Source organism: Cygnus atratus, chromosome 20 (assembly GCF_013377495.2).
Source record: "Cygnus atratus isolate AKBS03 ecotype Queensland, Australia chromosome 20, CAtr_DNAZoo_HiC_assembly, whole genome shotgun sequence".
In the NCBI taxonomy this organism is placed as follows: domain Eukaryota; kingdom Metazoa; phylum Chordata; class Aves; order Anseriformes; family Anatidae; genus Cygnus; species Cygnus atratus.
The window spans coordinates 7,032,995-7,099,140 of record NC_066381.1 but is presented as its reverse complement, the minus strand read 5'-3'; the positions used below and the strand labels follow the sequence as shown (position 1 = coordinate 7,099,140).

The 66,146-nt window shown below is 62.5% G+C and overlaps 4 protein-coding genes across 6 annotated transcripts in view; 2 read left to right on the top strand and 2 right to left on the bottom strand.

Moving 5' to 3' along the window:
* The window catches only part of NUFIP2 (nuclear FMR1 interacting protein 2), a 16,999-nt gene extending 5,859 nt beyond the window's left edge, over window positions 1–11,140 (top strand). The window contains exons 3-4 of the mRNA XM_035561043.2: window positions 5,373–5,405; window positions 6,002–11,140. Of these exons, the coding sequence (XP_035416936.1) occupies window positions 5,373–5,405; window positions 6,002–6,054 (86 nt within the window). The 3' untranslated portion in view covers window positions 6,055–11,140. The remainder of the gene's footprint in view (window positions 1–5,372; window positions 5,406–6,001) is intronic.
* Window positions 11,141–15,645: 4,505 nt separating this feature from the next.
* On the bottom strand, window positions 15,646–20,311 carry CRYBA1 (crystallin beta A1). Its single transcript, XM_050714764.1, is given in 8 exon segments — window positions 15,646–15,796; window positions 15,966–15,991; window positions 15,993–16,039; window positions 16,042–16,108; window positions 16,763–16,904; window positions 18,574–18,692; window positions 19,553–19,617; window positions 20,264–20,311. Coding segments are annotated over 8 exon segments (648 nt in total). The 5' UTR covers window positions 20,295–20,311.
* Window positions 20,312–24,629: 4,318 nt separating this feature from the next.
* MYO18A (myosin XVIIIA) lies at window positions 24,630–61,291 on the top strand. Of its 3 annotated transcripts, none has more exons than XM_050714773.1 (41): window positions 24,630–24,682; window positions 28,759–29,850; window positions 39,423–39,510; window positions 39,581–39,690; window positions 39,766–39,942; window positions 40,055–40,265; window positions 40,417–40,559; window positions 41,066–41,166; window positions 41,247–41,310; window positions 41,508–41,652; window positions 43,491–43,664; window positions 43,745–43,835; window positions 43,928–44,120; window positions 44,600–44,686; window positions 45,493–45,634; window positions 45,720–45,879; window positions 45,960–46,146; window positions 46,284–46,524; window positions 47,379–47,488; window positions 47,569–47,634; window positions 47,929–48,057; window positions 48,527–48,670; window positions 49,556–49,645; window positions 49,732–49,851; window positions 49,931–50,042; window positions 50,138–50,265; window positions 50,358–50,512; window positions 51,545–51,668; window positions 51,748–51,948; window positions 52,276–52,386; window positions 52,704–52,808; window positions 52,887–53,033; window positions 53,127–53,240; window positions 53,449–53,565; window positions 53,639–53,722; window positions 53,895–54,032; window positions 54,839–55,024; window positions 55,124–55,263; window positions 55,860–55,904; window positions 57,443–57,565; window positions 60,595–61,291. In XM_050714773.1, exons 2-41 carry the CDS (start codon window positions 28,837–28,839, stop codon window positions 60,731–60,733), a joined length of 6,156 nt encoding a protein of 2,051 aa, XP_050570730.1. In that variant the 5' UTR covers window positions 24,630–24,682; window positions 28,759–28,836; the 3' UTR covers window positions 60,734–61,291. The 3 variants fall into 3 exon arrangements, with proteins under 3 accessions (XP_050570730.1, XP_050570729.1, XP_035416922.1); XM_050714772.1 differs by lacking the exon at window positions 60,595–61,291 and adding an exon at window positions 58,488–59,667 and having other exon boundaries at window positions 24,663–24,682; XM_035561029.2 differs by lacking the exons at window positions 24,630–24,682; window positions 28,759–29,850 and adding an exon at window positions 38,901–38,942.
* Window positions 61,292–62,354: 1,063 nt separating this feature from the next.
* Window positions 62,355–64,679, bottom strand: PIPOX (pipecolic acid and sarcosine oxidase). Its single transcript, XM_035561053.1, has 8 exons — window positions 64,554–64,679; window positions 63,893–64,041; window positions 63,467–63,668; window positions 63,203–63,385; window positions 62,986–63,138; window positions 62,757–62,915; window positions 62,564–62,639; window positions 62,355–62,485 (listed from the first exon to the last, which is right to left on the bottom strand). The coding sequence occupies exons 1-8, from the start codon at window positions 64,677–64,679 to the stop codon at window positions 62,355–62,357; spliced, it is 1,179 nt and encodes a 392-aa protein (XP_035416946.1).
* Between the last annotated feature and the right edge of the window lie 1,467 nt (window positions 64,680–66,146).

The following is a 66,146-nucleotide window of genomic DNA, read 5'->3' as shown; positions in this document are numbered from 1 at the left end:
ATAGCTTCCTTTAGTAATAGTAAGCCCAGACATTTAAAAACAATAATTATGTTTTTTCCAGGGCATCATACTCTCACAGTGTTAACATTTTAAGCTCTAGTAGCATTCGATTGATTTTTGTCTGAGTCTTATTCCTCTACCCTCTGCTCAGTCTATTCCAGCTTTAGTGCAAGCTTTCTGTACTCGTTTCTTGTCTGCCCGCAGCCTAAATTTCAGTTTCTCATCAGAAGTGGGGTACCACAAGCCTAGCGTGGTGTAGAAGGGAGGTCCTGGGCAAATCCTCTTAAGGTTGCAAATGTTTCTAACACTTAAATTTGTCTCCCTTTGTCAGCCTGGACTTTCTTGCACAAAAGCAACATCTACAGCCTCAGCAAGGCTCATCGGCTCTCCCTTTCTCACCAGCTGCGTGAAAGACAGACCCCAGTAAAACAATAGTACCAACAGGAAAATAAAGACCACTCCCTTCCCATGTCCTCTTAAGGAGGTGTTAACTTCAAAGTCTGGCTGAGTTCAGTCCTTCTGACCGCTGAGGTTAATTACATTCAGTGGCAAGAACAGACGCCTAAATAGCTTCTTAAAGCTCTGCTTTCTGCTCCTTCCTCTCCTCCTGCAGGCATCCCCATGTGGGCCGAGCTCTGGGCAGCCAGAATGAGCACCCCTGGTGCTTGGATGCCTTGGGAAGATGGGGCTCCTGCCCTGCCACTCCTCTGTGCCTAATTATTTTGCAGGCTGTGTCTGTGCCGGCTTCGGGGTGTTATTTAGGGGTACAGGATCACGGGTGTGCCATTAATGCAGTGGCAGGGTGCTCCGAGCAGCCTGAGCTCGTCTTTCTCCTTCGTCTCCAGGTGCTATCGTGGGTGTACCAAGCAGAGATCAGTCTAGGTTTTAGTACGTTTTCTGCGGTGATGCTGGACGTTGTGTTTTGGTGTTTGCTGGAGGCCGTTGTGGTGAGTTTAGTGTAAGTGGTATTGGAGGAACAGTGTTTTCCCTGCCCTGTGCACGATGGAAAACCCTGGTGCCACGGTCCTGCGGTGAGACTGTGTGCGTGCCCTCCTCTGTCACACCAGATCGGAAAGTATTTGGCAAATTGAGCTGCCGGGGAGCAGTTTGTGGGGCAGCAGTGGTTAATTCCCACGTGGTTCTCCATTTATTCTGGGTTATTTTCCTGGGGTCCCAGCCGGGACCAGCCAGTCCCTCTGTGGGAGGAAAGGAGCAGCTCCATGCCCGGGCAGGCATTAGGGTGTCGTGGGTAGCTGGGTCCTCGGCTTGTTTGGTTTGGAGGTAGAGAGGCCGGTGAACTCCTCCCTCTTCGGATCAATCTGTTTGTCTTTGAGCAAAGTCTCCATTGATCTCCGGATCTGCCCTGCCTCCGGGGTTATGGCCACAGAGACACGATTGTGGGGCAAGGACGGGGACGAGCTCGGAGCACCTGCCCTGGTGCGTTCCCTGCCCTGAGCTCCACGAGCGGTAAATCCAGCGCAGGCAGCACGTGGAGAAAGGGTGAGGCAGGGAGATAGCAGCGAGGGCTCGGCTTTAGCACGAGCAGCTGCAGTGCCTCCGTCTGCCCGCCGTAAGCTTGTGCCCTTGGTGCCGCTGGTGGCAGCGGCTGCGATCGGGTCGTGCGGATCCTCACCTCGGGCTGGACATCGGCTACGGGAAGGCCTCGAGCTGACCTCCAGCAAACCAGCCTTCCTGTGCACGGTTTGTCCAGCGAGTACAGTGACCCTCCTGCCTGACTGCCAGAAGTATGTGCCTGCAGCGAGGCTGCGGAGCGAGGTCCTGGCCGAGGAAGTTGAGCTCCTTCATGCGCCCGGGTTGCCTTTTCCCCGCAGGTCAGGGTGCTGGGAATGTTCTGGCAGGGCTGCTGGTGCATGCTCCTGTTCTTGGATGCTTTTCATGTTGCTTCCTGTACGCTCCCACTCCGTGCCGTGCTTCCCTTTTATTTTTTTTTTTTTGTACGGGCAGAGAGGCTCCCCTGGCCTTCCGACCTGCTTGAGTGTAAGACACGGTCCCCAGCGTGGCTTCCTCGGTTGGCAGCGCCTGCTGCTCGGCGTTCGTGGCAGTGCCCGCTGCTGCCGTGTCTGATGTAGCAAGGTAGAGCTGAGTTAGTTACACGCTGGTGGGTTACGCTGTCTGGTTGGAGCCGGGGACATGAGCTTTGTGGGGGAGGCTGCGAGGACCAGGAAGGAGGGATGCTCTCACTCAGGGGCCTTACTCCCCCCTGGGTCAGAACCGAACCTTCATCCTGGTGTGGCATTGCCAAAACCCTCGTCTCTTTGAGGCTGGGACTGCTCCTCGCAGGTGGTTTGGTCCTCTCCTTGAGAAGAGGAGCCTGGGAGTATCTCAGCTTTATTTCCACTGAAATCAACATCTTCCCCTTGCTTTACTCCTCCTTTTAAAGACAGCTGGATGAAACGTTTCATTCCACAATTCTTGCCAAGGCTTTGCAGAATTTCACTCTCTTGGGGCAGCTGTGATCTTCCAGGCTGAGGGTGCCCGCGGCTCGGAGCGGGCTCTGTACGGCAGCTCTTGTGCTGGGATGCTCGCTAGCATCCTCCTCGCGAGCTGAGGAGAGGGTAAGCAAGGTCTCATGGTAGCAAAGACCACGTAGGTGGAGGAGAGAGGAATCTGCAGCAGTTTTCCTCTGCTGCCTTGCCCCTGAGTTCCTGCCTGCGCTGCCGCTTTGTTCCTTCGCGGCGTCTCGGCTGCGCCACGTCTCTGCTCGCATGAAGAAGCAGAAGAGCGGCGTGGAAAATAGAGCGAGGCAGCGTGGGCCAGCAAGGAGTGGCATTCGCCGGGATGGTGAACTGGGTCAGAAGAAACAGCAGAGCTGTGAATTCAGCAGTTCCCCTCCTTTGCATCAGGAGGAGGGAGAAAAGCCGTGGTTCTCCCTCTCCCTCGGTGGGAAGGGGCTAGGGCTCAGTCAGTTGCCTATGGGCTGTTGGGCAGAAGCTGATTTAATTCTTCAAATCTCTGCTTTTTCCACTTGGCAGGAACTGCTGCCCAGTGGTATAATGATGAGTCTCTGCAGCATCAAGTTTTTAATTTTTGCTTTATTTCCTGGACGATCCCTTAACATAATCATTGTGTCCTGCGGAGAAGTCAAACACGGATGGTCCTTCTGTGTTATTTTCTTTTTTAGCTGTTCAATTTAGGGACGATTGTCAGTTTGTGTTAGGTTTATAAGAGCAAAGAACATTGCACAGTGCGGAGACGTTTGTTTGCAGGGGCATTCTCTCTAGCAAGGAAAACGTATATAAAAGTGCCCGTCTTAACGAGATACCACATAAAGACTTCTTTCCCCTCCAAGGTTACGTGCCGATCCTGCTATAAAGTTTATTGGCCCATGAGGAATCTCAGTGCAATTCACCAGAGTGCCTTGGTCCGGTCCTGACATCAAAGCCTTCCCCGCAGCCCCTTTGCTCCAGTGGCAGTGCCCACGAGTGGCTCCTTTACCCGCAGCTCCTTACGTGGATGCCCAGGGGCTGTTCTGCGCCTGCTGGCTCTGGGCTGGAGAGGCCAGGCCGTGGTGGAGCCTCGCGGATTGTGAAAGCCCTGGAGAAGGAGAGGTTGGACACGGCTTTGGAGGTGACCTCGTTCGGCCCCTGGCTTGGAGCAGGGCCGGCTTTGAAGCCAGGTTGTGCAAGGGTTTGTGGATGGCAGTTATTTACCTCCAGCTCGTGCTGCTGGCCTCGTCTGACGGCAGGAGGTATCAGGAGCGTCGGGAGCAGTGGATATCGTGGACAGCTTGCTGGGGGTGCTTGGCTTGGTAGGTGGGTCAGGCTGAGCACCTGCCAGCAGCTGCATCCACGTGTTTAGGATGCACAGGGTGCTTCGCACCACCTTCTCCCCTACTGCTCCTTCCAAAGAAGTAAAGGAAGGTTGTTTGGAGTCTGAAAAGGGTTACTTTTATTTTTTTGGTCTTCAAAAAATTGATGGTCTTCGGCAGTTAGGAAGTGATGCATCTAACTTCATGCTGAATGGAAAACCGATTCTGCTGGAGGGGATTTTAGTAGCTGGTTTGCTTTATTTCTGGGGACTCACCCCTCGGGGTGTGGGAGCTCGTGTCCCCGTTAGGGGCTGTTGCTTTCCCCAAAGCGCTTCGGGTTCCTCGGTGAAAGTAAAGCACTGCTGCTATTGTGAGGCAAAAATAACAGACCTTGTAACGTTCGGTCGGTCGGGGCTTTCCTTACAAAAGGCTTAATAGTGCAGAGAGGACAGGTCATATTTATTTGCATGCAATTTCCTGCCCTGGGGAGCTCGAGGTTGTAGGGAACAAAAGCCGAAGGGACGCAAGTCGACGCTGGGCACACGTCGTGCTGGGGCCAGGGGTTTTGTAGGCTTTTCTCAGCTTCTTTCCCTTGTGTGGTTTACCTGTTGCTTGTGTTGCAGCCACACAACGCGTTGTGTTGTTCAATAACCTGTTGCCATCTCTGCTCCCACCTGTTGCAGCCGTGCTCCCCTCTGGCAGAAGGGAGACTTTAAAGATCGCTCCTGCAGCGTGTGCTCCTCCTCGTTGCTCTTTTCCATAATGATGCCTCTTAATCTTGGGTGCAGGGTACAGTTAGCGTCTTCATAAATATTCTAGCTCATAAATGCAACCTGAGAGCGGCTAGCTATAGTTATTTTGAATAGGTCTCTGAAGACCTGCTGTGACTTAATTTTTTAGGGGCTTAATTTAAACGGAGCAGCCTTCTGTCGTTTCTTAATGTGAACGAGGAGAACATGTAACTTTCCTGTTATTCCTTAGGTAAACAAAGGAAGGCACGTGCTCTTCCAGTGAGGTCTGGGATGGTTGGGTTGGTTTTTGTGCCACATGTGCCATGGAGGTAAACTGAGGAAAGATCCACGCGCCCCTGGAGCATCGCTCCGCGGTCTGTGCCGGTGCTGTATGGCAGTGGCCGTGGAGCAGTTTCGGCACCGAGGGCTTTGACAGGAGCATGCTGTGAGCCACAAAGAACTTGCTTTGTCCGGCACTTCTTGTATCACGCATGTAACCTGTCGGCTCGTGAAAACCATCTCTGCAGGCTCCTCGTTGAGGCTGCAAGGCGTAAAGCAGCGCTGGAGGCAGAGCTGTAAATCCTGGAGTTAGACTGCGATCTGTAGGAATAGGGGCTGGTGCTGACATCTCTAACTCAGGGTTTGGTCGCCTGATACCTACAGCCGTGGTACAGCTGTCTCGATGCCTTTCATCGCCAGATCCCTGCAGTCCTGCTGGGGCTGGGCTGTGCTGGGTGGGTTTTGTCCAACAGCCCCAGCGCGGCGGTAGTGGTGTCGCACCACACTCCAGAAATTAAAGCCTGTTTGGGGTTGTCTCTAGGTACCACCTAGATGCACCTAGTAACAATGGTCTTCTCATTTTGTCTTCACAGAAATGGAATTGATTTGGAATTTGCAGAAGCAAGGTAAGGATGTTGGGAATAACAAGCAAACCCGGTCGCTCTGTCCTGCTCTGACCTCTGGGATGGGTCTTGAGAGCTGGCCGTGCCGGTGTCTGGAGATGCTCGAGATTTTTGGCGTTTGCTGTTTGCATCTCCTTGGGTTTATCTGTGCTGGGATCTCTGAAAGCCAGGACAGCAAGCTGTACCGTGGCTGTGGGAGGCTCCGAGTGAAGCAGAGCACCTGAAAGAAAGAAAAACAGGGCCAGTCTAGATTTCATGAGTCTTGCACGTGTGCATGTCATAATCATTTTATTTGTCTGGTGCTGGGCGTCACACCCAAGATTAAGCTTTAGATTTGGGTACCTCCCCCCCATTTCATCTGTGACCACAGTGTGGGGAGAGCATTACAGGGGGCCTTGTGCTTCCCATGGTGTTGCTGCACGGTGATGCAACGAGGGGAGCAAGTGCAGATCTGCACGGAGCTGGTGACCTGCCTTTAATTGTGCCTCTTTTTGGGGTGGGAGGCTTTTGGTAACAGCTGAGGATCTTGCAGGTCTGTTGGGAAGCCACGGGTTCTGAAAGTAGCTTGCTGAAAACTTAGGATTTTGCTTTCTTTCCAGATCCCAAAAGGATAATCACCTACGATGAAGCCATGGATCACCCGGATCAATGAAGGTAGCAAGACAAGACTGCCTGTTATAACCTTTCTGCAGCACTCGTGCTGTTCGTGGGGGACAAAAGGCTTTTATGCTCCTTCTAAATCTTCAGTGCAGCAGAGGAACCATAACTAGAATCACAGGATAATATATACAAATATATAATATAGTTATTTAAAAATGGCGACTGAAAGTAATTAGACTTCATAAGGAATCTGAAAACTTATTTCAACGAGACTACACACGTGATTATTTAATCTCCGGTACTGAATAGATTTTTTTTCTTTTTTTTGTTTTGTTTTTGTTTAAAGAGTGAATGCAAGTGATTAACAAACACAGACTCGATTTACAAGCCCAGTTCTAAAGTTCCTGCTGTCGTCTACATGGGCAACAGCAACCCACTGGAGAGGCATTTCCACTTGACAAGGTTTCTGTTTCTTGTTCTGTGACTGTAGTGACACACTAATCACAGGGAAATCAGGATGATTCACCATCCTTCATCTCCCCTTTCCCTTCCACCTCCCCCCCTTTTTTTTCCTGTTTTGTTTTCCATTGAATGCTGGAGAAACACCTTGAAGTTTGCAGAGTTTTGGTTTTTTTTTTTTTTTCCAGAGAATTATAACACAGGTTTTTGCCAGGAGTAAAGCAGCCAGTCCTATTTTGGGAAAATTGTCTTAAAGCATCGTTCTTCTGGGGGAAAGATGGTAATACTGCAGTCCTAGGATGCATGGTGAAGTCACACAGTTGACCTGGCTCCGGTTACACGTTGGACTATTGCAACTGAAGAGTTGTTTCATTTTAAAAGACAACATGGAAAACTAAATAATTGGTTTAGGCATTTAATATGGTTTAAAAAAAATACAAAACAAAAAAAAAAACAACAAACACCACTGTTCCCACCGGTTAATGCCATTGTATTGCTGGGAGCAAAAACAAAAAAAAAATCTCTTGCTTTCAACGTAGGTGCTTCATACTTGCTCTGTCTGTCTCCTAACACTACGTGTGCTGGATTTTTTTTCCCATTTTCATTGAAAAACTAAAGTGGAATTGAGTTCTGCTAATGCTCACCCTTCTTTAATTATTTTTTCTCTTAAAAAATTGAAAAAAAAAAAGGAGGAAAAAAAACACAAAAATTTTAAAAAGAAAAAAAAAAAGAAAAAGAAAAATGGGAACTTGAATCCTTTTCGATTTGTCCGTAGATCACCGATGGCTGGGCTCCCCGCACCTGCCCGTTGGAAACGCTCTTTTATATTTTAACGCAGTCTGTGTATTTCCGGGCTCTGCTTCTAATTATCTCTTAATAAAAATATATTTTATTACAAAAATGGAGGGCTTAGGAATGAAAATAATAATGATTTAAAAAAAAAAATCCGAAAGAAAGGAGAGCTTTCTAGCAGTGGTAGAGAAGGCTGCTCAGCCTGCAGGCTCCAGCTGTGTAACCCGCTCTGTCCCGTTGCAGCTTGTGTGTGGCACGTCCAAACCGTCTGGGGGCTGCGTGGTTCTCGTGGGGGGGCTCCCGGTGGGAGGATCGCAGGGTCCAACGCGAGAGCCAGCAGAGAATAATCCTGAAAGCAACCCCGAGGGGTTTCTGGCCCCTCTGAGCTCAGCGCCAGCTCGCGTGTGCCTGGGCACCCAGCTCAGCAGAGGTGCTGAATCCTCCGATGAGGCTGGATCCTATGGGGCATTACAGGAAGCAGAGAAGCCCAAACCTTTTGCCTACCCCTCGTGCTTAGGTTTATCCACTTTCTTTTTTTTTTTTTTTTGTTAACGACGAGTATGTAGCATGCATTTTTAATTGTTTTCGTTCTTTTAATGAGATTGTTCCTGGATGAAGCGCTTAGGTTCACGGTGGGACAACGAAACTTAATTCTGTACCTTTTGTAAGATTGCTAGCTTTCTGCAATGCTTAGTTTTAAAAGTTTGACTATGGATTGCCTACTCCATTTTATGTATTAAGTGCTATATAGTATAATACCCTCGTATGATACTATATAGTAGCGATGTATTGTATCAGTCCAAGCTCAGAAATTTGTGGTTGGCCAGTCGCTGATAGTTCTGTTTCACCTATAAACTGTATCACCCTTGCAGGTGTGTGTAACTTGCAGATGTACAACATGTTTACAGATGTGCCCTACATCTAGTCCTCCTGCGTTCCTATTTTTACTTCTGTCGAGTCTCCCAACTGCTTGCCAAAAGTCGGAATCGCCTCCCGCTCCCCTGCGAAAGAGCTGGGGCGTTCCTGAGCTTTAAGGTGTTGAACAAACTGGACAACGGGGCTGGTGGGAGGGGTAAGGAAGAAGAAATCTTTTTTTATTAGTAGTATTTTCAAAATGAAAAAAAGCGTTGAAGGCTGATAGCAAAGTTTCCAGTTTGTTTTACTGGCTTTAAGGCTCTGCTGTGTATTTATTTGCCTTGTGTAGTCACTTGTCGCCTTAAGGGCTGGGTTCCATTACAAAAAAAAAAAAAAAAAAAAAAAAGACAAAACCAAGACTTGTTTTGCTCCCCTGGGGGTCTGAGCTGTCCTGGTACCCTGCCCCGGCTAGGAGCTCTGAAGGAAGCACGGTGCACACGATGGGTGGGTTCGCTGGTCCCCGACGTCCATCCCCGCTGCTCTGTCTCGCGGCCGCGTGGCCCCGTGCCGGCCGTACCCATGTAGAGACGCCTCCTCCACTGTGTCTCTGAACATCCCCTCTTCAAACACCCGTCTGTCTGTCTGTCTGCACGAGCTCCTCGGCACGTGCTCAGCACTACGTGGTTAGGAAATCCTCTTTCCGAGCTCTCGCGGTTGCAGCCCGCCGCCGAAGGCAGGGCAGGTTTGGTTAGGTAGTGCCCGGAGCCAGGCAGGACCGTGGAAGAAGCTTTCTCTGTGCTTTGTGTAACTCGCCCTGTCCGTCTGCAGTCCTCCCCAAGTCCTCACACAATTCCTTACTGAGCACTTATTAAAAATATCTTAAGATTTAATCCGTTTTCTGATTATTTTTGTGTAAACTTATAAAAAAAAAAAAAAAAGTTAAAATTGAGTTGTGACTAATTTTAGCGCATTGAATTAATGCTAAGGTGTACCTGATCGGTCTCGTGGTTTGTTTGTTGGACTCAGAGTATTAGTACTGTAGCATAAACCAAAAACAGCCCGCAGGGGGTGCGCAGCCCCCTCCGCGGGGCTGGGCGCGGGGGCGTCCGTGGCGCGAGGAGAAGGAGCGCGTGTTTATGGTGCCATTGCTTTCATTACGCTGAGCTGAGGAAGTTCAAAACAAAACCCCTTGAATGTGTGTAGCGCTGGGAAGTGGCTCTAAGGGTGAAATCACGACCTATTTTTGTAATGGCTACGAACTAATTCAGGTTAAGGCTTCTTTCACCTTTCTGTTCTCGTTGGAGGCGCTACGCGTCCCTTTCCGCCCGGTTCCCCCTTTTTTTGGCTTCTTATTTATTTGAGTAGTGATTCCTGCCCGAGACAGGGGACGTGCGGATGCGTGGGCATCCCTGCGGCGCTGCTTTCTCCTCTGGACAGAGGCTTGGTCTTTCCTCACCTCTCCTGCCTCCCCGGCAGGTCCTGTAGGGTGTCTTTTGGGGTCTCGTGTACCCGAGGCTCGGGCACGTGCTTTCTTGGCGGGTCGGGGAGCGCTTGGTCTGCTTCTAGAAGCTGCTCTGTGCTCTCCTCCCCCAGTAGAGGTTGTGCAGAGGAAGGTCCTCCAAGCCCCTCAGTCCCCTCTTCTGGGCCTGTTTGCCAGGTCTTCAGCTTTCGAGGTCTGGTTGCGTTTTGGTTTTGTTCTAAACCCATCTGCAAAACCCATTTCCGAAATCTCCGATTTCAGAAATCTCTCCGGTAACGTGTAGCTCCAGCGTGTGCTTTCTGGTGCTCACCCGCTTCAACCCATTGCCCTTTCTGAACCGCCAGCCCCGCTGTTTGCCTTCCCTCGCTGCTGTGAACTTCTTTTAAATGTGAATTTTCTTTTAAAAGAAAATTCTCTCTGGGTTGTGAGCACGCCAGCTATTTGACGGCCAGGGGTCGGTAACAGGGAGAGCCGGCTAGCTGAATCAGAAGGGAAATCACTTCCTGCTTGGAACAAAATTTAGAGATGGAATTTGTCCTCTGAGCTGTGTGTGTACTTAGTGCTTTTCACCTTAAAAGAGAGCATCACCTCAGCACGACAGCATCCTTTCCAGAAGAGGCTGGCGGGTGACTGCGGGAGCACCTTGGGCTGATTTCGGGACTGCTCATACGCAGCCGGTAGCTTTCCCCTGCATCCAGTTTTTGCTCTTGATTCAGCATTTTCAGTGAATTGCCAAGGTGTCCGGAGCTTTCAGGAGTCTTGTCCCTAGAAGATCTTTCTGTATGTATGTGTGTAGTGATTTGTTTTCCGTGCAGAGGCTGTTTACAAGGGAGATGATTAAGGTCAAGAGGGGAGAGAATGAAGCCAACGGTAATTTAAAGCTGCTACAAAATTTCGCCCGGGTGCAGAAGGCGGAGGAGGTCTGAGGCTGGGAGACTGCTGGCGTGAGGAAGGAGCGAGGGTAATTCTGGCTTCGGCCACCACGAGGACGAGGTGTGTTCCTGCCTTTCCTTGTGAAAAAGCCCCAGCGCAGGCAGCCGAGAGCCGCGAGTCTGGACTCGGCGCGCAGGAGCGGAAGATCTCGGTCTCCTCTGCCGGCTGCGCTGCCGTCCAGAGCTTACAGAGCTTTAGAAATTTGCACAATACGTATCACACCACAGGGTAAGGCTGGCTTCCTTGTATCCTGCTGGAGGTCCTCGCGAGTGGCATCGCTCGGCAGCGCGGTGCCAGGAGATGCGGGAGCGCTGCGCGCGGCCGCCCCTCGGTCTGCTCCAGGAACAAAAGTCGTTACCCGGTTACCCGTGGTGATGCTTTCACCAGGTGGATGCTTGACCTGTATTTATCTTGACTGTTAATCAGAAAGCTTCATTACGGCATGTCCAGAGCTCTAAAGCCATTTTGTAAGATAGCAGTATCCCTTTTCTACAGCCTTATTAATGAGTAGAGTATCTTTAAAAGAAAAAGAAAAAAAAAAAAACTAGTTCATTTCTTTCTGTGGTATGAACTTGTGTACTGCGAACATATGAACGTTAGCAAAAATAAAACTTACAGTTTTCTTAAAAAAAAAAAAAAAAACAACAACAAACAAAAAAAACTGTCTGCTTTCCATACAGTCTTTCCTCAGTTGCTAAATAAGGGTTCCAAAAAATGGATACTGCTTTAGGAGTTTCTGCTTTATTCTTAAAATACATATTTTTTTTTGCTTAGGTGTTGTAAAGATATTTTTTAACAAGAATGTTTTTTTTTAATGTAAATAAGATTATGCGTCTTTAATTTTTTTTGTTTTTTTATCTCCTTTTTGTCTATATTAAATAGTCTAATTTTCATTTTATCCTTTTGAGAAGGACCCTCTTGTGACCTTCCTCGAAGACATTTCATTGAGTGTTGCTGCATTTAAAGAATGAATCTACAACTGTTCATTGTCTTGGATTAATGCTGCTGCTGCTATAAGTAACCCTGAAAATCAAGAATGTGTGATGCACTTTTTTAACATGACCATGTAGTTCCTCTGAGGATAGTTGAACCCTCCTGTAACACAGCCACTAACTGCAGGGAGCTGGGAGCTGGGGTGTCGGAGAGGGCTGTACCTGATCCTGGTGCTGACCTACGGGAATTTCTATGCAAAAACGCAAGCAAAAGGAGAACTCTTAACTTGAAAGAACACTGTGCATTTTTTTTTTTCTTCTCTTCCTTTTCTCAAGCTGCTATTGGAAGGGCAGTGCAAATCCCCGAGGTTTCCACCTTCTCCTTCCTCGATGGCTGGCCCCCGGTGTGCGGGAAAGATGCCTGAGTATTTGTGAGGTCAAAAATCTCAATGAGCTATTGTCTCGTCTCCGCTTGTGAATATTTTTTCTATTTGAATAGATCTTTGGAAGGCAATTGCTCATCTCTCTGGACTCCAAAAAAAAAAAAAAGTAAAAAAAAATAATACTTTATCTCAATGTGAAGTTAACCAGCAGTATTAAAAATCGCGGTTTACGGCACCTCCTTTTCCTGTCCTGGCCTAGGCCTGCCCCCGAGGCTGGCGCCGTGTCCCATGTCCTCCCTGCTGCAGCCTGAAGGCATGTGGCACGAGAGGAAGGGCCCTGGGGGCGCTGCCTACGGGTGGTAGGTGGCTCCAGGACCTCTTCTTCCCCGTAGGTGATACCCAGGCCGCCAGGGCTGGCAGGGAGGTTTTTGCACACCACGGAGAAAGAGTTTGCTGGAGAAGATAGAATTGACTATCTATAGAAGATCTTTAAAAAAAATCTTAGTAAAGTGAGGGAAGGTCTAAAGTTGTGTAGGAAAAATTGCTTTGGGATTACAACTGCCTGGAAAATAGTGTATAAATGCCATAGACCACAATTCCCTGCCTGCTTAATTAGTTTGTCCAGAAAACATCATCTTTTGCCAGCGTTTGCTCTTTTACACACATGCGTGTGTGTGTATCATATCCTGAAACGTGCCCTTGCGTGTGTGCTCGGTCCTGTCTAAAACAGACCTTGCAGTGGCTCGTGTGAGCTACCGCATCGGCGCTGCGTCGGAGAGCCGGGCTGCTCGCGGGCGCAAGTCCCTAATTGTGCCCCATCTCCTCCCTAACCAAAACCCCATCTCCCCTAACCAAACCCCATCTCCAGTCGGGGAGGCGGTCGTTGTCCCTGTGGCCCATCGGGTCTGCGGTCGAAACGAGGCTTTGAAGCCAGTCTGGATAGTGGCTGATCTTACAGTTTGGGGAAAATGTCCTATGGGATGGCACCTTTCCTTTTCCTAACATGACCTGTTTTTTCTGCGACTTTTGAGGGGAGTGGGGGTGAGAGAAAGAATCTGCTTTGCTGTTTCTCGCTGCAGACAGAAATAAGCGTTGCAGTGCTTTGCCTGCAGAGCAAAACCAGGTGAAGGTCCAGAGCCAGCGCCACTCTGGAACTGGGGGTTCTCTGCAACAGCCGGGATTCCCATTGCCCAGGGGATTTATTCCCTTCCAGGCTGTGGTTCTTGTTACTGTGGTTTTTTTTTTTCGTTTTTTTTTGTTTTTTTTTTTTTTTTGTAAAGGAAAAGTAAACATGCCTTGCTTACAGTTAACGAAGTAGAAATGCTTATGTTTGCCAGTCAGTGACTCAGAATATGAAAGCTGTGCAATTCTTGTTTCTTCATCTCTCTCTCTCTCTCTCCTCGCCCGCAAATACCCGTGTGATTTCTGTTAGTCTTTCCGTACTTTCTGCCACTGTAAATGTGAAAGCTTGCTTGCATTATTTTTTAGAAATGCATTTTGCACACTCGGGTTTCGCTGAAGCTCCGTGAAAAGGTTAGTTTGAAGCAGATGAATAAAGCTATGGCACATGTTTTGAAAGTTTTAATTTGTGTCTCATTAACCAGAAGTGACTTATCTGCCCTCTTTGCATTCCTGTGCTGTCATTGCCTACATTATCTTCACCATCTCGGAGGGTATGATGTAAGGGTGACAGTTCTTTGCTGACAGCTGTAGCAGAAAACTGGCGCTTCTTGATTTTTTAGTAGCCTCTCTCTCCCTTTGCTTTCTCTTCTCTCTCTCTCTCTCCTCTCTCTGTATATCTATATAAATATATATATTATTTTTTTATTTTAAAGAGCCTACTTTAGTAATTGGAGGGAGAGGGGTGAGCTGGCTTGTTTCGGATACACTTTGTGCTGTTGGATGAACGAGTGCCCTTTTTTCTCTGGTCGGTGAGCGCGTGGCCGTACCTGCGCCGGCCGTGCTCTCGTGCCACGCGAAGCAGCTTGGCGGAGGGGATGGAGATCTGCCTGCCGCGTCCGCCGCTGGGCAGGCTGGTGGCACGGGCAAACTTGAGGCTTCTAACAGCAAAAATAACCGAAGAGAAACTCTACCGTTTTGTATTCCCACTGTGAGCGAGAGGGACAGGCTTCCTCGCTGTCCCGCTGTGGGTGTGTGTGCGCGGGGTGCGTGCGGCTTGTAGCAGCTGGAGCGGAGCAGGGGCTCCCTCCGGTCTGCGGGGTGAGAGCTTTATTTTGGCTTTGTTTTCATGAGTTTATGTGCGTTGGGTTGCAGGTGCCCCCTTTGAAAACTTGTTTGCATAGCCCAGAGCCTTGTGCAGAGGCGTCTGGATTTTGTGACGGGAGAAGGACCCCGACAGCTTTCTCCCCATGTTCCCTTCACCATGGCAGAAATTTGTACTAACTTGACAGCGTTTTTTTTTCATACAGAACAGGGCTGCTTTTCTATCTACCATCACACGTGTACTTACACACCTTCAGTGGCTCTCAAGCCTCTGAAGGTCCCTCGACTTGTTTACTCGGGGGACGGATGCCCCCTCTCTCCCCCTCCCCGAATACTTCAGTGTTAGTAGCGGTGCGAAACACCACCGCAGGCTTCAACTCCGCACTGGGCTGGAGAGCTCTCTCCAGGCACACCCGCAGGAGCAGGGCACGGCTCTCCTGGCAGGAACCCTCTCCTCCTGCCCTGCTGATAGTTCTCATTTCCTTCAGTTCCCTGGTGTGTATTAAAAATCGCCGCGAGGGGTTGTGCTCTACCTGCTCAGGAGCTGAATTACCTCTGACCTGCGGAGAGGGGCAGCCCCTCTTTGTCGTCGATGTTGTAGTAGTGTGCAACCACACGAAACAGGAAAGGTCGTTTTTGTTTTCTTCTCCCCTTCCTGGTATTTCTGAATAGGTTAATGCACTCTGTGTGCCCAGCTGAAAAAAAGTGGGCGTTTTTCCCGATCGTGAGAGGGTGGCTAGAAGAGTTTAGTGTAATACCTGCTGTAGCTGTGTCTGGCGCAGCCCGCTGCGCTGGTATGGGTGATGTCACGGACTGTAAGGATAGGTAATGTCCATGAGCTGTAATGGCATGATGTATCTTTACCAATGATGTCATACTTCACACTAAATGTTTTAAGAAAAAAAAAAGTTACCTGAATTTTTGTTTATTTCTGCACCAACAGGTCTTCAAAATTTTATCCAAATTTTATTATTTTATCAGGAAAAAAAAAAAGAAAATTTGTGTAGATCGAATACGTTAAGACAGACAAATAAGTGATGTAAATTGTTGAATAAAATTTTTAAAGTTTGTGGGCGTCGGTGTGACTTTTTTTTTTTTTTGCGCTCTTTACAGAGCATCCCCCCCCTGGCCCTGGGATGCTGTGCTGGCTGCTGGCCAGGCAGCGCTGGGCCGCGGAGCACACGCATGGTTGGGGCTGTGCCTATGTGAGTGACCGGTGCTGGGCATGGCTTTTGGCCTCGTGGGGGTTGGAGCGAGGTGTCCCTGTGCCTTCACGGGCAAAGGGAGGGCTGGGAGGAGGAAGGGAGCCCTTTAGGGGCCGCATTCTGGGATGGGGATGTGTGACTTTGATTCCAAGCGCACAACAGCAAACACCCACCAAGCTGGTTTTTTCTTTTTCTTTCAGTCACATTTATTGGCAGTTGTGGCAAGCTGTACCGTTTAGGAGTGTCGTTCCATAAGCAGTTGCAGTACAAGAAAGGGTTGTTATTTCAGGAGGGGAGTATTAGCACCAGAAGGGAGCCGGTGAGCTTTAGAAACCTTGCAAAGATGTGCTCGAGAGTGGGGGGCCGAGTGGCGTCGGGCAGCTACTGCTGGATGCGCCTGATGGACTGGATCTGGGAGGTCTGCTGGGCGTGTGATCCCCACTCTCTCCAGTGCTTGTAGTCTCCCCCGTGGTGGTCGGCCTCCAGGACGTACTGGTAGCCGCGGTACCCGGGATACTGGTAGCAAACCCAGCTGGAAGAAACGGAGTCGTCAGGCGGCCGTAAGGGGAACGAGAGGTAAGCAAGGGAGTTACGGGGCGTCCCCCCTCCGGCTGTGGCAGCATAGTGATGGCTGTGGTTTGTCCCTGCTGCTAAGCCCAGGCACATTCGTGCTTTGTGGCCCTTTGCCCGTCGTCACTTACGCGCCACAGGGGATCTTCATGGAGCCCCACTTCGTTGTTGGCCCAGCCCATGGCCTGCAGCGAGGGGTAGTCGCGCTTATCTCCCACTGGCGGCCGATGAAGTTGTCTTTCTCGAAGACGGTGATCTTGGATTCCTTGTGATTCTGGGACGGAAGAGCAGCGGGTGAGGGGGAGGCAGTGCTCCCTCCCCAGACACGGGCTGGGGCAGTGGCACAAAGGCTGCCCCTCCGTGCAGCCCGGTTTGGAGGGTTTCCTGCGGGCTGTGTGTGCAGCCCAAGGGACGGAGGCATTCAGAGCCCCCAGGGCTGGTGTGAAGGTGCTGGGGCAGGGTCAGGGCTTGTCCTGGGAGGTGTCAGCAACAGCTCTGCTCGTGTACAGCAGACGCAGAAATTCCCTTTAAAGTTTTAGAAAGCAGGAAAGCTACAGCAAATCCTGCTGGGTGCTAGGGGAAGAGCTGAGCCCACTCTAAGAGCCTCTGCTACCTGCAAAGCCCCTGGCATAGCAGTTTTGCCCTTCCTAACCCCACTCCCTTGGTCTGAGGGTGCTGCCTGGGAGCCTTTGCTCTGCCTGCGCTCAGAGACGTGCGAGCTGGGAGCTGCTGTGCAGCCCGGTGCTGCCTCCAGCCCCCTGCCTGGCTCTGTGCTGGGGCAACAGAGGATGCTGCAGCGCAGACACCTGGGGGCAGCTCCTGCCCTGCCCGGGGCAATTCCTGCCCTGCCTGGGGCAATTCCTGCCCTGCCTGTGCTTCTGCTGCTGGGACAAGAGGCTGCAGCCAGCCCAGGAGTGGGGGCACTCACAGCAGAGCAGACGGGGCGGAAGGACATCAGGCGCTCGATGTGGTAGGCATTGCTGCCGCTCCAGGCGTCCCAGCGCGGGTACTCTCCCCTCTCCAGGATGAACTGCTGCCCGCAGAAGCCGGTGTGCTCATAACCGACCCAGCTGCAAAAACAGAGCAAGGGCTGCCAGGGCTTCCTGCAGCAGCTCTGGGCATCCTGCTCGGGGCTGGCGCCGGTACGTGGATGTAGGTGCAAGGAGGAGGTTGAGGTTTGGCCTCCGCCCGCAAGCCTGGGTGCTTGGGAGGAAAGGAAACGGTGCTGGATGTGGGCAGAGCACCCGGAGAGGGTGTAACAGCCTGGCTAGTGCCTGAGAGGCGTTCAGCATGGCAACACCAGCATCCCCTGGCTGCAGTGAGGGTGGGATCCCACCCTCAAGGGGCCCAACCTGCAAACCTTGGCGGTGGTTCTCTTCCCCAGCAGAGCTCGGTGGCTATCTGCATGGATTGGCATCATGTTAGGGTGCCAAAGGACATCTCCAGCAGGGTGTCCTCTCCCAAACACCTCATTTCTGACTTGTTTCCTAATTACAGCCTGGCACAGCTGGAAAGACCTGAATTCCTCATGCCCAAACTAGGCAGAACCAACCTGGCTCTGGGCAGGCCTGGGAGCTGTTGCCTGTTCCCTTTTTGGGTCCCTCTCTGCTGAAAACAACAAGGAGGTGAGAGGGACGCCTCCACCCCACAGGACGCAGTTTGCACACCCACGAGAGCCTGCCCAGCACCTACCCCCAGCCCGGGCACCCCACAGGGTGCAGACCCCTCCTGGGCACGTCCCTGTACAGGGACCGGGGACGGGACATCCACAGCTGAGGGAAGTGGGGAGGCAGAGACTGGGCTGGGGGCTGGAAGGAGGGAGGCACACCGCTGTACGGCCCGTGGTCCTGCTTATGGGGTACAGGGGATGCTGAGGGGCACGCTGAGTGCAGGGTTTTTAGGTCTTGCCACTGACCAAAACTCAGCCCTGGTCCCATGCCCTGCAGTCAGCCTCCTAGTAAGCAAGGTGAACAGCCTGGCTGGGAACACGTCAAGTGGAGCAGTGAGCTGATTACGGCGCGAGCACGCATGCTGTGGTAATCCCATTAGCATTACAAATCCTAAATATAGCAGTGCAAATCTATCTTGTCTGCTTCCCCGGCCCCAGCGGGATGTTTGCCATGGGGACTGCTCCTTACGCACAGCGTCTCAGAGCAGCTCGAGAGCTGTCTCGCCTGTTACAGGAAGGTTCCCATGCGCAGGGAGAACCCTGGCTCTGCTCCATACCCTAACAGTGACTGGGGCAGCTCAGTGCAGGCTGCAGGAAGGCTCTGGTCTGGCGCTGTGGAGCAGGGCTGGGCCCTGGGATGAGAAATGGGGTTCTTAGGCATGGTGCTTCATGGGGTTACACGGGTGAATGGGGACCAGGCTGAGCTCGTGAGCCAAGAGCCCCTCACTGAGCACTGATCTTTGCTGCATCCTCAGGCATCATTCATGCTGAGCACTGGGGAGCTCCAACCTCACTGCTCCCAGATGCAAGAGGCAGTTTTAGATGAGGCCAAAGGTGTTGCTGCTGTCCACTGTGTGTCCTGCGTGTCTAGTGTCCGTGCTGGTGCTGCCCAGAGCTCGCTGCTCTACCCTGGCAGGGTGGGATCCCTGTACCTGGCTTCCCCTGGCTGCAGTGCTTGGCTCCAGCTCAGAGGGGTGAGACTCGCCGGCCCTGCACGTGCTCAGGCACCCCTTGCCCCGCCAGCCCCCCACCTGGGAAAGCATCCACGCCACGGGCAGCCAGGTACTCACGCGCCACACTCCACCTTTAGGGAGCGGATGTTGTCGAAACCACACTCCATGATGTTTGGACAGGCCGAGGTGAACTCCATCCTCTTGCCCTGGAAATTTTCTTGGTCGTATACGGTGATCTGGAACAGAGAACGAGCTGCCAAGTTGCAAACTGCCCAGCAGTGGCCCCGAGAGAACCAGCACCTTTTCAAGACAGAGGGTCATGCTCCATTTGGGGAAGAACCGGCTGGCATCCCTGGCCCTGCAGTGCCCTGCCTGGTGCTGGGGGAGCCGCACATCAGCCCCTGCTCCGCTCTCCTGCTCACCCCTGCGGAGATCAGTCCCCAGGGCAGCAGTGCCATCCAGAGCCATTCTGGGACGGGCGGGCGGCAGAGCTGTGGCTGGCATTTCTCCCAGCCTCTGCTCTGAACACTCTAGGGCAAAGAAGATTAACGGGGAAAGGGTGAGGGGGAACTCCCTGGGGGCTGCGGCTGACGCTGTCCTCTCCATGCTTTGGCAGGATTTTGCCCTGCTTGCACACGTGCTTCTCCTTTCCCTCTCGGTCCTCTCTGCGAACTGGCTTTGTCCTCAGTGCTGTCACCGTCCCTGGTGCCCTCAGGGCTGCTCTCCACCTCGCCCTGCCATGCCCACTGCCCCCTTTACAGCCCCTGTGCCCTGCTGTCCCCTGCCCACCCTGCCAGCCTGCCTTCACCCACACGGGAGGGCAAATAAGAGAGTGTGGCTTTGGGGAACTGCGGTAGGTGCCTGGCACAGCACAATTTGTCACAGCAGGGCACAGCCAGGCCAGGGTGCTGCAAACAGGCTTATGAACCCCCCTGGGGGTGTTGGAGAAGGCAGGAGGCATGCTCCTGTGACTTTTTTTCTTGGCTCCCTCAGCCTCGCTCCCTGCGGTGCAGCTTTTCTGGCTGGGGAGGACTGGCTTTGCCCCCTCCCTGTCTCCCACCTCCACACCTGCGAGGCAGCAGGTGCAAGGACATACCTTCCAGGGGCCCATGGGGACAGGCAGAGGGTTTGTCTGAGCCATCTTTGCTGCTGGAAAGGTATCTGGAGAAGGAAGGAAAACCAATCGGTGTTGCAGAGCACTGCCACGCATCCCCCTGCCCACTCACGGGTCTCTCAATGAGATCCTCGCCAGCTGCAGACGGTGTGGGGGGCACAGCAGGTGGCTCAGAGACACAGACAAAGTGGGGTCCCCCTCCTGCCCACAGCCTGCCCACCACCACCAGGGGGCCCCTTCCCTCCTCCTGGCCACGGCACGGAGCCCATGCACCCGTGTCACACCAGGATGCAGTTTTCGGTCCACTTCTTCCCCCAGCCATGGCGACGAAACCCCCTGAGCCATTTTGGGGAGCACACTCTGCCCTATTACTGGAGAGGTCCAAGAGACCCTCTGCTCCCATCCCTACCCTTATTATGCCTCCCTTGGGCACTCCTTCCTCATATCGGGACAGCCATGGCTAACAGCCTGAGGTGCCAACCGGGGTGCTGTGCCCCAGCCAGGCAGGTGCCGGGCACGGAGATACCTCACACCACGGGGGCTCTCTGCCACCCACTGTGCCCGAGCTGCCAGCAGGGACGTGTGGGCCCTCCAGATACCTCTCGCTCCTCTCCTGCCACCAGAGAGGAGCATCCGCACAGCGGCAGCAGGGCGAGAGGGGCTGGGGTGGAGCGGGCCGGCCCCAGGACTCACCTAGCTCAGGCGGTACTGCTGCTTCGCCCATGTCATGCCTGCCTACTTCAGCGGCTCGGCTTTTATAGGGCGCTGCTGGCCAGGAGCTGCTGCCAGCATTTGCGGAGCCGTCAGCACAATGCTCTCGCTGGCATTGTTCTGCTGATCCCCAGAGATTTCAGCAGCTCATCCCCATGGTCCCGGCCACATTCTTGGGGAAAAAAAAAAAGAGGAAAAAAAAAAAATTGATCATAACAAAAATAATTGGGGTGGCTGTTTGCACAGATAATCTTGGGCATGAATGACTCAACATTTTGACTCTTCTGGCATTTTCCAGGAGCAATGCACTGCGCCATCACAGGGCCGGCCTGGCCCGGGTGCAGGTGAGCACAGGGGGACAGCGTGGCACTGTCTGGGTGAGCCTCGCTCCACCGGCCACAGTGGGTCCCTGCCTCCATTCCATGTGCCGTGGGGCGGTGCAGGGGCTGTGGGGCAGCCACAAGCCCCATGGCAGCAAGGGGGCCGTGAGGCTGCTCCTTCCAACATGGTGGGAGCTGCGGGGCCCCCTGTCCACACAGCCCCAGAGCCACACCAGGCCCTCGGTGCGGTGCTTGCTCCCTGAGCTCACACAGCGCTGCCGTGGCCTTGGTGCTGAGCCCGTGGGGGTGGCAGGGCCGCCATAGGCCTGGGCGGCGTTATAGGCCTCACGGTAGCCATGGCAACCTGGTGCACCTAGGCCTTAAGCCTCACAGTAACCATGGCAACCAGGTCCTGCTCCCCCTTCCCTGCAGGGCTCCCTCAGGGCCACGGCGGGGCGGGTGGCGCAGGGTGAGGGTGCCATGGGGGATACAGGCTGCAGTGCCATGGTGGATGCAAGCTGTGGGTGCCATGGCGGGCGCAGGCCGAGCCGCCGGGGGTCAGGAGGCGAGCGTGGCGGCGCGGGCTGCTGCCTCAGCGCATGGCTGCCGGCACAAAGCGCCGCCCGCGTCTGACTGCCCCTTTTGTCCTCGCAGCACAAAACAAAGCGCCCCGTCAGCGCGGCCTGCAGCCCAGCCTGGCGCGTGGCCTGCGGGGACCCCAGCAGGGCTGCATGGCCGGGATGGTGTGTGCGGGGAGATGGGGCACCCCTGCTTTGGGGTCGTCCTTGGGGATGGGGATGGGGACCCCCTGAATTATGGGGGTCGGGGTGGTGAAGTGGGGGGAAGCAGAGTGCTGCTGAGGTCTGACACTGACACAATGGCTCATTTTGTTGCTACATCCCAGCAAATTCAGGGTGGGTGGCAGCTGCCCTCTTCCCAGCCATTGAAACAGCCTTCAAAGTGTCCCCAGATGAATTGGGGCACCCACCCCAGCAGCGTGCGCACCCTGCTCTGCTCACACATCCTCCAGCCTGCCTTCTGGGGACACTGCCAGAGGGGCATGTGGGCTGGAGCACATCCCCAATGCCCCCCAGCCCCCTGGGCATGCCCTGGGCATGGCTCCTGCCGCCCTGTGGGCATGGAGGCTTTGCCAGGAGCTTGGTGCCGCTAGAGGGAGAGCTCACCCCGGTCAGGCAGCGCTGCAGCTGGCGCATGCGGGCGTGCAGCAGTGTGCAGGGGGTGTACGGCACCACGCACCCCCTACACCCACACACAGCCAGCCTTGGTGCCCTCTGCGAACAGAAAACGCTGCAAATGGTCCTTGGGCAAAGCCTGGAGCTGGCAGCCAGCACCGGCCACAAGCAGGGTGGGGGAGAACCTCCCCCTTGTGCACCTCATGTCGGGCATGGCCAGAGCGTAGCACCCAGGGGTGCCGCAGGTCCCCCTGCAGCTCGCACCGAGCCCCTCCTGGGGGCAGATCCCCCCGCCGAGGACATGAGAGGACGGGAGGGAGAGCCTGGGGAGCCACCGCTGCTGCCACAGTGCTGTCGGGTCCGCGGGCTGTCAGGAACAACTGGTTTTTCTAGATCCTGGAGACTATAAAAAAGCAGTGACCTATTTAGCAAACCCCGTGGCGCTGCGAAACAGATGCCTCCCCTCCCAGCCCAACTCGGGGCCCTCGCTGCTGTGGCCAGACGTCTGCGCCTGACGTGGGCACTCCAAAACGCTGCCAGCACCCGCTGCCCCCCATAAAGCTGTGCACAGCGCAGGGAGTTTGTTGGGTGCGGGTTTTGCTGAGGGCTGGTAAAGCCCCGCACAGTTCCGTGCCGAGGGAGAGCTGCTCAGGGCAGGGCTGGTGGGGTCGGACAGGATCCCGCAGACGTGTGCTGGGCATTTTGCCATGTGCACGGAGGTGTTCATCCCCGGGGAGGTGCACGAGGCTCCATGAGCCCCTCGGTGCTGCCCCGCGGCTCGGCGGCCCCAACCGACGGCGGCCCCAACCGACGTCAGCCCCGCTGCCGCCTGCCCACTGCGATAAGGGAGCAGGAGCTGCCGCAGGCTCTAACTGTTGGCCGGGCTGCTTGCCCGCCTGTGCCGGGAGGCAGGGCACCAAGGTACAGTTGCAGGATGCATCCCCTCGTAGCAGGATAAGCCACCGCAGCCACCGACCCTCCGTCTCGCCCGTCCCCCTTGCCACTCTCCAGCTGGCCGCAGCTCCCTGCGCTCAGCGCCACGTGCCCAGGACAAAAGGAAAGCACCACAAAAGCAGCAGGCAGCTGCGCTCACGGCTGCTGTCCTCCATCGCTGCAAGGGCTGTGCCTCATCCGCCGCTGGGCTCCGGGCCTGGGGAGCTGAGGGAGACAGCAGGGAGGAACGGGGGGCAGATCCCAGTGCCATGGGTCCCTCTGTCCATCCAGGGTTTTGGGGCAGAGATGAACGCTCTGAATAGTGACTTTGGGAAGAGCTTGTGGCTGCCTGACTATGGGGTCCCCATTCCCTAAGCTCTCTCCAGCTTCCCCAGGCTGCCAGCCCTTACCGTGCATGCCGGGGTGGCCTGCAGGGGGTCTGCAGCATTTCTGGGCTTGGGCTGTGCCTAACCTCCCAGACACACTGCCCGGAGCTGGACAGGAGTGGAAGAGGCGTAACAAAGGCACTGCGGCTCTCGGTGCTGGTTGCTGACCACATGCTGCCTCCCGTCCGAGGCAGCGGGCATTCTCCAGAGCGATCAGCTTCTTGCACCCAGCCCTCCTGGGGACAGGCAGCGTGGGGAGAAGCACTGGCCGCGAAATGATTTCGCAGGGGCTCCTCCACCTCCTGCCTTGCGTTCTCCAGCTCAGCCCACACCAGTGCGTGCGGGGATCAGCCTGAAACCCTCCCCTTGCCAGGAGGACTGCCCTCAGTTGGATCCTTCCAAAAAAGGGGGACCCCAGGAGCACAAACGGCCTCATTAGTCCCACACCCCCCCAAAGCAGCACCCTTTGCCAGCTGCGGGCACCGTGCAGGCTGTCCCCAGAAGCTGCTCGGATTCCTTACAACACGCGAGTGCTTTCCAGCGTGCATCGCGGGGTGTGGTGTGCCACGGGGTGGGGACTGCGTGCGCTGGGGTGTTGCAGGGATGTGCCATAGGGTTGTGTTGTGCTGCACTTCCAGGGGGTGCGAGCACACTCTGTGTGCACGCGGTAGTGTGCACCAGGCTGTGCAAAAGTGTGCGTGCATCCCTCAGCGTGCTGTGGGTGTTGGGGGGGGGGGGAGGTGGGGGTGCAACCCAGCTTATGGCCAGGTGGGTGTGTTGCAGGGTGCAACGGGCTGTAAGTGCACTGGTGTGTGTGTGTGTCTGTGTGTGTGTGTGTGTGTGTGCACTGGGGGTGTGTGCACTGGGTATGTGTGTGCAAGCACCAGGGTGTGTGCGTGCACTGGGGGTGTGCCTGCACCAGGGTATGTGTGTGTGTGTGTGTGTGTGCAGTGGGGGTGTGCATGCACTAGGGTGTGTGTGCGTGTGCGTGTGCGCACTGTGTGTGTGTGCACTGGGGCGTGCCTGCACTGGGGGTGTGCGCAATTTGCGGCTGTGTGTACACTGGGTGTGTGTGCACCGGGGGGGTGTGTATCCACAAGGGTGTGTGTGTGTGTGCACTGGGGGTGGGGGGGGGTGTGTGCAAACACCAGGGCGTGCGTGCGCTGTGTGTGCACTGCAGGCGCGTGCAACCTCCGTGCTTGCGTGCACCGGCTGTGTGCGCGCACCTCGTGTGTGCGTGCACGGGGTGCACGCGCACCGGGGCTGCGCACACACGGGCCGCGTGCGCGCGCACCGGGGGCAGCACCGCATCCCTCGCACCCTCCCGGGGGGGGGGGGGAGGGGGGCCGCAGCACCGCGCCCCCCCCCCCCGCCGCCCCTCGCCCCCTCCAGCCCTCTCCGTCCCGTCCCGGGCCGCGCCCGGCGGGGGGGGGGGCGGCGCGCGCAGAGCCGGCAGTGCCCGCCCCGGTACGGAGCCGCCCCCCCCCCGCCCCGCCCCGCCCCGCCCCGCGCCGCCGCCGCCGCCGCCGCCGCCACCGCCTCCAGCGCCGGGCCCCGCCGCGCCGCCGGGTGAGTGAGCGAGCGCCCGGCACCGGCACCGGCACCGGCACCGGCACCGGGACGGGGCTGCGGCTCCTGCAGCGCCCCCCCCCCTTTCCTTCCCTTCCCTTCCCTTCCCTCCCCCGGTACGGGCCGCGCCGGTGTGCGTGCGCGCGCGCGCGCGCCCCCCCCCCCGCCGGCGTGCACGCGCACGGGCCGCCGTTGTCTTGCGGTGCCCGTGTTTGTGCATCCTCCACCCCCCTTCTTCTTTCCTGACCCCCCACCCCCCCACACCCCACACCTCGCTGTGCGCTGCGCCCCGGGGGTGCCCCCCCCCCCCCCCGTGCCGAGCCGTGCCGTGCCGCAGCACCCCCGGGGTGCCCCCACCCCCTGCCAGGAGCTGTGCGCGCCCCCCCATGGGAGAGCAGTTGGGGGCGGGGGGGTGCTGGGGGAGGATGCCGTGTCCCTTTTTTTTTTTTTGGGGGGGGGGAGGGGGTTCTTTTGGGGCAGCCAGCCTGATCCTGCATGCAGGGGTGTCAGCAGGGTGAAAATGCTGGTCTGGGACCCCCCCCCCCCCGCCCCGTGCTGCCAGGGAGTCGCACCCGAAGCCACTCGCCCCTAACCGGTGGTCCCCTGGCACCTGGGTCACCTTGCTGGGGGTGCCGTGGGGTGCCCAAAGGGGTGGCCTTACAGCAAAGGTGGGGGGGCTGGCAAAGCCCCTGGGTGCTGCGGCGCCTGCCCGTGCGTTAATTTGCCCGGGGAGCAATATACAGAGCGGCGAGGGCTGGGACGCGTGTCCAGAAATAGTGTGGTTTCCAGCCGGCCTCTGAGATGCAAATCGCTTGGTCAACGAGCGTTGGAGCTAAACTTAGGGCAGATGCTGAAACGCGTGGGCCGACGGCACGCCGGGCGAGCGGCAGCCACCGTTCCCTCGCCTCGGGGGGTCCCTTGGAGCCGGGGGACCCTCACCCTTGCACCCAGCCCTGGGCAGAGCCAAGCATCCCCGCAGCGCCTGCGCCGGCCCTGGACTTTGCCCGCTGACGAGCTGTGGCTCAGCCCGTTGCCGTGGGCTGGGCCCTGCTGGGGGTCACGCTGCAAACCGGGGGCCCAAAACGCATGGCAGGGCAGGCGGGTGGCTGCCGGTGACCCCTCATGTGGGCAGCAGGGTGAAGCCCCCTTGCGGGGGGTGTCCTGCAGCGGGGGACTTCTCTTTCCCCCCGGCTGGTTGCTGAATCGCCCCTGTTCCCGGCGCGGAGCCCAGCGGGGTCAGTGCTCTGCGGCGGGTGTTTTGTAACGCTCGGGCGGTTTTATTGCCCCGGTTTGGGGCGAGGCGGGCGCTGGGGCGCGCCGGGCACACACACCCTACGGCCCAGGGTGACGCGTTGAAGCTCTCCCGGCACAGGGACGCGTTTGCCAGCCAGCCGCGTCCTCTGCTGCCGGGTTCCTGCACGGGAGGACCCGAAATCCAGCTTTGGGCAGAGCCTGGTGGTGCTGGAAGGGGTTGTTCTCCTCCTGACGCATCCCGGCATTGTCCGTAAGGGCAGGCAGCGTGGAGAGCTTTGGAAACCCCCTAAATCTTCTGCGGAAATCTTGTGCCGGCGTCCGGTGAGGAGGCGAGGAGCTGTGGCACAGGTCAGCGTGGGAACCGCTGGACATCGCTGCTGGCAGCGCCCTGGTCCCCAGGGCTGTCCCCAAACCCAGGGGCACAGCCGGGGCGCAGAGGTCCCCAAGGGGGTGGGTTCCAGCCCCCGTCTCCCACCGCCGGCACCGCGGGGCAGGCAGGCGGCCGGCAAACTTGCGCTTCAGGTCCCCGTGTCGGGAGCGCGTCGGATGAGATTGCGTCGTGGGGAGGGAAGGAGTGGCCCCGAGTTTCCGTGAACGCCTTCCTCCCTGCCGGGAAGCTGCGGGGCCACGGGGCTCAGCACCGCAGCGGGGAAGCCCTTTGGGGGTCTTGGGGGGGGGGGGGGGCTTTGTGGTCGGTTCCCCTATGGCTGTGACCTTGCGGGTGATGTCCTCCCTGCCCTGACAGCCTGCGTGTCGCAGCAAGCACCTTGCGTGCAACGCGCGGGCGAAGCCGGCGCCCGCGGCCGCCTCTCCCACCCGTGTGATGGCTCATGCACGCTGCCACCCGAACACGCCTGGAGCTGGATAATCCCGGAGCGAGCCCGGGCTGAGCCGGGGAGGGTGCGCGGGGTGATTCAGGAGCAGGGCAACGCTCAGCGGCCACCCCCTGCTCGCAGCACCCGCCTGCGCCCAGCTTCTCGGCGCCTGCGTCCCACTGGCGTCCTCAAGGAGCACGGGGCTTCCTCGGGGACGGGCAGCGAACCCACAGGAACTGGGGGGAGGCCGGGGGCCTGCGCTTGGCCGTGCTGGGGGGCCTTGTGGTTTCCAAAGCTCGTGCCCCCCGTGCACAGTGGCCTTGCGTGGGGTGCGCGTGGCGGTGCTGCGGGCTGGCGCTGCTGGCTGGTTGGCGCTGCTGGCTCATTAGCGATGCAGCTCGTAACGCTCGTTCCCCCTTTTTGTCGAGCATACAAAGGCCCGGAGGGAGCATGTGTGCGGGGGAGAGGAACTGCTGAGGACAAAGAGCGGTGCTGGCCGCCGGGCTCTGAAGCGCCTCGTCCCCCAGCAGCACCTGCCTGGCGCGCTGTGCCGGCCGCTCTGCCCGCGGGGCTCCCCCCAGTACCTGGGAAGGGTCCTGGCAGCCCCCAGCCCCCTCGGTGCCCCATGGTGAGCTGGGGGGGCCTGGCACTGCCCTGGCCAAACCGTGCTGCTCTGGGGATGCCCAAGCAGGTGGGGTCACCGATGCAACGTGTCACCGGGAGGGGTGCAGGTGGTTCCCTCACTGCCATTGCCGGCACCGAGGCCGTGGCGGCACTGCCCTCGCCCCCAGCATGGGGAGAGCTCGGACGCGGGGCCCTTTGCACCCTGTGTCCTGCTGGGTGCGTCTGGGGGCACGTGGCCCTGCAGGGAGGTGTCCCAGGTGGTGGGGATGCTGTGCTGGAGCTGAAGCAAGGCTCCGTGGGCATGGCACGGCATGGTATGGCACGGCGTGGCACGGCGTGGCACACGGTCATGCTGGGTGCCCACGGAGCCCATACTGCTGGCGTGGGGAGCGTGCCCGTCCCCATGGGTCGCACAAACCTTTCCCCGCCGGAGAGCTCCAGCGCAGATGCTTGGAACGTGGGGACTTTTCCTGTTGTCCTTTGTGCCGAGGTTCAGTTCCTGCGCGGCGCGGCTTCCTGCTCTGTTTATATATAGCTGTCAGTCCATCCCTCGCTGCTTTTCCACCCAGCTGTTTGATTTTTGAGTTGTTTATCCGCAGCCCAGGCGCACAATGGAGGTCGGTGGGTGGCTGGCGGCCGCGCAGGGAGGCAGCGCTCGCCCCGGGGCCGAGGCTGGGGGAGCCCCGGGGCCGTGGGGGGGGTTCGGGGGGCGGGGGGGGGGCAGGCTGTGCGGTGGGGCCCGGGGCCGGCCGTGCCATGGCTTTGCTGCAGGCTGGGGCCCTCCCCCTGCGCGGGATGCCCTAATGAAAGAGCGACTGTTCCTGGAGGTCGCCGCAGCGTCACAAGTTCTGCGTCGTCCCGGCTAAAATTAGGCATTTATCAGCGTTTCGGAGGGATGCAATTTTACAGGTTCCTGTTTGTTAGGGGGGTACTCGGCCAGGGCTGTGTTTTGGGGGCTCCCTCCCCCCTGTCCCCCCTGGGTGGGGACACTGTGCTGCTGTTCCCCGTGTCCCTGCTGGCTTTGCAGTGGCTGAGGCTGGGGCCAGCCCCAGAGAGGCTTCTGTGTCTTCAACAAGGGGCTTTTGAGCCAGCAGGCGAGGTGTCTGCAGTGCCACAGGCTTTACTGCCTGGGGAAACATCCACACCAGCAGAAACCGCTGCAAACATAATGGGCCCTCGGGAAACCTCCCTCCCCTGCCTGTCCGCGCGGCTCCCAAACTGCCCCATGCCCGAGGGGTCCATGGGGGTCTTGCCCGGGCTCCGGTCTCATTTTGGGGCATCCCAGACATGGCCCAGGCTGGGGGTGGCAGTGCAGGTGACCCTGGGAGGGACACGGGGTCGGTGTTGGCCATGGTCTGACCGTGTCCGTGTGTCGTTCTGCAGGCAGGCGGCCGTGCCGTGAGCAGCGCCCCCACCAGCACCCTGCCGCGGGGGCGAGTGCGCCCCGAGCCCCCCTCCACCATGTTCAACCTGATGAAGAAGGACAAAGAGAAGGATGGGGCCCGGAAGGAGAAGAAGGAAAAGAAGGAGAAGAAGGAGAGGATGTCGGCGGCCGAGCTCAAGAGCCTGGAGGAGATGAGCATGCGCAGGGGCTTCTTCAACCTCAACCGCGCCTCCAAGCGGGACTCCAAGGCGCGCCTGGAGATCTCCAACCCCATCCCCATCAAGGTGGCCAGCGGCTCCGACCTGCACCTCACCGACATCGACTCCGACAGCAACCGGGGCAGCGTCATCTTGGACTCGGGCCACCTGAGCACGGCCAGCTCCAGCGACGACCTCAAGGTGGACGACGCCAACTTCAAGGGCTCGGTGCTGCAGCGGGCGGCCAAGTTCGGCTCGCTGGCCAAGCAGAACTCGCAGATGATCGTCAAGCGCTTCTCCTTCTCGCAGAAGAGCCGGGACGAGAGCGCCTCGGAGACCTCCACCCCGTCCGAGCACTCGGCAGCCCCCTCCCCGCAGGTGGAGGTGCGCGCCCTGGAGGCTCAGCTCGCCAAGCACGGGACGCCCCCGGGACACCCCCGTACCCCCCCTGCCACCTCCTTTCGAGCCAGGGTGCCGGAGCTGGTGGGCAAGCGGTTCCCGGCGGACCTGCGGCTGCCCGCCCTGGTGCCCCCGCAGCCCCCCGTGCCGCGGCAGCTGGAGCTGCAGAGGCGCAACACCGGCGATTTCGGCTTCTCCCTGCGCCGCACCACCATGCTGGACCGCGCGCCCGACGGGCAGGTGTACCGCCGCGTCGTGCACTTCGCCGAACCCGGCGCCGGCACCAAGGACTTGGCGCTGGGGCTGGTGCCGGGCGATCGGCTGGTGGAGATCAACGGGCGAAACGTGGAGAGCAAATCCCGGGATGAGATCGTGGAGATGATCCGGCAGTCGGGGGAGACGGTGCAGCTGAAGGTGCAGCCCATCCTGGAGCTGAGCGAGCTGAGCCGCTGCTGGCTGCGGGGCGGCGAGGGGACGCGCCGCGCCACCTGGGATGTGAGTAACGGCGTCCCTGCCACCGGGCTGGTGCCCCGGGTTTCTGCCGGCCGCCACCGTCCTCGCAACGGGTGTTTGGGTTGGCACAGGTCGTGGGAAGCATCGGGCGTTGCAGCTGCTCCCGGCTGTAGCAAGCACAGGGAGGAGCGGGCGGCCGCGGCGGGGATGCGGGGGCGATGCCTGCCGTGCTCCGGGAGGCAGGACGCTGCAGAGGAAGGAGTCTGCAGCTGGCTCGTGAGCTGGTACTGGTGGATTTTGGCCCCAAAATGCTCGGCGTGAGGCTGGTTTTGGTCTTTCTCCTGCTGCTAGAGCTCTGGGAGAGCTGAGCTCTGAATCACCTTTGGAAAGCCTGTGCATTGACCCGGGTGTAGGCAGCGAAGGCAAAGCATCCGTGCCAGCGCTGGGATGCAGCACGATGCCTACCAGCCCCAATGGCTGGAGCACTGGAGCCCCCCGTGCCCACCTCCCCCTGCCTCTCCTCCCAGGGAGAAGTGAGGTCTGGCAGGGAAGGGAGCTCAGGGGGAAACATGTGAAGCTTTGCAGGAGGGGAGTGCCGAGAGCCCCTCCTGGCTGCGGCCCCCTGGGCACCGTGGGGGCGGCGCGGTGTGCTGTGCGATGGGGAGCCGCGGAAAATTTGCAGAGCCCAACGTGTGTTGCTGGTGCTGTATAAATAGAAACCTAATGGCTGCGTGACCCACATCTTCCGCGTGTGCCGCTGGCTCCGCTGACCCTGCCGCGGGCTAACCATCACCACGGCCGGCTTCCAGCTATTTCCCTGGATGCTGAGACCCTGCAGAGCTGGGCCTGCCCCCGCCGTGTCGCTGGTGAGCGTGGTGTGGGGAGGCTGCCGTGGGGCTCCTTGCGCTCCCCGAGCAGGTGCCAGCGCTGCAGGGTGGAGCCTGCACCGAATCTGGGTGCTGGCTTTCCATCAGCTCCTCCTTGGAGCCCCACGGCGTGGCCGGCCCTGGAGAGCTGCTCAGGGCACCGCTGAGGGGACAGCCCCGAGGGACTGAGGGCTGAGGGGCACGGCTGCCTGCCTGTGGCTGCCACTCTTGCCGCAGCGTGCTGCTGTGGGTGCAGGTGCACGTTTGACGTAAGCACATAGGGGCTGGCGAGGTGCTTGTGCCACCAAAAGCACAGTGCTGGGGCTGGGGAGGGGAAGGAGGAAATGCCGGTGCCCTTGGAGCAGCCGGGGCTGTGGGGGAGAAGCCGCAGCATACGGCCTCGTAGCAGGTGCTGGCACGGCCAGCGTGTGCGGGCAGCAGCTATCTGCTCCCACCGTGCATGGAGAGCACAAGGAGAGCTCTCTGCCTGCCCTCCCTCTGCCTCCCCCATGCCTCTCCGGCTTTTACTTTTCCAAAAAGCCACCAGAAAGCCGAGGGGAGGCTGTCAGGGCTTTGCGGTGGGCGCGTTGTGCTCGGTAACAGCGGTGCCGTTCCCTTTGTGCTGCGACGAAGCCAAGCTCAGTGCTGCGGGGTCAGCGCCTGCAGGGGGTTAAAGCATAAATCATAAATCATGGCAGGAACAGTTCCTGGAAAGGAGCCGTCCCGTGCGCTGACCACAGACCGCTGCTTATCTTCAGGATATGCAGCGTAACGGGGCGGGCGCCTGGGCTGCAGCCAGCTCCCCACCGCCGTCCCCAGCCCTGTGGGCTCGCGGTCATTCCCCGTGTTCCCCGGCCGTTTCCTCCGGCCCGGGGCAGGGGCACCTCTCCGTGTGAGCTCGTCCCGCGTCTTTGCTGGGGACCCTTGACCCTCAGCAGGGACACGGAGGGACATGCTGTGGCTTTGCAGGTGGAGCTGGTGCCACCGGCCGTGCCGGGGAGCTGGGGCGGGCAGCGGGCGCAGCTGGGGGCCGTGCAAGGTGCCGGCGCGCGCAGGGAGGCCCGGCTCTCCCCCAGGCCCAGCTAAGCTCCCTGGAATGTTTCTGGTCCTAATTTAAATAAAAATGATCCTTTTTGAAACAGGAAATTATAGACATATTTTGGGCTGTTGCTCTGGGAGCCCCTCCCCGGCTGGAGCAGGGAAGGTGCCGGGGTTTAACCCCTCTACGGAGGGGCCCCACCGAGCTGCCCTTGTCCCTCTGCCTGTCCCCAAGGTGGGGACACGTGCTGGAGCCAGGCAGGGCCAGGAGGCAGAGGGTGCGATGCTTGGGGTGCTCTGGGCAGCCCCAACCACGCTGTGGGGTTCATGGGGTCTGGCTGGTGGCACGGCACGGCTGGTGGGGACCGGAGGAAAGCCCCACCGTGTCCCAGCTGCGCTCCCGGCGCTGGGCAGCCGGTCTGGCTGGGCTCCACGCTCCTATTTATTTATTTACCGTCGAAATTCCTCGGGCAGGGCCTAGGCATGCGCCGTCCGGCTCTGGTGGGGCAGAAATATTCCAGAAACGCGCCCGACCGCTCCAGCACTTCAGCCAGACCACAGGCATCCGGCGGCCGTGCCGGCGCGCCCCGCGTGCCCTGGCTGCCCGCGCCGGCCTTCGCTCGCCCGCCGGCACCCGGGGCGCACGGCCGATGTGCCGTGGCACGGCTGGCTGCCAGCTCCTTGCTGCGCCCAGTGTCCCGCCGGGGTGCTGGGACATGGGTGCACGTGGCGGTGGGACACGTGTGGTCCCCGAACCGGGGTGTTGGGGAGGCTCTGGGGGCTGCGGGGTGGGGGCTGTGGGATTTGCAGTGCCCCCGATGTGCTTCCTCCTCCTTTACGTGTGTTCTCCGTGGAAAGCTCTCAATCTGTCCTTTCTTCTGCCATGGGGACAGTGCTGGCAGGGCGGCCCCAGCACAGGGAGCCCCAAGGGGCTGCGGTGCCCAGTGGGCTTGGCCATGGGGCTGGTGCATCATCCCCTCACACCCAGGCTGTGCGTCCCTGTGGAGGCAGCCCACGGGCACCGGGCCCTTCCCAGCTCTGTGGCCGGGATGCTCGGGACCCCTCGGGTCTCATCACAGGGGTCCGTGTGTGCTGGGCTCGCCGGGGAGGTGTCCGTGCCCCTTGGAGCCCACGTGCGCCGACTTCCAGGCGAAGCCACGTGCCTCCGGTCGGGGTGATTCCTGCTGTCACGGCTGTGACCGTGACCCCTTTGCGACTAACGCCGTGGCTGCCGCCGGCGCTCCCTGGGGACACCGGTGTCACCGCCGGCACCCTCCGCCACGTCACGGCAGCCCTGCCAAGGGCGTTCCTGTCACCTGTCCCCGGTGCGTGCCCTGGGTGAGGCGAGTGGCGAGGGTTTGGGGCCGCCGTGCGGGGCCAGAAGGGATGTGGCCTCAGGCAGGGATATGTGTGTGTGTCCCCAGGGCGAGCAGGGACCTGCTCAAACACCGCCCGGGATCCCCGCCGTGCCCTTGCTCCGTGCTCGCTGCCCCCGCCGCGCGTCTCCTTGTGGTTTGGGGCAGTTTCTGTGGCGCTGCTGCTGCGCTTCGCTCCCTGCTGCCGGCCCCTTCCCGGCACGCACCGCGTGGGGAGGCCCCGGCCTCACTCGCCCTCGGTGCCGGTCCCGTGCCTCCGGGGAGACCTCGGTGATCGGAGGGAGCTTTGCTGTGGATGCGGCCGTACTGGGGGCCGTGCTGGGGGCGGCTGGACTGGCGTGGTATAACTGCGGTGCCGACCCTCATCCCTGTCCCACCGGCACGGGGACAGCCCCCCTGTGCCACCCCCCATGGGGCACAGGGCTTTCCACCCCTGGTAGCATTTGGGGGGGCTGCCACGCTCTTGGCAAAGCAAAGCGACACGCCGCTCCCCTCCAGCAAGCAGCAGCGGAGCCACGGCGGGTGCGGGAGCACCCGACCCCGCTCCTCGGCACATGGGTCCCTCCCCGGCTCCTGCTCCACAGGGGCGGGCAGCGGGACAGGGGGGGCCGGACACTTCCCCCCGCGGCGCCAGCCTGCCGCGGGCCCACATCACTTCCTCCGGCGGCGAAGAGGCCCCCGCTGCCCGAGCTTCCCCCCCGTGCGCCCTCCGCCTGCTGCGCGCGCCGCCGGGGCCCTCGCATTCCTCGGCTATTTTTAGGGTGGCCCTATCAGCCCAGCTGTCCCCGCGCTGCCGCACGCCTCTCCCACCACCCTGTGCCGTGCTCGTCCCACCGGGAACCCTGCTGCCGGCCCCGCGGTAAGGTGGGGACCCCGGCACGGCTGGGGGGACCCCGAGGGGGACGCGTGGGGGCCACTCCCTCGGTGGGACGGGGGCCGCCGTGGTGGCCGAGGGCTGCTTCTGGAGGGGACCCTGTTGCTGGTGCCGTGCGGCATGGAGGGGAGGGCACTGGGGGCAGAGGATTTGGGGGCTCTGTGGGCAGGTTTGTACCCAGACCCCTGTGCCTGGGTGGGTGGGAGGGGGTCTAGGAGCTGGGGATGGGGGGAACAGGGTGCTGTGACCCCAAACGGGTGGTTTGGGTGCCCCTCTGTGCCCTGTGCTGGCAGGGGTGGTGCTTTGTGGATCCCCCATGGGCAGCCCTGGATCAGCCCCGCTGGGTTTCGGAGACCCCGCTGGGTCCCTGCTTGGGCTGCCCGGCTGCTGGCGCGGGGTCAGGCTCAGAATAGCCCCCCGGCGTGCCGAGTGCGTGCCCAGGGCAGAAAATATCCCTTCCCTCACCCCGCAGCTGCTTACTGCAGCGGGCTGGCCCGGCACGGGGGGAAAATGGGCACGGTGCTGCCGTATGAGCAAAGGGGCTTTTTTTGCACAATGAGTTCTGTGCCTGTCCCCGAGCGGTTCCTATGGGCTCCATCTGCTCGGACGCTGTGTGGGGCTGGGTCAGCTCAGGGTCCTGAGGCCCCACAGCCCTCCCGCTCACCTCTCCCTCTCTCCCCCAGCCAGGGCTGCGGCTCCATGAGACATCGCCATGGCCTTCTCATCCCGCTTTGCGTTCTGGGAGCAAAAGGGAAGTCTTGCTTGTGTTTGCTCGCACCCCACGGTGCCCACCAGCTCCCCCCGTTTGCCCAGCACTTGTGCCGCATCCAGAGCAGCGCTCCCGGGGCCAAAATTCCCCCCGGCACAGAGGCTCAGCAAGTGGCCCTCGAGCTGCCCTCGTGCCACTCTGAGCAAACAGGCAGCCGCCCCGCACCCCACCACTGCACGGCTGCGGCCACAAATGCACCCGCTAACACACTAACCACCGCTTCGTGCGTGGCCGGTGCCTCCCCTAACACGGTGTGAACCCCCCCAGGCTCGACATCGCCACCCGGGACGCCCCGAAGTGGCAAGGCTGAGCCCGCAGAGCCGAGCTGGTGCCACCTCCATGCGCTGTGCCGCCGGGCTGGCGGCGGGCGGGATCGCTTTCCCCCCACGCACCTTGCCTCTTGCTCAGCGCTGTGTTTAGCTCAGCTGTCAGAGCTAAGTTGAGCAACGTGCGAAAAGCCAGAAGCCCGCGCGGGGAGGAGCGAAGGGGCTTTATTTACCAGCCCGCTCACCAGTTGCCAACGCAGCCCCTCCTGCAGCGGGGAGCGGGGCTGCGCCACGCTTTGGGGTTTGCAGGGCGCGCCTCGGAGCTTCGCCCCCTTTTCTCAGCTCGGCTGGACCCGTGGTGCTTTCCTCGGGCCGGACCGATGCCTCGTGCTCAGCAGCAGGCTGCAAATTTGGGCTGTTTCACCTGCTCACACAAAGGCTTCCTCCCCCCGAAGCACGGAGAGCGACGGGCTGCGTGCCTTTCCCCATGGTGCTGCCGGAGCGGGCGGCCAGCACCGAGCCCACCGGGTCGCCGCGTCCCCCCGCGGCGGCTGAAACGCGCCCCTCTTGTTTGTCTGACCCTCAGGTTAAGGACGAGGACAAATCTTTAGCTGTGAAAAGACCCGGGAAGGAGGACGGGGCTGTAAGTGCTGCAGGGTACGGGGAGGGGGGCTTCGTGCCGGGATGGGGCTCGCCCTTGGCTGGGGCACGGTGGCACCTCCTAGGGGGGTCGTGGGCTCAGCGTCCCCCTCCTGCAGCTGACGTAGGGCAGCGTGCGGGGTGCGGGTGGTTTTGGTGGTGGTGGGAGCTGGCACCTGGCCGCAGGGGTGCCCGGCTGTAGGTCACAGCAATTTTTGCCCCTCTGGCTCACCAGGGCTCGTCCCTGTCCTGCAGAGCCCGGCAGGACGCAGGCTCGGTGCTTGCTCTGAGTTACTGCAGCAGCGGCACTTCCCGCGCTGCCTGCTGAAGCTGTCGGAGGGGGAAATCTTGCAGATTGCCCCGTGCCTTGCAGCCAGTCTGCCAGCACCCCAAGTGGGCTGAGTGCTCTGAATTCCCCCCCGTTCCCGTGGCCTGAGGGTTGACGGGCTCCTGGGCACGTGGCCGGGGAGGTCGGCATCGCCCCTTTCCCTGGGCCTGGTGGGGAGCTGTAGGATGGTTCAGGGAGGGGGCTGGATGTCTCAGACACACGTCCTGTGGTGCCTGAAATCTGGCCAGGAGCTGTTCTGGGACCCCCAGCACCAGCCCAAGCTGCCCAGCACAGCCACATCCCGTGGCACAGGGGTTCACAGCGGCGGGCACGGCACCATCAGACCTCCTCTAACCCACACCTATCTTTGTGGCTGCAGCCAGAGAGCCCGAGCGCCGCGAAGGATGCGGCACCCGCACCCCCAAAACCCGAGCCCCCGAAGAGCCCCGAGCCGCCCCCGGGGAGAGGGAAGAGCCCGGAGCCGGTGCTGAACGGGGCCGCCAACGGGCCCGAGGGTCCCGCGGCGGGCACCGAGGCGCAGGGGGACGACGGGCAGGGCCTGTCCCGCCGCAGGGTGGTGCGGGTGGTGCGCAAGGTGGTGCGCAAAGTCCTGCCGGGGGAGGACGCCGGCGGTGCCAGGGAGCCGGCACGAGACGTCAAGTCTCCCGAGCCTGTGCCGCCCCCCAGAAAAGAGGACCCGGCCCCCCCCGCGCCCCCACCACCGCCCCCCGCTGTGCCGGCCGCCCCCGCCAAGCCGGAGCCCAAAGATGAGATCTCAGCGGGGCTCAAAACCCTCATGGCCAAGGGCAAAACCAAAGAGCACCGCCCGCGGCTCCGGCCGGGAGACAGGCGAGAGGAGAAGTCCCCCGAGCCCTCCGGGGGCAAAGGAGCCGCCACGCCGGGCTCCCCGCCTGCTGCGGGGGACACAAAGCCGTCCGTGTCCCCGGGTGCCAAAGCCAAGCCAGAGCCCCTGGCGCAGCCTTCGGGAGGGAAAGCGGAGCCGCCAAAGGCATCCGCCCCGAAACCCACCGCTCTGGAGAGGCACAAGGTACCGGTGTGTGCACGGCTCTAACCCGGCGTGGGTGTGCGGCACGACCCGCAGGGACGCCTCGTCCCGGGCGGCGGAGCATGGTGTGAGCTCACCAGCATGGTTTGCAGTGGTTTTGGGGCGTGCGGGGGTGTGCGGTGCCGGGCGGGGGGTCACTTTTTGGTGCGGCCGGGTAGGCTGCGGCCACCACATCACGCTGCCCCTTGTCTCCCCACCCTGCTCGTGTGGAGAAGAAGCAGCAGCCCAGCGAGAAGCGACAGAACCCCACGAAAACCGCCCCGGGACCCCCCCAGCAGGTGCGTGGGAGCAGGGACCCGGGATTTGGGGTGCCAGGCGCCTGCCAGGGATTGTCCAGGGCAGTGCTGGGTGCCTGTGGTTGCCCCAGCATGGGTGCAGGTGGGCAGGGCGCTGTAGGTCTGCGCAAGGTAGCTTCCCTGTGTGGTGTCAGTGGGCTTCAGGGCCAAAAAGAGTACCCGTGATGTCCCCCGTGCCAGCAATGTGCCGGTGCCAGCCCGCTGCTAACAGTGCTCTGCCTCCAGGCTGCCCCTGGCCCCGCTCCCCAGCTGAGCCCGTCGGAGGAGGCGCAGCGCCGGCTGGAGAGGATCTTCACGGCTTCTGTAATTCGGGGGGGAGTTCGGTGATTGTGCGTGGCCCGGTGCCTGGTGTTGGATGGGGACGCTGCCCCGTCCGTACCGCGTGCTCTCCCTTGGTGTTTGCACCGCCGGCTGTGGCCGCCAGCCCCGTGGCCCCGCTCTGGGTGCTGCCGGCTGGTGGGTTTGGCGATTGCTGCCCCAAGCAACGTGCGTGGCCGTGGGGAGCTGCAGCGCCCAGCAGCGCCGTGCCGCGTCCCTGTGTCGGTGTCTCCACTGCACCCTGGGCACAGCTGCCCCGGCTGGGGTGATGTCTTGGGGGTTTTGGCCATATCGGGGCCCCGTGGGGCGTCGCGGTGCCGTTGCTGCTCTCTGCCTCTCACCCCTCTTTTCTTTCTCTCCTCCTTCGCTGCCGTCAGCTGGACCCCGCGGCCTCCGCCCCGGCACCCAGCCAGGTACCGTACCCCTGTCCTCAGGAGCTCTCTGCCTCCGCTGGCAACCTCCCGCTGTCCTCTGTCTGCCGCTGGGCTGGCGTCTGCGCCCGCGCCTCGTGCTGGAGCGTAAGGCTTTCCCCACCCAGGGCTGCTGCAGTGAGTGGCCAGGGTGGCCCCGTGTCTCCATCGCGCTCCCTCGGCCGCAGCAAGCCGAGCCGGCAGGGCACGGCCGGGGCTGGTGCCTCTCCCCGGGCTCACTTGTTGCAGGGTGGTTGCAGCTCCGGGCTCCCCGTGGCCGTGCCGGGGCACATGGCAGAGAGCCAGGCACCCCAGGCTCGCCGGGAGGGTGCTGTCGGTGGAGGCAGCGGGGTGACGGTGTCTCTCAGCCTGGCCGGGGAGGGCAGGGGCTTACAGCGGGGAGGGAAGGGGCAGAGCCAGGCAGAAGGGCCTGTGAGAGGTGCAGGAGTGGGGGCAGCGCCCTGGTTCCCCGCGTGTCCCTGTGCCGGCCCTCGCTGGGCACGCACCAGAGCATCCTGGGCATGCGGCGCAGCGGGGCCGCCTCCAGCCCCGGGTGCTGTGCACTCACCCCCAGCCTGCGCTGGGTGCTGGCTTTGGCCACCCAGCCTCGTGGCCACCTTCCCAGCTCCGTGCATGTCCAGCACCGTGCTGGACCTGCTGCTCTGCAGTTGTCCCAGCTGCGGCTCCAGCAGCACCCGCGTGGCCGGGGGCTCTGGGGTGGCTGCACTTCGCCGCACGCCTCCGCTCGCTTCCCCCCGCTGCTTCCCGTGCTCACTGCGGGGCAGAGCGTGACCCTTCTCGCCCTCACGCCCCGTCTCTCGGCCTCGATAGGGACAAGCGGACGATGTCCTGGCAGCCCCCTTTGGCCCCGTCCCTGCTGCAGCTCAGGTTTGGCTTTGGGGCTCGCCCTGCTCGCGGGTAGCGGGGACATCCCCCACGTGCCAGCTTTGCCAGCCCGACCTTACCTACCCCCATGGGACTGTGCCACCACTGTGCTGTGCCCTGTGTCCCTGCGTCATGTCCCCGCAGCATGTCCTGTGTCCCTGCCCCGTGTCCCTGCAGCATGTCCTGCGTCCCCACAGCATGCCGTGTGAGTGGCACGGGGCTGTCGTGGGTGCTGGGGCTGCAGTTTGGGAGCGCAGCCCCTCCAGGCTTACCAGGGTTGTCTGTAATGACTGCATCCCAGGGTCATTGTGGCTTTGTGTCTACCCCCAGCTGTGGCAGGGACAGAGGGTCTCAGCAGCCCCAAGCCCACTGGGGTCCCCGGGGCAGCAGATAATCTGGGGACACGTGTCGGGAGGGCTCGGGGCTCATGGAAAGTGGCACGGCACCACGCTCCCTCCAGCCCCACGTCCCCCTGTCTCGCAGGCCAAGACGGAGGAGCAGATCGCTGCCGAGGAGGCTTGGTATGAGACCGACAAGGTGTGGCTGGTGCACAAGGATGGCTTCTCCTTGGGTGAGTTGGGGTGAGGCCAGGGTGCAGGGGTGCCCGGCACGGCCCCGCTGAGCCCCGCGTGCCCTCGCAGGCAGCCAGCTGCGGCCGGAGGAGCCCAGCGCCCTGCCCGAGGGCAAGGTGAAGGTGAAGCTGGACCACGACGGAGCCGTCCTGGAGGTGGAGGAGGACGACGTGGAGAAGGTAGGGCTGCGGGATGGGGGGCCACGGGGCGGTGGGGACCCCCGTTCCCCGCCTGACCCCCGGCCTCGCTCCCAGGCGAACCCCCCGTCCTGCGACCGCGTGGAGGACCTGGCCAGCCTCCTCTACCTCAACGAGTCCAGCGTCCTGCACACGCTGCGGCAGCGCTACGGCGGCAACCTCATCCACACCTACGCCGGCCCCACCATGGTCGTCATCAACCCGCTGAGCTCCCCCTCCATGTACTCCGAGAAGGTGACGCCAGGGGGGCCGGTGGCGTGTGCCGGTGGCGCTGGAGCTGTGTCACCCTTCAGAGGTGCTCCTGCAGGGCCGCAGGGTGCCGAGCGTCCCCCGCTTCTCCCACTAGGTCATGCACATGTTCAAGGGGTGCCGCAGGGAGGACACGTCCCCGCACATCTACGCCGTGGCCCAGGCTGCCTACCGCAGCATGCTGATGAGCCGCCAGGACCAGGCGGTCGTGCTGCTGGGCGCCAGCGGCAGCGGCAAGACCACCAACTGCCAGCACCTCGTCCAGTACCTCGCCACCATCGCCGGCAGCACCGGCAAGGTCTTCTCCGGTGAGTGCGCGCCGCGGGGCCCCCCGCCACCTCCGCACGCCTTCGCTTCGCGGTCACGGTGCTGCTCTCTCACTTGTCTCACCGCCGGCGCCCTCGCCGCGTGCACGCCGCCGGCCACGCACACCCCACCGCCCCGCTTGTTTCCTCGCAGCGGAGAAGTGGCAGGCTCTCTACACCGTCCTGGAGGCTTTTGGCAATAGTAGCACCAGCATGAACGGCAACGCCACGCGCTTCTCCCAGATCATCTCCCTGGACTTCGACCAGGCTGGGCAGGTGGCGTCCGCCTCCGTACAGGTGAGGGGCCGGGGCGGCCCCCTCGGCGCAGGAGCCGGTCCGTCCCGCGGGCGTTTTCTCCTGCGAGCTCTCCTTTCTAACACGCGAGCTCTGCCGCAGCCCCGCTCCTGACCGCCCGGCCGTGTTCGCAGCCAAGCGTCGAGCTCGTGGCTTTGTTTGCAGCCAGTCGGGGAGCGGAGCGCAGATGAGATCAGCTCCCTCTCCTTGCTGAATGAGCCCTGCTCGCACGGTGCCTTTCTCCAGGGGTGATAACGACAGCCCTTATCATGCAACAGAGCCACTTCGTGCTCCAGTGCACCTGCTGATCGAGCCCAGCACCCCCGGGGAGATGCTCAGGGTTTGCGTTACTGCAACGTCCTGCAGCAGGGCCAGGAGACCTCCACGTCTCCTTGGGAACTCAGGAAAAAGGGGATCCTGGGCTGGTAGCAAAGACAAGGCTGGGAGCGGGGGTCTTGGTGGGAGCATGGCCCTTGGGGACGGTTCCCAACCCTCCTGACCTCTCCCAGACGCTGCTGCTGGAGAAGCTCCGTGTCGCCCGGCGCCCGGCCAACGAGGCCACCTTCAACGTCTTCTACTACCTGCTGGCCTGCCCCGACAGCGCCCTGCGGTGAGCGCGGCCCCGGCACGGGGGTCTCTGGGGTCTCCTGGCACCGCGGAGACCAACCTGGGTGGTGTTTCTCCCAACAGCACCGAGCTCCACTTCAACCACCTGGCGGAGAACAACGTCTTCGGCATCGTGCCCCTCGCCAAGGTCCTGCCTGCTGTGGGGCTGGGCAGGGGGCTGCAGCGGGGTGGGGGCATGGGGAAGGAGATGGGAGAGACAGGGTGGCCCTGTCTCCGTGGGCAGGGGGACATCTGCTGGTCCCCAGCCCCTCTGGGTGCTCGTGGCCTGGCCAGCGGCACTGGGAACTGTCACCCTGTGCCAATGGCTCCCGTCGCTCTCTGCAGCCCGAGGAGAAGCAGAAGGCAGCCCAGCAGTTCAACAAGCTGCAGGCTGCCATGAAGGTGATGGGCATCTCCGGCGATGAGCAGAAAGCCTTCTGGCTCGTCCTGGGGGCCATTTGTCACCTGGGGGCCGCCGGAGCCACCAAAGGTAACGGGGCTGGGACGCGTTAATGAGCTGAGCTCAGGTCTGCCGGCTGGTCGGGGTCCAGATTGATGCTGGCACCTCTGCACCTTGCAGACAGGCTCCGGGGGGTGTTTTGGGGTTGTGCAAGCTGACGGGCAGTGCTCTGGGTGCTCCATGACACCTGGATTTGTCCCCTCAGTTGGGGTGAGCGGGGTAGTTCCCAGCAAGCAGGGATCAAACACCCCGGGCACCACCAGAGCGAATCCCTGGCCTGGCCCCATCACATCGGGGAGTCGGGCTGGGGACGAGGGAGCATGGGGGGTGTACGCGTGTCCCCCCCCCCCCCACCTAACACCGCTCCCTCCCCTGTCCTCCCCACAGAACCACTGGCAGATGGAGCCGGTAATCAGAGCCATGCGGGGCTCTGCTCCGGGCTTGGTGGTGGTTTTGGGGCTAAAAAGGGGCTTGGGGTGCTGCTGGTGTGCTGGGAGCAGCCCCGGGCTGGGGTCTGGTAGCCCTGGGGTTACCTCTTGGCACCCCAGCACGGGAGTGCACCGTGGGCTTGCCCTGACGGCACCAGTTCACCTCTCCATTGCTGGGGGGGGGGTGAATTTGGCTTGGGGGGCTCGGGGTGCCTCTGCAGCTGCTCTTCTCCCCGCTGGGGTCTTGTGTTACCCCCGAGGTGCTGGAAGCCCCCTTCGCTGCCTGCCCTGGGCTCGTCTGCATGCTCGCAGGAGGGCTTGGATCGAGGGGTTTAGCAGCTTGGGGGGCGGAATTGAGATGGGAATGGGCGGAGAGCCCCATTTGTGCCGCGTTTTGGAGAGGGTTTTGGGTGCTCAGCAGGCACAGCGTTGTCCCAGGGGCGCTTCAAGGCACTAGAGGGCAGCAGGGCCCCGCTGCAGCACCGCTGCAGGGACACACGGGTGGTGCGGGAGCCTCGGCGAGTGGCTGGGGGCATCCCCAAATCCTGGTCACAGGGAGCATCCCAGCCCAACTCCTGCTCCCGGTGCCTTCCCTGCATCTTGTGGGCCCTGGGGACGCTCAGCACCAGCTCAGCTGCACCAGCCCCCTTTTCCTTGGGCCGGATCTGGGCAGTGGGTGCCTGCGGTGCAGTTGGGGCTTGCTGTGGTGCAGGGGCAGGCCCCGCACCGGGTTGCAGCATCTCACCGTGGCGGTGCTCGGGGAGGGGGGGGGAAGGAACCAGGCTCGGTGCATGCAAGTTTTGGCAGGAGGGTGTCCCCGCGTCGCGTGCCCGCGCTGCTGCGTGCCGTTGTTGCTAACCCCTGTCTCTGTTCGCATGGTGCATGCTGCCCTTTTGCAATGCAGACGCCGACGAAGGTAAAGTCCTGTTCTCCGCGCGTCTCTGGCTTCCCTGCCCCATCCCACCGTCGTGTCCCCCCGTGTCCCCATTAACCCGCTCCCACCTCCCTTCCCCACCCCGTGTCCGTGTGTCTGTGTCTGGCAGCCGCGGTCTGTCCCACTGCGCCGTGGTGGCCGAGCAGGGACGTGTCCCCGCACCAGGGTGGCTCAGAGCCCCATGTCACCGCAGGGCCTTGTGGGTGGCAGTGATGGAGAGGGGTGTCCCCATCTCCCCAGCATGGCTTTGCCTTCCAGAGGGGCAAAGCCACTTACTCCCCATCTCCTCGAATTGAGCCCCAGAATTTTCCTCTTGGTGCTGGCCACGTGCAAGCCCCGAGCTCCCACTGCGCCGGCCGTGCACAGCATCCCCGCCTCGGGGTTGGCTTTTGTGTGCCACCCCTGTCCCCATCCCACCGTGGGGGATCCTGTGACCATCTGGGGTGCACCAGGAGAGCCTCGCACATGGGGCAGCCGGCGCTGAGCCTCCTTTTTCCCCCCCTCAGCCGGGAGGAAGCAGTTTGCGCGGCACGAGTGGGCTCAGAAAGCCGCCTACCTGCTGGGCTGCAGCCTGGAGGAGCTCTCCTCCTCCATCTTCAAGCACCAGCCCAAGGGCACGCTGCAGCGCTCCACCTCCTTCCGACAGGGCCCCGAGGAGCAGGGCCTGGGCGACGGCACAGGTAGGGCACGGGGAGGTGTTGGTGGCCCCCGGGGGACGCGTGGTTGGGGACACTCAGGGCGCAGCCGTCCCCTCTGCCAGGTCCCAAGCTGACGGCGCTGGAGTGCCTGGAGGGCATGGCTGCGGGCTTGTACTCGGAGCTCTTCACCCTCCTCATCTCCCTCCTCAACAGGTACACGACGGGATTTGGGGTGGGGGGTGTCGGGGGAGGTCCGGCAGCACCCACCCACCCACCCTGCTCGTGTCCCCCCCTGTCCCCCGCAGGGCGCTCAAGTCGAGCCAGCACTCGGTGTGCTCGGTGACGGTGGTGGACACCCCCGGGGCCCAGAACCCCGAGGTGGTGGGGCAGAGCCGCGGGGCCACCTTCGAGGAGCTGTGCCACAACTACGCCCAGGAGCGCCTGCAGCTCCTCTTCCACCAGCGCACCTTCGCTCAGGAGCTGGAGCGCTACAAGGAGGTAGCGGGGACGCCCCGGGGGTGCCGTGACCCTCTCCTCTCTCCTTTCTGCTCCAGCATCTCCTGTGACACCCCCCCTGCTCCCCAAATTTCTTAACCAGTGGTCGCTCGGGACCAGGTCCAACCGAATCAGCTCTGACACCGTGCTCTCTGCTTCAGGGGTCTCCACGGGGGGTTCCCACCGCCAATGGTGCCGGCAAACGTGCCCTGGGGGGGCTGCTGTGGGTGGTGGGAGAGCGATGGTGGCCGTGGCTCCATCTCAGCACCACCTGGGTGCCCACAGGGACCCTTTTTGGTGTCCTGGCTCCCCCCAGTACCTCTCCCGTGCTGTTCCGGAGCAGCCGGGCGGTGGGACGCCCGGGAAACCCCTGTCTCCTGTCTAGATCCGATTGAGACTAACGTACTGACCGGCCCGTGGGGGCCCTAACGCTGATCTCCAGTCACACAGGCACTAATCGCTCCTCTGTCCGTCCTCTCCAGGAAAACATAGAGCTTGCACTGGCTGACACAGAGCCCGCTACCTGGGGCTCTGTAGCCACTGTAGACCAGCCCTCACACCAGGCACTGGTAAGCACCCACGGCGCTTCCCCGCGGCCTCCGTCCCGGCCGTGACCCAGCTTCTCTGCGGCCACCTCCGTCCCCAAAACCCGCTCCCGCAGCACGGACGAGGGCCGGGACAGCGGGGCTGGAGGCGGCTGCTGCTGCTCCTCTTTGTAACGGAGCGGCTGCTGGCGGCCCCGCGCGCGCCGCCATCCATTACGGCGGGTTATTGAGCATTAGGCGCGGCGATAGCATCGGCCGTGCTGCTTTGCTGTCCTTTTAGCGGTAATTATGGGAAGGAAAGGTGATTTCCTAAGTGCTTGGCAACGAGAGCGTGGCTGAGCGTGTGAGCAGCGGGCATCCCTGTTGCATCCCCGGCACTGTGCTCCCCGGCACTCCCAGGAGGGGAGGATGCGGGCAGGATGGCCCTGGGGCAATCCCTGGCATGCTCCGGTCCCCAGGGTGCTTTGATCCCCGGGGTGCTTTGATCCCTGGGGTGCTCCGCTCTGCAGGGTGCACCCATCCTTGGGGTGCCCTGGTCCCTGGGGTGCTCCGTTCCCTGCTGGATGAGGCTGCAGAGGCTGCTGGCGTTGGCCCCGTACTGGGTTTGATCCCAGGGGTGCCAGAGCGCAGCGTTTTGCTCGCCACCGAGCTTGGCGCGTTACGTTTGACTCTTTCCCTGCCAGGTACCCATTAAGCAGGGGCCGTTTCACGCGGTGCCGCTTTGCCTCGCTGCTCACAGCAGAGGAGGTTGCATGCTCCCCGCGTCTCCCCCGGTCCCCCCCCGTCCCTGCCCACCTCCGGTCCCGGTACCAACGCGGTGTCACCCACAGGTCCGCTCGCTGGCCCGCACCGATGAGGCGCGGGGGCTGCTGTGGCTGCTGGAGGAGGAGGCGCTGCAGCCGGGCGGCAGCGAGGACACCTTGCTGGAGCGGCTCTTTGCCTACTACGGTCCCCAGGAGGGGGGCAAGAAAGGTCTGGGGGGGTGACTGGCACCGCGTGGCTGCACGGCTGAGCTGGCTGCAGTGCCCGTGCCCAGCGGTGCCGTGTCTCCCCGCAGGGCACGACCCGCTGCTCCGCAGCGACAAGCCCCGGCACTTCTTCCTGGGCCACAGCTCGGGGACCAACTGGGTGGAGTACGATGCCACGGGCTGGCTCAACCACGTCAAGCACAACCCGGCCACCCAAAATGCCTCCGTCCTGCTGCAGGAGTCGCAGAAGTGAGTGGGGTCCCCCGGGCCTGGGGACGGAGCAGGGGAAGGGGTGATTTTGGGGGTGACGTCCCCTCCGTGCCCCGCAGGAAGGTCATCAGCAGCCTGTTCGCGGGCCGGGGCGGGTCGGCGCTGGTGCTGTCGGGCTCGGTGGCGGGGCTGGAGGGGGGCTCGCAGCTGGCCCTGCGCCGGGCCACCAGCATGCGCAAGACCTTCACCACCGGCGTGGCTGCCGTCAAAAAGAAGTCGCTGTGCATCCAGATCAAGCTGCAAGTGGTGAGTGGGGGGCCCTCGGGATGTGGGGGGGTCCCAGCACCCTGCTTTGGCCACCAGCAGCGGCTTGATGGCACAGGTGTGGGTCCCCGGGTCCGGCTGGGGCACTGTCCCGTGTCACCTCTCTCCCATCCCCGCAGGATGCCCTCATCGACAGCATCAAGAAGTCCAAGCTGCACTTTGTGCACTGCTTCCTGCCCAAGGCGGCGGGGGGCGGCGGGGACCCCCGGGGGCTGCCGTGCCGACGGGTGAGCGGCAGCGAGCTGGAGCTGCCGGCCGAGCACTGCGAGGCCACGGGGCTGATGCAGCTCGACGTGCCCCTCCTGCGCGCCCAGCTCCGCGGCTCCCGCCTGCTGGACGCCCTCCGCATGTACCGCCAAGGTGAGCCCCCCCCGTCCTCAATTCGGGTCCAGTCCTGCCACCCACAGGCATCCCGGCTGCAGAGAGCGTGGCGGCGGGGAGCAAATCCCCCGTCTGCAGCGCGGGGCCCCGCGGGGAACCCCTTTGGCACGCGTCCTCGCGCAGAGCCCGGCTGCTGCCAGCTTTTCCCCGTCCCGGCGGGGCTGGCCCCGCTCCCCCCGCGGGGCTGTTGTCACATCGGGGCTCAGTGCCGGGGACAGGCATGGCCTTACTTGGGTGTCTGTGTCGGTGCTGCCCGGCTGCTGGCAGCGATCCCGCTGGCAGCCGGCCCCGGTCCCGACGGGGAGGGGGGCGCCGGGTCGCGCTCAGCCAAGTGGTGGGGGTGCGGCCGCCGAGCCCGGGTTTAGTGCCTTGGGGCCAGACCCTTCCTGCAGCCATTGGAAATCGATGCTGGGCGCACACCTCCCTGCAGCAATGTCCGCGACACCCCCCCGGTTGTGGCAGGGTCAACCTCTTCATCAGCACCCCCCTCATTAATTAAGATGTGCAGGCTCAGCAACTAACTGCGCCTCAGGCCGGACCTGTAGCGGGGCCCGTCTGCTTGCACGGGTGACACACGTGTCCCTGCTCTCCCCTGGGGCAGGAATCTGGCCGCTTTCACCCCACATCTTGGCCGAAATTACTAAACAACAAGGCCAAGGAAAACCTCCAGCAGCCGTCCTGGGGAGGGCTCGCTCCATGCAGGGTGGCCCCATCAGTTCTCCCAAAGGACAGGGGAGGGGGCAGCCTGCGTGCGGGGGCACGGGGCTGTTCCCGGCCATCCCCCGGGCGTCCCGGCTGCCCCACGGCCCCCCTCTACTGCGCTCCCCCCCCAGGCTACCCCGACCACATGGTGTTCGCCGAGTTCAGGCGGCGCTTCGACGTCCTGGCCCCGCACCTGACCAAGAAGCACGGGCGCAACTACATCGTGGTGGACGAGAAGCGGGTACGCGTGCCAGGCTCCCCTTGCGGTCCCGTGCCCTGGGGTCTTGCACCCTGTTCCTGACCCCCCCTTCCTCCCCGCAGGCGGTGGAGGAGCTCCTGGAGTCGCTGGACCTGGAGAAGAGCAGCTACCACATGGGCTTGAGCCGGGTAGGACCCTGCCGGGGACGTCCCTGCCCGCTGCAGGCTTTGGGGTCTGGCTGAGGGCAGGGTGGGCGCAGCGGCACAAGGGCAGCAGTGTGCGCTCCCACCCACACCATTCCTCGCGCCTTGGGAATAAAAACCCAGAATAAAAACCCCACACAGGATGGGGCCGCGGGGCTGGGGAAAGGCGAGGACGTGGCGGGGACAAGGGGACACAAGTGGCACATCCCCACCGGCCGGCGCAGCAGGACGGTGGCACCGCATCTCTCCCCCCCTTTTTTTTTTTTTTCCCCCCCGCAGGTGTTTTTCCGGGCGGGCTCGCTGGCCAGGCTGGAGGAGCAGCGGGACGCGCAGACGAGCAGGAACATCACCCTGTTCCAGGCGGCGTGCAGGGGCTTCCTGGCACGGCAGCTCTTCAAGAAGAGGAAGGTTCGTGGCGCCTCTCCCCTCCCCGCTCCGCTGCACAATTTCGCCTAAAATGGGCAGCGCAGCTTTTCTGCCGCCGCCTGGCCCAGTGCCTCCTCCTCCCGCCTCTCCCCCCCTGCCCGGGAGCCGTGGGGAGCCGTGGGGAGCCGTGGGGCCAGCCCCGGGGCCGTCGGCTCCGTCCTGCCCCGCCGGGCTGCCGTGCCGTGCCGGGATGAAGCGGCCGTGCCAGCTCCTGCTTTTTATTGTTAAAGAGCGCGTAAAATAGGCACCGCGGCGGCGCCTCGCCCGCGGCGAGGTTAGCTCGTGTGGGTGCCGGAGGTAATCGGACGGCAGATAAGCCAGGAGCAATTAGCCCACATGCTAACGAAGTGGAGTGCGCCGGGGTGGCGGCGGGGGTGCTGAGCACCCGCGCGTCCTGCTCGGCCGGTGGCGCCCCGCAGCAGCCGTGCCGACGCCGTGTGCCCCCGCGCAGATCCAGGATTTGGCCATCCGCTGCGTGCAGAAGAACATCAAGAAGAACAAGGGGGTGAAAGACTGGCCCTGGTGGAAGCTCTTCACCACCGTGCGGCCCCTCATCGAGGTGCAGCTCACCGAGGACCAGATCCGTGGCAAAGACGTGGGTACCGCTGCGCCGGGGGGGGCGGGGATGGTGCAGGATGGGTCTGGGTGCGTCTTGGAGACGGACAAGGACCCACAGCAGGGTGGGCTGCAGGACCCCACGGAGGGTGGGCTGCAGGGCCACCGCTGCCCCGTGCCCCCCAGCATGAATTGCCCCCTAATTTGCGAAGCAGCGTGTCATTAGCATCCCCAGAGGCGGCTGTCGGAGAGCCCGGTTACAAGGCGTGGAGAATGGAAACGAAACCGGGCACCATGTGCGGGGGCCTCCGCGCGGCACGGGCAACCAGACACCGTGCCCCCCCGCCTGGCACGGAGCCGCTGCCGGCTCAGCTTTCACCTCGACCTGCCGAGGCCGGGTGCCCGGGGTGGGGGCTCTGAGGTCCCCTCCTGTCCCCCCAGCCTGCCTGCTGGCACCAGGGAACGGGAGAGAGCGATGCGCTCGCAGCTGGCAGGCGGCACGGGCACGGAGCCCCGTGCTGGTTGGGCATCCCCCCAGGATCCCCTCCCTCCTCGCCTGGGCTGGGTGCCCCAAACCCTTTGGGTGCTGGGGGAGGAGGAGAGCGGCTTTGTTTGCTCCCACCCCTTTTCCCGGGGGGTGCGGGGACCCCCCTCTCTGCCGGAGGCCGGCTTTGCGTGGCCTCCGGGTGTTTCGGCACCATTTATGGGGTTGGAGTTGGCCGGCGGAGCCAGCGCAGGCTGGGGAAAGTCCCTGCCCAGCCCTTGGCAGGGGAGAGCCCCCACACCGCCAGCGCCTCCCAGCCCTGGGGAGCCCCCACCCAGCCCTCCCCGTGCCGGGCGGGGGCTGGGGGTGCAGAGCATCGTGCCTGCCAGCCCCTTCCCGTGGCGCCTGCCCCCTCCCTCACCGCCCGCCGCTGTGTTGCAGGAAGAGATCCAGCAGCTCAAGAGCAAGCTCGAGAAGGTGGAGAAGGAGCGCAACGAGCTGCGGCTCAACAGCGACCGCCTGGAGAGCAGGGTAGGTCCCAGCCGACCCCGGGTGGGCGCAGAGCGTCCCCAAGCCCCGCTGCCTGCCCCCCCCCGCCACGTCCCCGCTGCCCCCAGATCACGGAGCTGACGTCGGAGCTGACGGACGAGCGAAACACAGGCGAGTCGGCCTCCCAGCTGCTGGACGCCGAGACGGCCGAGAGGCTCCGGGCCGAGAAGGAGATGAAGGACCTGCAGGTAACCAACCACGCCTCTGCCCGGCCCCGCGGCGCCTCCCGGTCCCCGCGGGGCTCACCGGAGCCGTGTCCCCTGGCAGGCCAAGTACGATGCCCTGAAGAAGCAGATGGAGTCCATGGAGATGGAGGTGATGGAAGCTCGGCTCATCCGGGCAGCCGAGCTCAACGGGGAGCTGGACGACGACGATTCAGGTACCGTCGCACTGCGGGCACCCAAAGCCGCGGGTGCACCCCGGGGTGCCCCGCGGAGCGTCGCCCGCCGCAGCCCCCCGGTGACCCCCGCACAGGAGGCGAGTGGCGGCTGAAATACGAGCGGGCGGTGCGGGAGATCGACTTCACCAAGAAGCGGCTGCAGCAGGAGCTGGAGGACAAGCTGGAGGTGGAGCAGCAGGGCAAGAGGCAGCTGGAGAGGAGGGTGAGTGGGGCTCTGCCCCGGGACTCCCCCCCAGTTTCCATCCCCCCTGCCCACCCCATGGCCCTGAGCACCCTGCCTGCCCCTGCCCGCAGCTGGCGGACCTGCAGGCGGACAGCGAGGAGGGCCAGCGGGCGCTGCAGCAGCTGAAGAAGAAGTGCCAGCGCCTGGCGTCCGAGCTGCAGGACACCAAGCTGCACCTCGAGGGCCAGCAGGGACGCAACCACGACCTGGAGAAGAAGCAGCGGAGGTGGGGTGGCGCGGGGACGGGGACGGGGTGGTGCACACCCCCGCCGGGCGGCTCTCGGAGCCTCTCGCAGTGCGGTTTTACCATTTTAGCAGGGATTTGGGCACTTCACCAGCTCCTGCTTGGGCGAGGCGCTTTGCACGGGGAAGATGAGGCTCCCTTTTCCCTGGGATGCGGTGTGGGGGATGCTCAGGGCTGGGGAGCCCCTTCCCCACGTGGGGGACCCTGCTGCCCCCCGGGGGTCCGGGGCTGAGCTAGCCCCCGAGTGGGGCTGTGCCCTGTGGCTCTGCTCGGCACCCGCTCTCTTCCCATCTCCTCTCCCAGCCCCAAAGTTTGCTAACGTTATTAAGCAGCAGGGACGCTTTCATCTCATTATGGTAATGATCACACACACAAATACAGCGAGAGAATCCAATCTAATTAATTTCAATTTCCGCGGATTGGAGTCTGTGTTAATGCAGCTGTTTATTACCCAGCGCGAAGAAAAATGGGGATTAGCTGCCGGGGTGTGTAACACAGGTCACAAACCCAAGTGCAGGGTTATTTTCCAAGCCCCAGAGGCAGTGATTTCAGAGCAAACCCCTCTTGATCCTCTTTTGGGGACGTTGGGAGGGGCTGAGCGCTGCCATGCCAGGGGCTCACGTCCCTGCGGCTACCCGGGGATGGGACCAGGGAGCCGAGACACTGCAAGAGCCCCTCTCTGCTGGAGACCCCTGTGCATTGTAGCCCCTCTGCGTCCTGCTTCAAGCAGCCGTCCCCGTGTAGCCAAGCCCCCACCACCAGCAGCCACGGTCCCACTGGCACGCGCCAGCCCCGTGGGGAGGCTGCTGAGGCTGCTCGGGTGCGCACCGCAAGCACCGCGCTCCCGATGAGCTGTTGGGTGAAGGTGCTGGGAGGATTTGCTCCGAGCATCTCCCCGCTCTGTGCGTGCTGGAAACGAAAGGGCTCGTAACCAGCACTGCTGGCAGCGATGCCGGGTGGAGCGGGGCCGGCAGGGGCGTGGGGTGCTGAGCACGCCGCGCTCTCATCGCACAGATTCGACGGCGAGCTCTCGCAGGCGCACGAGGAGGCGCAGCGGGAGAGGCTGCAGCGGGAGAAGCTGAGCCGCGAGAAGGACGTGCTGGTGGCCGAGGTCTTCGGCCTCAAGCAGCTGCTGGAGGTGAGAGGCGCCCGGCACCTCGCCGCTCGCCACGCCGGGCACCCCCCCCCAGGCTCACCGCCGCTCCCCGTCCCCGCAGGATAAGGACTCGGACATCGCCGGGCTGACGCAGCGGGCGGAGGCGCTGGAGGCCGAGCTGCAGGACATCTCCTGCCAGGAGTCGAAGGACGAGGCGTCCCTCGCCAAGGTGAAGAAGCAGCTGCGGGACCTGGAGGCCAAGGCGAAGGACCAGGAGGAGGAACTGGACGAGCAGGCTGGCACCATCCAGATGCTGGAGCAGGTACGGCGGGGAGGGGCGAGGGCTCGGCCGCCCCGCGTGCGCGTGGGTTTCTGGGCGGGGTGGTTTCGTGCAGGGCTGTCATTACCTGGGCCGGGCTTGCCCGGTGAGCGGAGGCGACCGCCCTCACCCCGGCGTCAGGCCAGGCTACGGCTGCGGACGCAGCTCCCGGCCCTTGGCGCCGCCACCATGGCACGGCAGGTCACCACGGGGCGGGCAGCGCGGTCAGCCGAGGAGCAGGGGGCTTACTGGGTGAGCAGGGCAGCGGCGTGGGGGCGTCCCCGTGTCCCCTTGGCTCTTACCGCCCCCCCTCTCCCCCCTTTTTTCCAGGCCAAGCTGCGGCTCGAGATGGAGATGGAGCGGCTGCGGCAGACCCACGCCAAGGAGGTGGAGAGCCGCGACGAGGAGGTGGAGGAGATTCGGCAGTCGTGCCAGAAGAAGGTAGGGCTTGGCCACGGCCCTGCTGCCCAAGGGGGAAGCCGGGATGCGTCCCGTGCCCCGGCTGGGTGCCGGGGAGGCGCTGGGGACACCATCACACAACGCCCGGCTCCCACGCGCCCGCTGCCCGGCTCCGGCAGGCTTGGCAGGTCCGACCGGTCCCGCTCGCACGCTGGGCATCACGCCGCCCATTGCGCAAACGGGTGCTCGCCGTGTCCAGCCCAAGGGGTCACCCCGTGTCCCCAGGGCACGTGGCACACGTCGGGGGGGGGTTTCCCCGTCCTCATCCCCCCTGACCGGGCTCCCCGGGCTCTCCGCAGCTGAAGCAGATGGAGGTGCAGCTGGAGGAGGAGTACGAGGACAAGCAGAAGGTGCTGAGAGAGAAGCGGGAGCTGGAGAGCAAATTATCTGCTGTCAGTGACCAGGTAGGGCATGGGGACACCGAGGTGTCGCGGGGGGGTCGCCGCAGCGCGGTGCTTGGCACGGCTTTCCCTCCCGTGCAGGCCAACCAGAGGGACTTCGAGACGGAGAAGCGCCTGCGCCGCGACCTGAAGAGGACGAAGGCGCTGCTGGCCGACGCGCAGATCATGCTGGACCACCTGAAGAACAACGCGCCCAGCAAGAGGGAGATCGCCCAGCTCAAGAACCAGGTGCGTCCAGGCTGGCCGCCCCCACGGCGCGGCCCCTGAGGGGCTGGGGATGTCCCCGTGCCCCTGGCCGGGTGCTGAGCCTTGTCCCCGCAGCTCGAGGAGTCTGAGTTCACCTGCGCGGCCGCCGTCAAGGCCCGCAAGTCCATGGAGGTGGAGATTGAAGACCTCCACCTTCAGATCGATGACCTCTCCAAAGCTAAGGCAGCCGTAAGTGATTTCGGGGTGCGCCGTGCCGTGCTGGGGAACGTGCCCCGGGGGGAGACCCCTTCCCTGTGCCAGCGGGATGAGCCTGCACCCTCTGGGGCTTTTTTTGGGGAGTCCCTGCTGCACGCCAGGGTGGGTGCCCCCTCCCCAGGGGCTCGGCCAGGTGTAGGAGGGCAGGAGGCACAGCGGGAGACACTGTTTTTCCCCCCAGCTGGAAGAGCAGCTGAGCCGGCTGCAGCGGGAGAAGAACGAGGTGCAGAGTCGCCTGGAGGAGGACCAGGAGGACATGAACGAGCTGATGAAGAAGCACAAAGCGGCGGTGGCCCAGGTGAAGGGGAACCCCTGCACCCCGTAACGCCGGTCCCCTGCCGGCCCCACTAATGGCCTGGCTCGTCCTGCAGGCATCTCGGGACCTGGCGCAGATGAACGACCTCCAGGCACAGCTGGAGGAGGTCAACAAGGAGAAGCAGGAGCTGCAGGAGAAGGTGTGGAGCAAAGCTGGGGGTGGGGGGATCCAGAAACCCTCTGCTTGCTGTATGGGTTCCCCCAGCATCCCAGGGGCTTTCCCAGGGGGTCCCCGGAGCTCTCCGCGGGGATGGCAGGGGGGGAAGGCACAGGGGGAGGCAGGGAGCTGGCACTGAGGCTGCCTGCCCGCAGCTGCAAGCACTGCAGAGCCAGCTGGAGTTCCTCGAGCAGTCCATGGTGGACAAGTCGCTGGTGAGCCGGCAGGAGGCCAAGATCCGCGAGCTGGAGACCAGGCTGGAGTTCGAGCGGACGCAAGTCAAGCGCCTGGAGGTAGGTACAGGCACCTCCTTAACAGACACAGGCTGGGTCCGACACATCCCCAGTCCCCACGGAGCTGCCACGGCAATGCAACCAAGGCACGAAGAAAGCCAGGGGTCCCCCGGGGACATCCCCAGTGTCCCCATCCCCGGACCCCCCACGCCGCTGCAGTGCTGCCAACCCCACCAGGGAAGCTCCCGCGGGCGCTGATAACCGTAATCCGCCACCCGGCCTGGCAAAGTGCTGCTGTTTCCCTGCATCGACTAAGTGAAATTATAGACTCTCCCGGCCCTGCTAAACGCAGCCTGCTTTATATTCTGCCTCTGCAGCTCTCTGCCGAGGGAGCTGAGCAGCTTAGCTCTCCTCTTAATATTTTCCTAGCTGTTATTTCCCTTCCCGCTCTCTCTGCCGGGGCCATAAATATGCAGCGGCTGGCTCAGCGGCTGGTGGAGAATGGAAGCTATTTTTTCCCTACGTTACATGCTGTAATTACTTCACACAAAGTTAAATCTATTTTTCCAATTCACCAAAGCCCTTGCAGTTGTTCTACCCCTTCCCTGGCCCGGGGGGGGGGGTTCCTCCCGGAGATGCCGCTCTTCCTCCCGCCTCCTTCCCATCCCCTCATGTAAATTCATGGGGACGGCATCCGTCCTCGTGCGAGCCCTTGGGGAGGGTGGCACAGCACCCATGCTGAGCCACCGTAACCGCAGCTGGTGGGTGGGTATTGCTGCAATTTGGGGGTACCCGGGGGGGCCAGGGCATCGGGGTGCAAGGGAGGATGCTGCAGCTGCCCCCGAACCCGCACGGATGCCCCGCAGAGCCTGGCCACGCGGCTCAAGGAGAACATGGAGAAGCTGACGGAGGAGCGGGACCAGCGGGCGGCCGCCGAGAACCGGGAGAAGGAGCAGAACAAGCGGCTGCAGCGGCAGCTCCGCGACGTCAAGGAGGAGATGGGCGAGCTGGCCAAGAAGGAGGCGGAGGCCAGCCGCAAGAAGCACGAGCTGGTGAGGGCATCGCTCCGGAGCACCCCCCGAAGGGGCTGCGAGCCCAGTGTGGTCCCTGCGCCCCACGCCCCCGATGCTCACCCCTCACCGTCCCCGCAGGAGATGGACCTGGAGAGCCTGGAAGCCGCCAACCAGAGCCTGCAGTCGGACCTGAAGCTGGCCTTCAAGCGCATCGGGGACCTGCAGGCTGCCATCGAGGACGAGATGGAGAGCGACAGCAACGAGGACCTCATCAACAGGTGAGCGCGCCCCGGGCCTGGCTCCCGCATGGGGCACCTCACCCGGGCTCACCGCTTCTCCTCGCCACTTCTGAAACGCCACGGGGGGGGCCCTCAGCTCTGCCCGGCCCTGGCAGGGTGCTGTCCGTCCATCTGTCCATCCATCTGTCCATCCATCCATCCGTGCATCGCTGCACGCGTGCATCTGGCCACCCGTGCATCCATCCATCCATCCATCCATCTGAGCACCCATGCATCCCCCCACACACCCGTGCACCCGGCCATCCCCCCCTCCACCCCCAGCCCCCCTGCAGCTTGTGGAGGTGCCCGAAGCGCAGCCGTGGGCGTTATGGAGCACCCCCGGCCACAACTTCTGGGGACAGCCCCGGGACTCCCAGGGCACAGGAGGCTCAGGGTGCTGGGATCCAGCCCAGCCCAGCCCCGCAGAAGGGGTCAGAGCAGCCAAACTTCGCCCCCCCCCCAGCCCCAATCCCATCCCCACCCTTTGATTTGCTCCCCTATTCATCCCCCCTCCACTTGGTTTCTTTTTATTATTATTATTTTAAATTTCATTTGATTTCATTCTGTTATGTTTCTCCCTCCCCACCCCCTCCCAGTTTGCAGGACATGGTGGCAAAGTATCAGAAAAGAAAGAGTAAACTGTGAGGACCTCCTCTTTCCTTCTCCACCCCCCCCCCCCCCCATCCCCTAACCCCCGCTCACCCCCCCGGGGCCGGGGCCCCCGCATGCCACTGGCCCAGCTCCGCATGCAGCTAACAGCATCCGCGGCCGCACCGCTGCCCCTAACCACCTCCGCGGGGCCGGGGCCAGGTCCTGCCACGCCGCCGGGCACCGGGAGGGCGCGGAGCAGCTCCAGAGGCCGCCGGAGCCCCGCTGTCACCCGCAATTAATGTCCTGCGCCGCCCGGGCTGCCTCGCGCGCTCCCCCGCGACGCGGGTCCCGGTTAACTAATGGCACTCTCATCCGGACATAAATTGCGTTTGACGGGGAGTTTAATTCCGCCGATTTAAAACCTCGGCTGCCCCCTGAGTTTGTTTATGGGGCTTGTTGGTTTTTTTTTTTTTTTCTTTTTTTTTTTTTTTTTTTTAAAGCCGAGCGTTGCCTGGATATATTGCAGGGGAGGGAGCGGCGTGTGATGAAGTGCAGCTCGTTGCTTTGAATGTAACGAGGAGGATTCATACGCAGGGTCTATAATAGCCTGTCCCCCCCGTGCCGGTCCCTGGGCAGGGACTGAGCCCAAGGCCATGTGGATAAAGCGTCCATTTAGGATGAAATTATCCATCCCTCGCCCCGTGCCGGCCGGCAGCAGGGAGCCCGGCGGGGTCGGGGGGGGACACGAGGCTTCGATTTCCTTACGGGCACCGCGATAACCCTAATGAAAGCAGTAAGCAGTTAGGTATTAGCGGAGATTTATGCAGGGATGCTTTTAACGCGGAGCAATGGATTTTTGCAACGCGCACGGCACCTTCTTTCTAAAGGCAATCAATATGGTTATGAACGGCCATTATAAATTAGATGTTTTAAGCCAGATAGGGCTTTTTTTATGCCTGGGTGTAAATCAGGGGTTCTCTGTCACGGCGGGGCCATAAATCTGCCCGCCGCGCTCGTGCGCCCGCCTTGCCGGAGTCATTTCAGCTCTGCCTGCTAAACTCCTGTTTACCCAGAGACATCAACATGGCTCTTCCCCACTGTAATTCTGCACTTGACGGTGGCCTATAAAACGAACCCACTTATTTCCTCCCCGGCCCCGTGCTCTCAGCGAGCTCAAAATCCGCCCCCCCCCCAACGTTTCTGGAGCCGTGCCCCGCGTGGTTCCTCTCGCTCCCCCTGCGTCTCGTTGGTATTTTTCCAGCCACGTTGCTGTGCACATCCAGGGCTCTCCTGCCGCCGCAGCGAGACGCGCCGTGTGCCCGGGGCAGCCGGCACGCTTGTGCTGAGCCCCCTCCTGCCTGGTGGCCTCGCATCCTCTTGGGGGGGGCTTGTTGGGGGTGTGGGGGGGGGGGTCGTGGCATGGCTGTGGCTCGGGGAGCCCGGAGCATGCAGGTTTGTGCCCCCAAGACGGAGCAGGATGGAGGGATGGGCGCTGGGAGGTGGCCACGCTGGGTGCGCGGTGACACGGTGGCACCTCCGCGGCGCCCGGTTACCCCGCCGCTCATCGCTGGGTTTCTCCCTCTGCCAGTGACGGCGACTCAGACGTGGACTCGGAGCTGGAGGATCGTGTGGATGGGGTCAAGTCGTGGCTCTCCAAGAACAAAGGCTCCTCCAAAGCGCTCTCGGATGACGGCAGCCTGAAGAGCAGCAGGTGGGTGCAGGTCAGGGTGTCAGCATCTGGGAGAGGACGGGGATGTCCAACGAGGGTCCAGAGCGAGGGACGGACATCACCCATGTGTGCTGCGGTGCTGCATGATGCTTGTGTGGTTTTCTGGGGAAAGGCAAACGCTGGTGAGAGGCTCGGTCTCCGTTGGGGACACACGTGCCCAGGTGCTGGCACGTCCCCAGCTCCCCACACCCTTGGGGACCTCCCTGGTCCCCCAGCATCCCACCTGCATGGGCAGCTGCAGCCCCCTCCCCTGCCTCCCCCTGCAGGTACCCGTGGTGGGCTCCTGCCCCCGCATCCCCTCCCCATCCTCCCCCTGTTAGCAGCTCCACCACGTCCCTCCATCACGCACCCCTCCCCGGCACGTCAGCCAGCCTCACGCCCCCCATATGTCCCCAAGGGGGGACACGTAGCCCCGCTCACGTCCACTGGCTGCGGCGGTCAGGGCCGATCCCCGGGGAGCGCGCTCGCCTGATGAGTGCAGATTGCTTTCATCCAAACCCAATTTCCTGGCAGGGCTTTGGGAGTCCCGGGGGGCTCCCCCCCTCCTTCTGCCGAGCAGGGGGGAAAGATCTGAGCCAGTTTTTCTTAATTGGTTTAATTTATTCAGCGGTGCAGATGTAAAACATTTTGTTATTGGAGATAATTCCACCTTTTCTGAAGTCGGGAATCAAACGCGGCGGCTCCAGGTAGCTGACAATGAAATAAATTGAACGAAACACTTTAAAAGGGAATCAAAGTGACGGGCTAGAACAATACCCTAATTTGCATGGCATTTTCCATGAAGCTGTTTTCCGCTGATGCAAATTATTTAGCCTGCCTCGCGGCGTGCTGCCTCCCCCCCCCCCCAGCTCACCTCCTCTCTCTCTTGCCTCCCCGGCGCACGCCCCGGTGCCCCCCTGCCCAGGTCGGCCCCCGCGGACGGCCCGGAGGGCGAGGAGCGGCCGGTGTCGGTGGCGAGCTGCCTCAGCTATAGGAAGCGGCCCAGCCTCAAGGACTCCATAGGCGGCCGCGGGGACGAGCAGACCCTTTTCAGCGCGCTGAGCGAGCGGCCCGAGTCCCCCGAGCGCGCCGCCCGCAGGGCGGCCCGCGGCGCGGAGCATGAGGACCGGGCGGCCGTCATCGCCCGCGCCTTCGCCGACGCCAGCGGCCGGGCTCGGCAAGGGCTGGGCAAGCGTTGGTCCCTCTCGGCCAACACCGAGGGCGAGAAGGCCTCTGTCGCCTCCGCCCCGGTGAGCCGGGCCTCCTCGGCCTCCTGGCGCGGGCCGGAGGACGGGGACGAGGGGGACGAGGGATGCTCGGTGCTGAGCTTCGCCCTCTCCAGCCCCGGCAGCCTGCGGAGCCGCCGCGGGGGGGTGGAGGGACGCCCCGAGTCGCGGCTTTCCCTCGCACGCAGCCGCCTGGACGAGGCGGACGAGGTGTGCCGGGGGCAGCCCCCGCTGGGGCGCAGCTTCTCCGTGCCCCCCCGGCCCCGCAGCGCCGCCTCCGAGGATGGGTCCCCCGGGGACGCCCGCCCGGTGGGGCACCGCTCCTACCTCGACCCCGACCTGGAGGCCGCCATCCAGGAGGTGCTGAGCTACCGCTCGCCGCGGGCCGGGGGCTATTCCAGCCCCGAGGCCGACTCAGGGGATGACGGCCGCAGTGTGCGCAGCGTGAAAAGCGCGGCCCCCCTGGGCGCCGCCGACCGAAACCCCGGCAGCCTCCGCCGCTCTGCCTCCGCCCTCGAAGTCTCCCGGTCGTCCCGGCACAGCAGCCGGCACCGGAGCAGCTCTTCCTCGGAGTCCTCCTCCTCGGAGGAAGAGGAGGAGCGGAAGAAGAAGAGCTCCAAGAAGCGCGCCAAGAAGTCCAAGAAGAAATCCAAGAAGAAGAAGAAGAAGTCGTCCTCCGAATCGGGCTCCTCCTCCGATTCCTCCTCCGATTCCTCCTCCGGCTCCTACCGGAGCACATCCAGTGTCAAGAAGGGCCCGCGGGCGGCGGGGGGCGAGGAGCCGGCGCGCCCCAGCCGGGGCAAGAAGGAGGAGAAGCAGCGCAAGAAGCAGGTGGACAGCCTGATGATGAAGTACCTGTATCGCCCCGAGAGCGACTGAGGCAGGAGGTGGGAGCGGTGTGTGCAGTGCAGCATGAACCTCCCCGTGTGCCACTAACCGCTCGTCCCTAACCCTCGCCCAGCCCTGGATGGCCCTGGGGGCCCCCGAAGCAGCATCCCTGCTGGGACCCGCCTCGTGTTCAGCTGATGCACCGGGATTACGCCGGGAAGCCCTAAATCCCCTGCCGGCTTCCCGCCGACCGCTCAGGATGCGGCCGCGGGGAGTTCTCCAGGAAATTCAGGGCGGGCAGGTGGGGGTCGCAGCCCCCCCACGATACCCGGGTACTAACACGCACCCGCTGCAGTGTGTGGATGTGGGGGGGACGCGGGTGAATAGCCGGCATGGGCGGCTGCGCCTTGGGTGTGTTTGGTCCCTCCGGGGCCGTATCCTGCACCCTGTCCGCCCCGGAGCAGGGAGGTGCAATTGGCCTCACCCTGGGATGCTGAGCCACTTTGGTGGCACCCTGGGGTGCTGCACCCCGGAGGTAAGGGTGCGTGTGTGCAGTGCTGGGGGCTCACCGTCCAGCCCAGCGTCAAGTTTTGAGTGGGTTAAATCCTTTCCTACGGCTCGGACAGGAGAAGGGCTGGAGGAGGAGGACAGAAAGCCTTTAGAAAGTTCTTGGATCGCTGTCCAGGCTGTCACACTGCCTGGGGCTGTCCCCAGGGGCTGGGGGCACAGCTCCAGTAGTCGGCGGGTGCAGCCAAGCACCCGCTTGAGCCCAAACCCGGTGTTTTCAGGACATGGGATTGTGCACGTGGGGTCGCAGCAGCCGGGCACGCAGAGCACACAGCTCAGCCCGGCGAGTAGGCGATGGCAGTGCCCAGATCTCTAAGAAACAAAAAAGAGACCAAAGCAGCCCCGTTGCAGGGGGGCGGTGGTCTGGCAGCTGCCCTGGCCCCCCCCTAACCCCCTGTTTCTCCCCCCCAGCCCCACGGGCTGCCGGAGATCCTTCACCTACGACCGATGGGACGAGGACCTGGATGCCACGGAAGGTGCTGAGCACTCGTCCCGCAGCCCCACCAGTGACGGCGAGACGGAGAGCCGGGCCGCCGAGACCCCCGCGTAGCCCCCGCTGCCCTTCCCCTCACAGCCCCGAAATACTGGGCCCCACGGGCTCCTCGGGGCCCCCCCGGGCAGCCGGTATTTCTTTTTTTGCACGGTGAGGGGGGAGGACGCAGGGGGGGTCCTGGCTCTCGCCACGGGGGGAGCAGCCCGGCCGGCTCGCTGGCTGCAGCCCCCGCACCCCCCCCAGCCTCCCACCCCGTCTGTCCCCGGCGGCTCCGCGCCCCTCGGTCTCTTCCTCAGTGCCTGCTGTCTCCTTATTTTGTAACTTAAAATACCCCCCCCCCCAAAACACCTCCAGCAGCCCCCCCCCGGGCACTCCCCGTGCTCCCCATCCCCGTTTAGTTGAGCCAAAGACGTCTCCGGCCGGGCTCCCGGGAGCAGCTGCCCTGCAGCCGGGAAGGGGACGTGGGGATGGGGTCCCGTGCGCCCCCCCCGGGCTGTGTGTCCCCCCCCTCACCGGCCCCCCCACTCCACCTCTTGGTTTGCACTAGCCCAGCTGTGCGTCCCTTCTCATCCCCTTCCTTTCTGTATGAAAATAAACGTCATTTCTGGCTGGTGACGCCGGCTGCTGCCTGCTCTGCGTGCCAGGAGGGTCACCCCTTTTTTTTTTGGGGGGTGGTGAGGATGGGTTTGTGGGGTGCAGCGGGACACCTCCTGCCTGCTGAGGATACGGGGTGCACGGCAGGGATGAGCCCAGCGCCTTCCCTGAGCCCACCGCACCCACGGGTGCTGGGGAAGGGGAGGTAGGAGACGGCCCCCGCAGGGTGCCGGGTGCTGAATCGTTTATCAATCTTCATAAATATGCAGATGAGCGGCGGAGATGGGAGCCCTCCGCCTGCTGCCGTTAATTATTTAACGCAGAGGAGTCGACGATGTGCGCCGCTGGCCGCCCGTGCTGGGCTTCGGCTCAGGCACCCACCGGGTGCTGCCCCCCCCGAGCCCCCCACCCCAGGAGCTCCCTGCACCCTGGGGACCCCTGGGGACCCCTCGCACCCCCAGGGACCCCTGGCACCCCCGGGACCCCCACCAACTGTCCCGTTCTGATCCCCCCCAGCATCTCTTCAAAACAAATGGGCCGAGCTCGGCGCTCGCTGCTGTTACAGCCACGCTGCGCTAATGCGCTTTCATTAAGTGGGAGCGATCTAATGATAATAAAATGGCACATTTAACATTAAAACATTTAACTTGACTCCTAAGTGAGTGTGTCTCGCCGCGCTCTTCCAGCTCCGTGAGGCTGACAAAGCTTCCGGGGAACGGGTGCTTGGCAGAGCTGGGCTGGCACGCGTGGCATGGGGGGTGCGGGGAGGCAGGGACCAGGATATACGGACACTGGGGTGCAGGAGACCAGGATATAGGGACACTGGGAGGCAGGGAACAGTATATAGTGATGCTGGGATGAAGGGGACCAGGATATAGGGTCACTGGGGTGCAGAGGACCAGAAAGCTGGGGTATGGGGCTGCTGGGATGGAGGGGTGCCAGGTGCTGGGGTGCTGGGCGGTGGGGTGTGGGGATGTGGGGATGCAGGGTATCGGGATACCAGGCTGTGGGGATGCCGGGATGCAGGGAGCCAGAGGTGTCGGCACTTTGGGATGCAGGGATAGACACACCGGGGTGTAAGCACCTACAGCGCAGCCCGGAGCACGCCGGGGAAGCGGCCGATGGCGAAGGGGGCCGTGCTGTGGGACGGCTCCTCGCCCAGGCTCAGCTCGCACAGCAGCTTCCCCACCACCGGTGCCAGCTTGAACCCGTGGCCTGCGGGGAGGAGAAGTTGGGGGGACACGGCCGTGCCCAGGGCGCCACGGGGGGGGGGGGCCGGGTGCCCTCACCTACCTGAGAAGCCAGCCCCGATGACGATGTTGCTGTGCTTGGGGTGCCGGTCCAGGATGAAGTCTCCATCTGGGGTGTTCTGTGTGGTCACGGGGTGAGCGAGCGGGGCTGGGGGCTGCACCCCACACACAGCCGGGACATGGGGGGGCCTCTCCTGGCCCCGTGGCTGGGGACAGAGGGGGCGGTGAGGTCTCACCGTGTACAGGCAGGTCTCCAGCACGGCCGGCTGCGGCTCCAGCCCAGGCAGGTAGCTGCTGATGAAGCTGCTCAGGAGGGCAATGTTGGGGCGGGGAGTGCCGGGGGGGGCCCGGTCCCTCTCCTCGGGGTCAACGGGGCTGCCGTGGTGGTAGCACACCTGGGGACAGCCGCTCAGCGGGGCCAGCCGGGGGGAAAACGTGGTGCCCCCACCACTGTGCCCCGCTCACCTTGACCAGCCCGGGGTACTCGAGGGCAGGCAGCCCGTAGATGCCATGGGGAGCCTCGGGCAGCCCCAGCATCATGAAGCAGGGGGTGGCTGTGCCCATGCCGTGGCTGCCAGGCTCCTTCTCCCTCCAGTAGCACACGTCGATGCGCAGGGGCTGGGGGGGCACGGGGTCAGCCGTGCCCACGGCCACGCCGCCCCGTGGTGCCACCAACCCTCACCTGCAGCGGCAGGCAGAGGCCCAGCGGTGCCAGCACGGCACTGGTCCAGGCTCCGGCCGCGATGATGAGCCGGGGGGCTCGGTACACCCCGGCGGTGGTGGTGACGGTGAGCACAGCACCAGGCTGGATGCGCAGCACCTTCTCCCCATCGCGCAGGGTGCCCCCGTGCCGGCGAAACACGTCCTGGGTGCGGACAGCGGGAGGTGGCTGCGGGGATGGAGATGGGGGCACCCACCCTGTCCCCGTCCCCACGGTGGCACCCACCTGCACTGCCCGCAGCGCCCGGTCCGCCCGGAGCACCCCGCCGCTGCCGTCCCACAGGGCCACATCCCCGGCACGGGGCCGGAGGCCAGGGAAGCGCTGTGCCAGCGCCGTGGCGTCGAGGGTGTCACTGGGCCCCAGGCCACGCCGGCAGCCTTCCAGCTCCGGGTCGCCCGCTGGCCCCAGCACCACCAGCCCCGTCTGCCTGCGTCCCCGCCACCACGGTGACATTGGGGTGACATTGGGGACAATGGATGGCACCGTTAGCTGCTTATTTCCTTAATGGCTCCTCCTTTAGGGAGCCCCATAAATTAGCCGGAGCCGCAGGCTGCCTCCCCACCCAGCGCTGCAGCCCCTCGCCACCCCCAGCCCAGTTCCTCGGGGAGGGGACAGTGCCCGGTGCGGGGGCTCAGTCCTCGTCCCCGTCACCTGTAGAGGCTGGTGCCGGCCTCGGCCTCCAGCCTCTGCCAGAGGTGGAAGCTGTCGGGCATCATGCGGGCGTAGTGCGCCTGCGGGTAGGCGCTGCGGGTGATGCGGCTCTGCCCGTGCGAGCTGCCCCGCGAGTGGGGCAGGATGAACTGTGGGGCACGGGGACATCGGGGTGACCACGGCTGAAGGGTGTCCCTGAGTCCCACCGGGTAGCTGGGTACACAGCCCACCCTGATGGACACTGCTCTGGGAAACAGTGGGGCTGAGGGAGCAGCACTGGGGACACGGGGGGCCTGGCACTGGGTATATGGGGGTCCTGGCACTGGGACATGGGGGTCTTGGCACTGGGGACACCGGGGTCCTGGCACTGGGGACATGGGGGTCATGGCACTGGGTATATGGGGGTCCTGGTACTGGGGACACTGGGGGCCTGTTACTGGGGACACTTGGGGGCCTGTTACTGGGGAAACAGGAGTTCTGGCACTGGGGATATGGGGGTCCTGGTACTGGGGACACAGGGGTCCTGCCACCAGCACGCCCGGGCTCTGTGCCATGCGCATGGCACGGGGCTGGGCACAGTGCAGCCAGGTCCCTGTCCCCATGCAGAGGAGCTGGGGACACAGCGGGGCTGGGGACGCGGCGGGGCTGGGGATGCCGGTACCTGCTCCAGCAGGAGTGTGTCCCTGTGACGCTGCGCCAGGTGGTAGGCGGCGAAGGATCCCTGGATGCCAGCCCCGATGACGATGGCGTCATAGGACGCCTGGCGGGGCTGGCTCAGGGCAGCCATGTCCATCCTCGTCCCCGTCCCTGTCCCTGTCCCCGTTCCCCTCGCGCCGCCAGGAGCTGAGCCAAGGGGAGGGACGGGGCAGAGTCCGGCCGGGTGGAGCTGGCGGCGGAGCCTTGGCCACCCTCCAGCCCCCGTGCCTGCAGCGGGAGCATGTGGGGACACACTGGGGCCAGATCCTGCCTCTCCCCATCCTCAGAGCCCCCCGATTCCCCACCGACACCAGCGCAGCCCTCTGCTCCCCATGCCACCCCCTACACCACTGCCACCCTGCTGCCACCTGGTGACACCACAGGCACCCGTCATCCCCTGCCAGACCTGCACCCAAGGGTGCTGCGGGGTGCCCCGGCAGCAGCCAGGTGAGATCGGAGCGAGTGGGCGGCATAAACGCGATGGAAAATTGTTTCCCATAAACCCCCCACTCCCTCCCCACTGGTTCGTGCCTGCTCTCGGGACGAGGGGCTGGTCGTAGCCCTCCCGCGCGCCAAAGGGCCGTTTGTGTGCAGATTGCAGACCGCGTCGTTTGTTCCAGGGGAAACATTTTTTTCCTCCGGCGCAATTTATTGTATCCATAAACTACTGGGTTGCCATCTCCGTGGTGTTTTTTTTCTCCCCCTCTGCCAGCAGATAGCAGTGATTTAGGGCCCGCCGGGCGGTGGGTACGTGGCCAGGAACCCGCATCGCCCCGCTGGCCGCGGTGGATTTTGCAAGCGTGCAGATTTGGGGTGCGATTTGGGATGTGGGGACACACAGGGGGCATCATGGGGGGCGGATAATGCAGGCAGGGGCTGTGCTGTGCCCCCCCAGCTTGTGCTGCCTGCCTGCTAACTCAGGGAATTAATTTACTCCATCTCTCATGGTATAAAAGGCATTATTTACCAGCTAGCTGTCATTATTAGGAAATGTTAAATGCCGTTATCTATTTTGCTGCCCGCCCGCTCACCACCGGTGAGCACACGGCGGGCTCAGCACCATGGCGGGCTCAGCACCACGCGGGTGCCCGGGGCTGCGCGCAGCGCGGAGCCCCATTACGGTGGCGCCGCCGCCCTCGCCTTTGATGCTGCGAATAAATTCACCAATTTCCCAGGGTTTCAGCTCGCTTTTCCGCCGGCACCCAGCCTTTGAACAGCCCATACCTGCTTCTGCTTTTCGCTGGGAACATGAAGAATAATTAATTATCCATGAAATGTTAAATGGCAAAAATGAACTCCTCTCCCACTAACGGCGCGTTAATGGAGTGCGCTGGAAAAGCCCGGGGAGGCTACCACGGCTGTGGGGACAGCCGGGGACACCCACCAGGGCACGGCTGTCCCCTCCAGGTGGGACCCTCGGTGGGGCAGGCTCCAGCCGTTGCTTTCCTTGCATGGCCGAGCACAACCAGGTCTTCAGGGGATGTCTGTACCCCAAAACAGCCACAGCTTCCCATGCTTCTGGGGACCCCCCTGCACCTCCAGCCTCAGCCCTGCGCCA

What these genes read in the sequence shown, in the direction of transcription:
- MYO18A (XM_050714772.1), top strand. Translation starts at nt 28,837, where the DNA reads ATGTTCAACCTGATGAAGAAGGACAAAGAGAAGGATGGGGCCCGGAAG. An exon ending in AGCCCTCACACCAGGCACTG is followed by an intron (nt 44,687 to 45,492) that starts GTAAGCACCCAC and finishes TGTCACCCACAG; the next exon opens with GTCCGCTCGCTGGCCCGCAC. An exon ending in AACGAGGACCTCATCAACAG is followed by an intron (nt 55,264 to 55,859) that starts GTGAGCGCGCCC and finishes ACCCCCTCCCAG; the next exon opens with TTTGCAGGACATGGTGGCAA.
- PIPOX (XM_035561053.1), bottom strand. Translation starts at nt 64,679, where the DNA reads ATGGCTGCCCTGAGCCAGCCCCGCCAGGCGTCCTATGACGCCATCGTC. An exon ending in ACACACTCCTGCTGGAGCAG is followed by an intron (nt 64,042 to 64,553) that starts GTACCGGCATCC and finishes CGTGCCCCACAG; the next exon opens with TTCATCCTGCCCCACTCGCG. An exon ending in AGTACCCCGGGCTGGTCAAG is followed by an intron (nt 62,916 to 62,985) that starts GTGAGCGGGGCA and finishes GGCTGTCCCCAG; the next exon opens with GTGTGCTACCACCACGGCAG.